This window comes from Nuphar pumila, chromosome 4 (assembly GCF_984573655.1).
Source record: "Nuphar pumila chromosome 4, dmNupPumi1.hap1.1, whole genome shotgun sequence".
Classification (NCBI taxonomy): domain Eukaryota; kingdom Viridiplantae; phylum Streptophyta; class Magnoliopsida; order Nymphaeales; family Nymphaeaceae; genus Nuphar; species Nuphar pumila.
This window is the reverse complement of record NC_143252.1, coordinates 26,401,929-26,474,017: the sequence shown is the minus strand read 5'-3', so window position 1 is coordinate 26,474,017 and position 72,089 is coordinate 26,401,929. Positions and strand designations below refer to the sequence as shown.

The 72,089-nt window shown below is 38.3% G+C and overlaps 2 protein-coding genes across 3 annotated transcripts; one reads left to right on the top strand and one right to left on the bottom strand.

The window, feature by feature from the left end:
• The first annotated feature begins 19,274 nt into the window (after positions 1 to 19,274).
• LOC149839715 (UDP-glucuronic acid decarboxylase 1-like) lies at positions 19,275 to 42,983 on the top strand. Its single transcript, XM_090002770.1, has 7 exons — positions 19,275 to 20,524; positions 32,054 to 32,198; positions 33,053 to 33,132; positions 33,814 to 33,897; positions 34,022 to 34,096; positions 42,422 to 42,514; positions 42,627 to 42,983. Exons 1-7 carry the CDS (start codon positions 19,877 to 19,879, stop codon positions 42,819 to 42,821), a joined length of 1,320 nt encoding a protein of 439 aa, XP_089858896.1. The 5' UTR covers positions 19,275 to 19,876; the 3' UTR covers positions 42,822 to 42,983.
• A 1,061-nt stretch (positions 42,984 to 44,044) lies between these two features.
• LOC149839714 (spliceosome-associated protein 130 A) lies at positions 44,045 to 55,987 on the bottom strand. Of its 2 annotated transcripts, XM_090002768.1 has the most exons (3): positions 52,861 to 55,987; positions 44,930 to 45,421; positions 44,045 to 44,640 (listed from the first exon to the last, which is right to left on the bottom strand). In XM_090002768.1, exons 1-3 carry the CDS (start codon positions 55,876 to 55,878, stop codon positions 44,503 to 44,505), a joined length of 3,648 nt encoding a protein of 1,215 aa, XP_089858894.1. In that variant the 5' UTR covers positions 55,879 to 55,987; the 3' UTR covers positions 44,045 to 44,502. The 2 variants fall into 2 exon arrangements, with proteins under 2 accessions (XP_089858894.1, XP_089858895.1); XM_090002769.1 differs by lacking the exon at positions 44,930 to 45,421.
• Between the last annotated feature and the right edge of the window lie 16,102 nt (positions 55,988 to 72,089).

Here is a 72,089-nt window from a genome sequence, read left to right as displayed (position 1 = left end):
GATAATGAAGAGTTATTAGGAATGAGAGAAGACAATGAAATGGACACTGCACCACAGGCACAACGTAGAAATGCATTATATTATATTGTTTTATATATATGTGCTTTGTAAGTGCGTAGCAGAGCAAAATGCGTTATGTTTAGTGCTAAGCATCGCATGCGGTTTAAAATGCCATGCAAAAATAAATAAGAAAAATGCAAATGCAAAAGCATGCAAATCGGATAAATACCCATGGTGAGTAAGTGATGCAAGCGCATCACAGGTTATTTACTTTCTTTGACGCAACACTTTTCTGCTCACACGCTCACTTAGTTATTGATATCTAGGACTGTTTTGCTAGAGTTTAAAGATCATGCTGAGCATGATTTGAATATATGAGAATAAAAGTGCTCTTATTTTTGTAGTTCGGATTTCATGCTAGCTATGGTAGTAGTTAGCGGGATATTGAAGTGTATTTGCTGCAGATACATGTTTGACATTATTGTGATATGAATGATTGAATGTATTGCAATATTTGACATGACTATCCATGTTTGCATGAAGTTATTTTCGATTTGATTATGCATTACATGTAAAATTGTATCATAAAAATATGCTTAAATTGAATGTATCGTGTTTGTGAATGTGATTTCATTTTTCTAAATATCTTTGTGATGTGTATACATATGATGTGATGGTGTTACATACAAAAATATTGAATTATCAATGCATGCATAATAGTTCATGAAATTGCATTTTATATTAAGCATGTTTGTGGTAAAGATGAAAAGAAAATTTACACATTAACTAAAACAAAAAAATTGCTCACCAACAATCACCAAACAAAAATTATAGCAAACCAACAAGGAGAAATAAGTTATTATATATATATACATATATATATATATCAAATCATTACATCCACCATCAATGCATGATAAATTAGATATTTTCTTCATCATAGCATTATTATGATTCTTTTTTAGCCGGTTCAGATAATATCTATAACATTATAGAATAAAATGGCTGCAAACCGTAAATGGATGTACTATAGGATAGTTGATAATGATGTGTCGCTTGAATATATGGATGGTGTTGACAGTTTTATTGGATTTGCAACGGCAAGTGTCAGTACAGTGGATCCCACCGGTCAGATCAGGTGCCCCTACACGATGTGTAAGAACAATCGATTTGCAGAACCTCATGACATTAGACATCACCTATACAGGAAGGGTTTTGTGAGTGGTTATCAGAATTGGACGCTTCATGGTGAAAACTTTTGGAATAATTTTGATGCACGGGTAGATGTGGTGTACGATAATCCATATGTGGATTTGATATTTGATATCGCAGGACCAGAACTGGGTTCTGCTATGAGTCCTAGTGATGTACGAACTGGAGTAGAGGAAGAAGCAGCAAACGTTGCAGCTAGTAGAATTTATAACTTACTTAGAGATGTTGATGAGCCACTGTGGAATGGTTGTGAGAGTCACACTATTTTGTTTGTAGTTCTTCAACTAGTGAATTTGAAGTTAGAGTATAATTTGAGTCAATCATGTTTTGACAGTCTGTACTCTATTGTGAAGAGTATATTGTCTAAAGATGAGAAATTACCACAAAATTTCTACCGTGCGAAGGTTATGGTCAATGCTCTAGGTATGGGGTATCAAAAGATAGATGCATGTCCAAATTACTGCATGTTGTATTTCAAAGATCAATAAAATAGCAGATCATGTCCATCATGTGGGCATCTTTGGTTCAAGCCAAAGACAAGAGGCAATGCTAGCACGAAGTCAAAAGAAGTGTCATATAAGTCACTCTGCTACTTCCCTCTCACCCCTAGATTGCAATGATTGTATATGTCTTTGAGGACAACTAAACACATGAGATGACATGCAAATAAAGTTCAACATGATAAAGACAAGATCATACATCCTGTTGACGCGGAAGCTTGGAAGCACTTTGATCGTATTCATCAGACCTTCGCAATGAAGGTGAGAAATGTTAGGCTTAGTTTATGTACAGATGAATTTAATCCATTTGGAGGTAGATCAATCTAATACTCGTGTCGGCCGGTATTTGTCACCCCATACAACCTTCCTCCAAGCTTGTTTATGAATTATCCAAATCTTTTATTGTCTTTATTGATCCCTGGTTCGACTTCTTCGGACCAAAATCTTGATGTATATTTAGGGTCATTGATTGATGATCTGAAAATATTGTGAGATGACGGTGTTCTCACGTACGATACTCACAAAAAATAAAACTTCAATATGAAGGTTGTTGTTCTATGGACAATGAGTGACTTCTCTGCATATGGTATGTTATCTGGTTAGAGTACACATGGGAGGTTGGCATATCCGTACTGCATGGAGGATACAAAATTTTTTAGATTAATGCATGGAAAGAAGTCGTGTTGGTTTGATTGTCACCATCGATTTCTACCCAGCGACCATTTGTTCTGAACACAAAAAAATGTGTTCTGAGCAAGCACAACTGAAATAGAAGGTCCACCTACACGGTTATCTGGTACAAAGATTTTAAGATGATTGCGATACTTTCTATATGGACTAATATATGCCCGTAGTGTGACACCCTTCCTTGGATTTAGAAATGATGACAATTGGACAAAGAAATCTATATTTTATGAACTATCATATTGGCCGACCTTATTCATATGACATAATTTGGATGTGATGCATGTGGAGAAAAATGTGTTTGATAATGTGTTCAATATGATAATGAATGTCAAAGGAAAAACAAAGGATAATTCGAAGGCCCGTATGGATTTAAAAGTAATATGTAAAAGACCAGAATTGAAACTCCAAGAGTACAATGGCAAAGTACTGAAATCGAAGGCAAGGTACGTGCTTGGACTAGATCAAGTAAAGCAGGTATGTCAGTGGTTGAAGCAGTTGAGATTTTCAGATGGATATGTCTCTAACATTGCTCGGGCTGTGAAGATAGACGAGGGACAATTATATGGGTTGAAGAGCCATGATTGTCATGTCATTATACAATAGTGGATTCTCTTAGCATTCCATAATATGTTAGACAAACCTATATGGGGGGTATTATTCGAGTTGAGTTGATTTTTTAGAACATTGTGTGTATCAGAAGTTGTAGTAACTGAGGTAAAGAATCTCGAGGATTCTATTGTCACTACTATTTATCAACTAGAGAAGATATTTCCGCGAGCATTTTTTGATGTTATGGAACATATGATCATACATTTGCCATATGAACTTAGGGTTGGTGGTCCTGTGCAATATCGGTGGATGTACCCATTTGAAAGGTATATTTTTATTTATATTTTTCTCTCTAATGCTATTAATAGTTTATTGTATTACGAGATGTATATTGTTGATAGATGTATGTTTGACCTAAAAAAAAGGGTCAGAATAAAGCAAGAGTTGAGGGTTCAATTTGTGAGGCATACACTTTAAAAGAGATTTCAAATTTCTAATCTATGTACTTTGAACCTCACATTCCAACACGTTACACGTGTCAACCTCGTAATGATGATGGAGAACAATTTACTGTGGCTGACAAACTATGGATATTTAAACCACTTGGGCATGCCTTTGACAATTGTCGGTCAGGACTCTTGGAAGATCAAGAGCAAGACGCAGTACAAATTTATATCCTTTTTAATTGCTCAACAATCGACCCCTACATCGAGTAAGTATACATAATATGTTACACTAAGTTCTCTACGTACGTACATGGTTCAGTAATATAATTATTTGTTAAGTGCAGACGATTTGATCTGGAGTTGCGAAAAGAACTTTCACATCTCACTAATTCAGAAGTACAGAAAGAACGTCAAAATAAGTTTGGGGCATAGTTCAAAGAGTTGGTAAAGATAATGGCATGCATTCTTTCTTTGTAAACAACAATATGTTAATTGGTCATGATTACAGTCATTGTTTATGCTTGTAGGTCCACCATGGTGATGTTAATGATCAAGGAATATGTGATTTACAAAATGGTTCAACCAAAGTTGTGCAATATTATAACGGATACATCGTAAATGGTTATAGATTTCATACAAAAGACTACGATGTAAATAAGTCAATGATGAATAGTGGCATGCGTGTCAAGGGTAGCAGTTATGGTGAAAATGAACTTGACTACTACAGTGTTATTGAAGAAATAATAGAGTTGACTTACTTAGGTATAAATAATACAGTAACTTTATTCAAATGTCATTAGTTTGATCTCACAGCAACAAGAGTCAACAAAGTCTTAGGCATTATGGAGGTGAATCATAAATCAAGGTTTGGAACATATGAACCATTCATATTAGCAACACAAGCTTAACAAGTTTACTATACTTCATATCCGAATAAAAGGAAGTCAGATAGAAATGAATGGTAGGCGGTTTGCAAGGTGAAGTCTAAACTATACCCCGGGTATGATCAGTTAGAGGAAGACAAGATTGCTGAAGAGGGTAATTACTATCAATTAGATGATATATATGAGTTCTCTGATGGTCACGATGTCACACATAGTCTGCATGTCACATCTCTATTGTCCGATGGCACACATATAGAAGAATGTGATCCAAATGATATATCAAGTGGATGAGCGCCCAATCAAGAAGAAGACGAAGATGACGAAGAGGAGGAGGAGGAAGAAGAAGAATATAAAAGTCAAACAAGTGATGAGAAGGCATACTCAAGCTAATGAAATACATCTTGTAATACATACCACATCACTTTCTCATATGATCTTATGTTTGTAGTTTGGAGACCATGCTAGTCATGGTTGTAGTTAGCGAGATATTTGAGTGTGTTTGTTGCAGATACATGTTTGACATTGTTGTGATATGAATGATTTGAATGTATTAACATGTTTGATGTGACTGTATGCATGCTTGCATAAAGTTATTTTTTATTTGATTATGTATCCATATTCATGGAATTGCATATCATGTTACATTCCATGCATACTTAGCATGTATATGCACAGTTCATGCATAGTTATAAAACTGATTCATGTAGGACCTTTAAATCTTTACATTTCATGCATATGATATGTCTATGATAAGATCAAGAGTTATATAACTGATCCAAATAACATTTTTATTTGTTAGAATATAGTTCGTGGAGGTCACAGTGGTCAAGGACCAAGTGAAGGTCGTAGAATATCATTAGGTAGATGTCTTTGTGTTATATTTAAATATAGAAATTCATTATGTTTTTGCTTATATGTTGATATAAAAATTATTACTTGTTAATCGTCTTTATAGGATCCCAGCTCAGTGATAGTCAGTTTCAGTCTTCGTCTTCACGTAATGCTTCGATAGGTATATCATTTAAATAATTGAATACTTGATTAGTGGAAATGTGCATTGTGTGAATTTCTAACTCATTGTTCTGTAGATGATGTTTCGCCTGCACATGACCCACCTACACCAGCTACTCATACACATCACGAGACAACGACGGATGCAGGGTCAGTCTTAGAACACATATCTGAATTTTGTTAATGTCCTTCACTTTATTGCTAGTCTATGTGTCATTCAACCATGTTACTTTGATTGCCTTAGATTAGGTGCATTGCATATAATTTATTTCATTATATTTTGTTTATCAATACTAACATTTCAGTTCTCTTGTAGGATGCTGGAGATGATCAACGTAGAGGAGTTGATGGAGGCATGGATGAAGGGACAGATCGAGACAATGAAGAGGATGATGATCTAAATCTTGGCGAGGATTAGATTCATGTGTTGAATTTGTTTCACGTACTTTTTGTTTTAAATGAAACTCTTTGTATATGTTCACTTGTAACTAATTAGAACTTGGCAATGATGATAGTGGGTTGTTAAATTTGTTTCACTTATAACTTGTGTTAAATTTGTTTCACATGCTTTGTATATGTATTTTTTATGTGTACATTATTTTTTATACACAGGTTATATAAATTATATAACAAATTTTTTTCTCGATATTTCTATTCAAACAATTTTTTTTTAAAATTTGTGACAGATATTATCCGTCGCTAATATCCGTTATGAATTTAGCGACGGAAAATTGAACCAACTAATGTTTTGCAACGGAATATAATCCGTCAAGAATCCGTCTTTAAATTGACAATGGAATTTAGCGACGGATATGTATTCATCATTAAATTTTAGCGACAGATTATCGACGAATATGTATCTGTCGCAAAACCAAATCAGTCCTTATTTAGTAACGGATTAGTGATAGATCATGACATTCGCTAATCTATCACGAATTAACAATGAAAGTAGAGACAGATCAGTTCTATTGCTAATTAGCAACCAGAAAATTGTGACGAACGCTATCCATTGCTAAGTCGTCGTCAATCCGTCGCTAAACGGATTAGCGACGGATTATCGTCGGATAACGTCTGTCACTAATCAGCGAAATTCTTGTAGTGTATCTATTACTCCAGTAATAATATAAAAAGACCATAATGCTCACCTAACTACACTTAGATCCCTTGCCAATATGCCCTTAAAGGCTTTTTAAAATACCCACAATGCCCCTATGCACCTGCCCAAGCTGGTAGCCAGCTTATGTCCATGGCCAAGGTTAGGTCAGCACTACAAGAAAATTGTTAATTAGCGACGGAAATTAGCGACAGATTTTTTCCGTCGCTCCTTAGCGACAGATTAGCTAGAGATAGAATCTGTCGCTAATTAGCGAGGAAACGACTTTTATCGCTAATCTGTCGCTACTTAGCGCCGGATTAGCGACTGCATGTTTTTGTCTCTACTTTTTATTACAAGAACACCATTTTAGCGACGGATTTAGAGAGGGAACTCTGTCGTCGCTAATCCGTCGCTAATTAGCGACGGCGTAGCGATAGAATATATTCCGTCGCTTTTTTGGTATTTTGGTTTAGCGACGGCTTAGCGACGGAATGTTTTCGTCGCTAAGCCGTCGCTAAATGTCGCGTAAATCCCTAATCCCATCCCTCTTTCTCTTTTCCCTGTTTCGCTGTATTGCTCCCTCCCGCCGCCCGTCGGCTCTCGCCACCGTCCGGCCGCCGCCGCTCCCCGTCCACCGCTCGCCAGCCGGCGCTCGCCAGCTGCCGCTCCTCGTCAACCTCCCGCCACCGTCCGGCGACGCGCAGGTAATCTTCTTCTTCTTCTTCTTCTTCTTCTTCTTCTTCTTCTTCTAAACGCAGGGGGTACGCCCCTTCCCTGCCGGAAACGCAGGGGGTTTAACCCCCTGCCGTGCTTTCTGGCAGGGGGGGTCGACCCCCTGCGTTTCCGACAGGGGGGGACGACCCCCTGCCGGAAACGCAGGGGGTCGACCCCCCCTGCCGTAAAGGCACGGCAGGGGGTTAACCCCCCATGCCGGAACTGCCTTTCCGGCAAGGGGTTTAACCCCCTTCTCTGTCGGAAAGGCAGGGGGTTTAACCCCCTGCCGTGCTTTCCGGCAGGGGGGGTCGACCCCCTGCGTTTCCGGCAGGGGGGGTCGACCCCCTGCGTTTAGCTGCCTATGTGGCTTGTCAAAAAAAAAAAGTTTTCTGTAATTCAGGCTATGCGGCCTATGTGACTTGTAAAAAAAAAAACTATAATGAAGCTATGCTGCCTATGTGACTTGTCAAAAAAATATATGCAATGAAGCTATGCTGCCTATGTGACTTGTCAAAAAAAAATCTGTAATGAAGTTATGCTGCCTAAGTGACTTGTCAAAAAAAAAAAAGTTTTCTGTTTTTGAATGCCTATGCTGCCTATATGAATCGTTTGAAAAATAAAATCTGTAGTAGGAATAACATGTTGCCGATGTGTATTGCTTTTGAAAAAAACAATCTGTTATGAGATATATTATGTTGTCTATGTGAATTGGTTTCAAAAAAATCTGTTTTTTAATGCATATGCTGCCTATGTAAATCAGTTTGAAAAAAAAAATCTTTAGTAGGAATACTATGTTGCCTATGTGTTTGTTTGAAGAAAAAAAATTTGTTATGAGATACCTACGTTGCCTATGTGATCTGTTTTGAAAAGAATTTTTGTTATGGATACCTATGCTGCCCATGTGACCTCTTTTTAAAAAAAAAAAAAGTTATTATGTGATCCCTATGTTGTCCATGTGATTAGCTTGAAAAAAAATTTGTAATATGTGTATATAAGATGTCCATATGGTTTTAAGTGTAGTTTGCATATATGTTGTCCATATGGATTTTAAGTTGAAATTTTTTTTGTAATGTATATATACAAGTTGTCCATGTTGTTCAATTTGTTAGTTTGTTAATGTCTATTGGTAGTTAGTTTTACTTCAATTTGTTTTCTTGAAATCTGGTTAGTTAGAGTATTTCAATCTATTAGTCTTTTATAATTATATTTTTCTTAGATAGATTGGTATTTAATGTTCTCACAATCAGTTAGTTAGATTAGGGCTATTTGAATTCTTTATGATAGTGGTGGTTAAACGGAGTTCACATCTTTTCTAGTAAACTAATTGATTGATTTACTATTCCTTTGCTAAGTAGTTCAGATTAGAAATTGTCTATGACTTTATGTTAGTCGACTGGTTCAACATGTTATAGCTGGTTTGTTAAATTAGCATCTTCTAGTTAGATTTGGCTTAACATATATACTATTTTTCTTTTTCTCTTCTTTCAATTAGTTAGAGTTGTTTTAATTTTTTTAGTTAGTGTTTCATCTTGTTTCATGATTAGTTAGTTTGTTACTTAATTTGTTTTGTTTTTGTGCAGATTTTTCAACGGAACCAACTCGTGCTCGGCCACCTGTGGTAAGTAAATGACAAAAACAATGCAAATTGGGTAAATACCCGTGGTGAGTAAGTGATGCAAACGTATCACATGTTATTTAATTTATTGAATGCAGCACTTTATTGTTCACACACTCACTTAGTTGTTGATATCTAGGACTGCTTTGTTGGAGTTCGGAGATCATGCTGAGCATGATTTTAATGTAGAAATATGGAAGTGTTCTTATTTTTGGAGTACGGAGTCCATGCTAAGCATGGTAGTAGTTAGTGAGATATTGAAGTGTGTTTGCTGCAGGTATATGTTTGCCATTTATTTGATATGAATGATTATGATGTATTGCAATGTTTGATGTAATTGTATCCATGCTTGCATGTAGTTACTTTCAATTTGATTTTGACTTCCATGTGAAATTTTATAATAAAAGCATGTTTCAAATGATTGTATCGTGTCATTAATAGTTTGCACATGAAAATATTAAGTTATCAATGCATGCATCAAAATTCTTGTTATTGTTTGACATAGTATATTGCATGATAAATTTGATATTTTCTTCATCGTAGCATTCTGATTGTTTTTTTCTTAATTCGTTAGGATACTATTCGTAACATCATACGACAGAATGACTGCAAACCGTGAATGGATGTACCGTAGGATAGTGGACAATGAGTTATCGCATGAATATATGGATGATGTCGATAGTTTTATTGAATTTGCAACGGCGAGTGTCAGTACGGTAGATCCCACAGGTCGGATTAGGTGTCCCTGCAAGATTTGTAAGAATAATCGATTTGTAGAACCTCATGGCGTTAGACATCACCTATACAGGAAGGGTTTTGTGAGTGATTATCAGAACTGGATGTTTCATGAAGAAGAATTTAGAAACGATTTTGATGCACGGGTGAATGTGGTGCACGATAATCCATATACGAATTTGATATTTGATGCTGCAGGAACAGAACTGGGTTCTGCTATGAGTTCTAGTGATGTAAGAACTGACGTAGATGAAGAATCACCAAACGATGCAGCTAGTAGATTTTATGATTTACTTAGAGATGTTGATGAGCCACTTTGGAACGGTTGTGAGAGTCACATTATCTTGTCTGCAGTTCTTCAACTAATGAATTTGAAGTCCGAGTATAATTTGATTCAATCATGTTTTGACCGTTTGTGCATGATTGTGAAGAGTATGTTGCCTAAAGATGAGAAATTGCCACAAAATTTCTATCGTGCGAAAGTTATGGTCAACGCTCTAGGTATGGGTTACAAAAAGATTGATGCTTGTCCAAATCACTGCATGTTCTATTTCAAGGAGCAGGAAAACGACATATCATGCCCGTCATGTGGGCATCCTCGGTTCAAGCCAAAGACAAGAGGCAATGGTAGCACGAGATCAAAGGAAGTTTCATACAAGTCGCTCTGCTACTTTCCTATCACTCCTAGATTGCAGCGATTGTATATGTCTTCAAGGACAGCTAAACACATGAGATGGCATGCAAATAAAGTTCGACACGATGAAAACAAGATCACGCATCCTATTGACGCTGAAGCTTGGAAGCACTTTGATTGTACTCATCAGAACTTCGCAATGGAAGTCGAAATGTTAGACTCGGTCTATGTACAGATGGATTTAATCCATTTGGGGGTAGATCAACTTCATACTCATGCTGGCCAGTATTTGTAACTCCATACAACCTTCCACCAAGCTTGTGTATGAAACGTCTGAATCTTTTCTTGTCTCTGTTGATCCCTGGTTCGGCCTCACCTGGCCAAAATCTTGATGTATATCTAAGGCCATTGATTGATGAATTAAAAGTACTGTGGGATGACGGTGTTACCACGTATGATGCCCACAAAAAACAAAATTTCAACATGAAGGCCGTTGTTCTATGGACAATCAGTGACTTCCCTGCATATGGTATGTTATCTGGTTGGAGCACACATGGGAGGTTGGCTTGTCCGTACTGCATGGAGGATTCCAAAGCTTTTAGATTGAGGCATGGAAGGAAGCCTTGCTGGTTTGATTGCCATCGTCGATTTCTACCCAGCGATCATCTGTTCCGACGTCAAAAGAATGCATTTACAGCAGGCACAACTGAAACGGAAGGTCCATCCTCAAGATTGTCTGGCATAGAGATTTTAAGAAGATTGCGATACTTTCCAGATGTATTAACAGATGCCCGCAGTACTACACCCTTCCGTGGATTTGGGAAGGAACACAATTGGACGAAAAAATCTATTTTTTGGGAACTACCGTATTGGCCGACCCTATTGATACGACATAATTTGGATGTGATGCATGTAGAGAAAAATGTGTTTGATAATGTGTTCAATACAGTAATGAATATTAAAGGAAAAACGAAGGATAATCCGAAGGCCCGTATGGATTTAAAATTAATATGTAAAAGACCAGAATCAAAAGACTACGGTATAAACAAATCAACGATAAATAGTGGCGTGTGTGTCAAGGGTAGCAGCTACGGTGAAAATGAACATGATTAATACGGTGTTATAGAGGAAATAATGGAGTTGACTTACTTAGGCATGAATAACAGGGTTACGGTATTCAAGTGTCATTGGTTTGATCCAACTGCAACAAGACTCGACAAAGCTTCAGGCATTATGGAGGTGAATCATAAATCCAGGTTTGGAACATATGAATCATTCATATTAGCCTCGCAAGCTCAACAAGTTTATTATACTTCATATCCGAGTATAAAAAAGTCAGATAGAAATGAATGGTGGGCAGTTTGCAAGGTGAAATCCAAACTATACCCCGAGTATGATCAGTTACAGAAAGATGAGTTAGCTGAAGACAGTGATTACTATCAATCAGATGATGTCTGTGACTTCGCTTATGGTCACGATGTTGCGCATGATATGCATGTCATATCTCCATTGGCTGATGAAACATTCATAGAGGAATGTGATCCAAATGATGTACCAAGTGGATGGGCAAACAATGAAGAAGAAGAAGAAGAAGAAGAAGAAAGTCAAACTAGTGACGAGGAAGAATTCTCAAGCTAGTGAGCAAAATCTTATACTACAAACCTCTATTTAAATGCATTGAATTACTTGATGTGAGTTGTATTGCAATACTTGGTGTGAATGATTAAAAATTTTATTTGAATGTATTGTAATACTTGATACGAATGATTCGAATGCATTGTAATACTTGATGTGAATGATTTCAATTATCTGAATGTATTATAATTTATGCAATTAACGAATGATTTGAATTAGTGCAATACTTGATGTCAATGATTTGAATTATTTGAATGCATTGCAATGCTTGATGTGAATGACTTGAATGCATTGTAATACTTGATGTGAATTATTTGAATGTATTGTATGACATATGTTATTTGTTAGAATATGGTTCGTGGAGGTTATAGTGGTCGCTCATCCAGTAGTAGTCAAGCTCAACCTTCATCTTCACGGGCTCCTGTGATAGGTATATCATATAACTAATTAGATGCTTGATTAGTTCAAATGCACATTCTGAGAATTTCTAATGTATTTTTTTACAGATGATGTTGCGTCTGTACACGACCCACCTACACCAGTTGATCGCACAAGTCAACAGCCAACACAGGAAACAGGGTCTTCTCAGGCTGGCACAAGAAGACTCATTCGAATAGTGTATATCGATAATCGACCGTAAGTATTTTGTTTTCAATTATTACATATCTTTTAAATATTTTATATTGATATTTACTGTGTAACAATTCATGTGCAGCACGAGGTTTGAGCCACAAGAAGTAGTACGGGAGATTAGGAATTCACTTCTTCAACATCTACCAGGACCAGTTGCTCAATGGAAAGAGTACCCAAAGGAGGTGTTAGACAGATTGTGGTCCTCATTTATGGTATACAGTTGTTCCTCATAGTTAATGTGTTTCATATTTAATTTATTTAAGCAATGTCTACTAACTTTCTGAAAATATTTGTAGGCTTCGAATCGCTTTGCAACTACGGTGGAAGAAAATGATGCAAGGAAGGTGTGGCAGAAGGTGGCTGCCAATCGATTTGCAGACATGCTGCACACTATGAAGACTGCAGCAAAAAAAGCATCTGGCGTAGTAGATGATCCATTACTGTGGAAGGGCCATGGTCCTATTACTATCAGGAGAGATTACTGGGATGAAATGTGCGATATGTAGGCGGGAGATGCATTTAAAAATCGCTCTGCGAAGGCTTCACAAAATCGATCGAAGATGCCCGAAGCCCATCTACACACAGGTGGATCTAAGACATTTGGGAGCCACCTAAAGAAAATGGTAACTCATCAATATATAATATTAATTTTATAAGTATTGTTGCAAACTTGTGTACTAAATCTTTTGTCATTTAACTTTGCAGGAAGCAGAAAAAGGAGACAGTGTACCATATAAGGATGTGTTTGTAGAAACACATAAACGGAAGACCACGGGAGTCTTCGTATCAGAGAAGGCGAGAACGACAACGGTATGTATTAATTCTATTAATAATCGTTGCAATATATATGCAAGTTATCATAATGTTATCATTAATTATTAATGAATACTTTAAACATTATTTTGTAGGAGGCATATGAGCAACAGATGGTAGAGCGATATGGCGAAGACGCTACTCAGCATCCATCATTTGATCCTACAGCATGGGTGACTGCAGTAGGTGAACCCAAAAAAGGTCGCGTGTTCGGGTTTGGGAGTAATATGAACACTTCACCAGTTATTGGTTCTTCCAGTTACGGCTCACCGACTTCTTGCGCCGACATAAGCTCCAAGCAGCCGACTATTCTTTCCGGTGATGATGTACGCGAGATCATTAATGAATCACTGAATAACTACTTCCAATACACCATCGCCCCCTTTCTCCGAAATGAGATCAAGGCCGTTGTTCAGGATAGGGGATCTTCGATTCCAGGTCCCTCTCAGGTATAATCACATATATAGTTTTTTTGACTGTCTTAAAGCACATCTAAGCATGGTAGAATCACATATAGAGTTTTTCTAGATGCCTTAGAACACATATGAACATGCTATAATCACATATTCAATTTTTTTACTGCCTTAGCACACATATGAGCATGATAAAATCACATATAAAGTTGCTTTGCCTGCCTTAGAGCACATATGAGCATGCTATATTCACATATTCAATTTTTTTACTGCCTTAGCACACATACGAGCATGATTGAATCACATATATAGTTTTTTGCCTGCCTTAAAGCACATCTGAGCATGGTAGAATCACATATAGAGTTTTTTTATATGCCTTAGAACACATATGAACATGCTATAATCACATATTCAATTTTTTGACTGCCTTAGCACACATATGAGCATGATAGAATCACATATATATATATATATTTAACTTTTTGTCTGTCTTAGAGCACATATGAGCATGATAGAATCACATATAAAGTTTTTTTGATTGCATTAGAACACATATGAGCATGCTATAATCACATATTCAGTTTTTTGACTGCCTAAGAACACATATGAGCATATTATAATCACATATTCTGTTTTTTGATTGCCTTAGCACACATATGAGCATGCTATAATAACATATAGAGTTTTTTAACTGCCTTAGAATACATATGAACATGTTATATATCATTTATGATAGAATCACATATAAAATTTTTGGCTTTGCCTGCCTTAGAGCACATATGAGCATGCTATATTCACATATTCAATTGTTTTACTGCCTTAGCACACATACGAGCATGATCGAATCACATATATAGTTTTTTGCCTGCCTTAAAGCACATCTGAGCATGGTAGAATCACATATAGAGTTTTTTTATATGCCTTAGAACACATATGAACATGCTATAATCACATATTCAATTTTTTGACTGCCTTAGCACACATATGAGCATGATAGAATCACATATATATATATATTTAACTTTTTGTCTGTCTTAGAGCACATATGAGCATGATAGAATCACATATAAAGTTTTTTTGATTGCATTAGAACACATATGAGCATGCTATAATCACATATTCAGTTTTTTGACTGCCTAAGAACACATATGAGCATATTATAATCACATATTCTGTTTTTTGACTGCCTTAGCACACATATGAGCATGCTATAATAACATATAGAGTTTTTTAACTGCCTTAGAACACATATGAATATGTTATATATCATTTATGATAGAATCACATATAAATTTTTTGGCTTTGCCTGCCTTAGAGCACATATGAGCATGCTATATTCACATATTCAATTTTTTTACTGCCTTAGCACACATACGAGCATGATCGAATCACATATATAGTTTTTTGCCTGCCTTAAAGCACATCTGAGCATGGTAGAATCACATATAGAGTTTTTTTATATGCCTTAGAACACATATGAACATGCTATAATCACATATTCAATTTTTTGACTGCCTTAGCACACATATGAGCATGATAGAATCACATATAGAGTTTTTTTGTTGCCTTAGATCACACATGAGCACATGATAGAATCACATATAGTGTGTAATTTATTTCATTATATTTTGTTTATCAATACTGACTGTTCTTTTCTTGTGTAGGCTGCTAGCGATAATCAGGGTAGTGGAGCTGAAGGGACAGATAAAGACAATGAACAAGAAGACGCACAAAATCTTAGCGATGATTAGAGGACTGTGTTGAAGAAGTTCTATTTTTTTTATTTTTCCTAATTGTAATTGTTGAATTGTAAATAATTAAACTTTTTAATTTTAAGGTGGAACGATTAATTATTATAGATACTTGTTATATGAATTTTTTGTGTGGTTTGTTTTTTATTTACAGGAAATATAAATTGTACAGGAAATAGAAATTGTACAGTTCTCGGTAATTAATTTTTAAATAAAATTTTTTTGATTTTTTTTTTCGTTTTTGCGACGGATTAGCGACGGATGATTCCGTCGCTATTCATATTAATCTAGCGACGGCTTAGCGACGGAACCATCCGTCGCTATTCATATTAATCTAGTGACGGCATAGCGACGGAATTAAATCCGTCGCCAAGCCGTGGTCGCCGTTTAGTACCAGCGGATTGGCGACGGAATATAGTGCTCGTTATTCCGTCGCAATTAGCGACGGACCTGGCGACAGAATTATTCTGTCGTCAGTTAGCGTCGAAATATTCGCGACGTAAGCATACTGTCGCCGCGTTGTCGCTAATCCGTCGCTAACATGGTTAGCGACGGATTAGCGACGGATTAGCGAAGGAATGTGGTCGTCGCTAATCTACTGCTTTGTTGTAGTGCAGTAACATTCTTTATCGTCAGTAAAGTTCTAAATGCCTCTTGGGACTGGGCGATTTCTCTATGATTCAATATGCCAATGATGTTTTGATTTTTGGTTTGGCCACTCACTCTCAAATCTCTAGAGCCTGGTACTGACTAAAGGCTTTTGAATATATTTCAGGGTATGACTATTAATGTAGGAAAGTGTCAATTGGTGCTTCTCAATGTGTCTCCTCATTGCATCCTTTGCCAAGATCGTGGTTGGTTGCAGAAACTCATCCCTACCATTTGATTACCTTGGCTTCAAAATATTCTTTCAAAATTTCAAGTTGGAAAACTAAATTCCTGTCCAAAGCAGTCTTTCCACATAGGGTGAGTCAGGCCGGCCAGTCAAGAAGGTAGCAAGTTACTGTCTCAGTAGGACATGTATTTCTTTTACTGTAGGTTAGGTGGGGTTACCATTATTCTTTTTGTAGTGACTAATCTTATGTGTTCTTAATAAAAGGAATTTATCTATTTTTTGAGGTATCAAAATAAAAAAGGCATGAAAATACATAAGAAGGCTTGAATGGAAATTGAAAAGAGATGCAGCTCTAGTTCCTTCAAAAAATGGTAAGATCTTTAGTGCAAAAAAAACAGGTCGATCCGTATCATAAAGAAGTTCTTGTTAAGCACGTCCTCCTTTGCTTTCCTGTGGACCAAATGAGTCTCATGTCAATGCCTGCCACGCAAAGTTGAAAAGAAATTGAACTCTCACCTCAGATCCTTTCTTTTGGGAGGAGTTAGCCTGCAGGCAAAGGCAATGGTGGCATGGGACTCAATCACACAACCAAAAGATAGAGGGGACTGGTTTTTTTTTCAAATTATCAAAAATGAATTTGAAGTTATGTAAATGGTGGTGGGGATTAGCTTCTAAAAATGCTCATTGGGTAGATTTCCTTAAGCACAAATACAACCTGACTGGCCCTCCCCATCATGGCAAAACAACTCGTGGAGAAATGTCTCTCAGGTTTGGAAACATTGGTTAAATCTTTGAACATTTTCCTGTAGTTTTTTTATCAGGATGATATCTCAAATTCCCTCAAATGGTCACTTCCTAAGGATGGTCATTTTTTGGTTTCTTCTTGCTATGTGGTTTCATTATAACCCAGGGTCCATTGGCTCCCTAGGGACGCGCTATGGTCTTGGGACCCTCCCCCGAGAGCTAACTTCTTTGCATGGGAGCTTATGGTGGCAGAGTTGGCAGACTCGGTTGAGTTTATCATTGACTCGGCTGAGTCTTAGCTACCATGTTGAAAATTAAAGGTTTTGCTAAAAAATTCAAAACATTAACTAAAAGCATTACAAGCTTTCAAGTTTCCAAAGCTAGATTTGAAAAGATTTATATTTTTCAAAGTTGCATTTGTTGTTGATACTCCGTGGATGAGAATTTATTAGCAATCAAGAGAGAGAGAGAGAGTATGAATTAAATGATAATATTTAGCATTGGAATAATGATAATAAATAGGCATTTTACCAAAATAACATTATTTTAATGCATCTAAATAACTCTCATGCAATTATCTATCTTTTTTGAAAATTTTATGTTTAAAATATAAAACATCATGATTACTATTTGATATATATTTACGTTTTAACAAGTACAGTATGATATTTTAAAATTTGCACACTAATTTTCAATTTCAAATAGTGAAAATGTGTCCCAATAGGGTTGGCATAGTGGGGGTGGGTCACAGACTACTAGATAGGCAATCAAGGTTCGATTCTCATGAGTGTTGCTCCTTGGCACAAGCCAACGCGTAGCATAGGACCAAGGACCGAGGTCCTAGCCTTGAAGTTTTAGGCCCAAGGAGGAGTTGGTGTAGTGGGAGAGGTTCGATTCTCATGGGTGTCGCCCCTTCGCACAAGCCAATCCATAGCATAGGCCCTGGGGTAGGGGTCCTAGTCTCAGAGTTTTACTCTGCCGGCATGATGACAGTAGGTATAACAGGATGAGACAGCACGACTAGGTCTTAGTGAGTGTGGTTTCTTCGGGTTATAAATTAAAAAAAAAAGAATAGTGAAAATGTTATTTTTTAATATTTTAAAATTATATTTAGTATTTTTCACTATATATATAATTTTTGAAGTTATGTTTATTACTATATATAATAAATCACACTTAATATATTATTTTTTTTATCATAAATTACATACTGATTATTTATTTTTAATAAATTAAATAAATTTTGTTGACTTGCCTGAGTTACCGAGTTGACTCAGAGTCACCGTACTGGGTCAATCCAATACCAAGTCCCGAGAATGCTAACCATGTCTGGCGGCGCATGTCAACACCCTACAAGATCATCTACAGAGAGTCGGTTGTCATCTTGCTAGTCAATGCCCCTACTATGTACAGGAAACAAACAGAATCAGCTTCTCATTTGCTTTGGCATTGTGAATTCTTTCAATCAATCTTCACTGCTATGTGGCCAGGTTTGAACTTGAATGTACACCCGGGCCTATTGTTTCAGCGTCCTCACCTCTTGTACTTGGAAATAAATTTTCTTTACTCTAAAAAAAAGGACTTCATAGCAATAAAAGATTTTCATTATTATGGCGCTTCAATTTTTGGCTTTAATGCGCCATAAAGATTTTCATTATTTAGATACTTTCCCATATATATTTTGTGTTGTTTAAAGAAAGTGAGACAAGCTTGGATTTTTTTTCTTGAAAGACATGAAATTTGGATCTCCATTATTTTGCTGTCAAATTTATTGTATTCTTTAGCCTCTCTCTCTCTCTCTCTCTCTCTCTCTCTAAAGTGCAGCCACATCATGGTAAGCAATTCTCCGAGTAAATATAAAAAAAAACTAAGCCTTATAATGAAGACCAAATTGGAGGACTGCACTCTTACTTGAGCGTCAAACCAAGGGCAGTGTCACAAATATCGCGATGTTTTCAAACATATCACAACGAGTACAAGATATATCGTCAGCCGTTTAAACTTTTCAAAAATACAGCGATATTTTGAAAACATCATTTTATAGTGGCTATATGCTGGAAAAAACTGTTTTATTTTTTTATTTTTTATACATAATTTCTTAATTTTTTTAATCTGTTCGTTTCTGCAGATGTTTTGCTGACACAACTGCAAGAAATATAAAAAGTTTAATTTCTCAGGAGAATTTTGCTGCCGTTATTTTTCGGTTTTAAACGTATATATGTATTGGCGACAGGAGAATTGAAGGATTGTTTTTTTTTTTGCATCGTTACAGAAAACCACCCAGTCACAGTGTTCACCCTCCAAATCAAGGGCGGCGCCACGGATTTGATTGTACTCGAAAACTCTCTTTTTTTCGATAGGCAAGCTGGGATTAAGCAGACCCCCACCAGTTTTATTGACAAAATGGATCTGTATACCAAAATGCCCATGAAACGCTACGGCACGCGCTTCACGCCATAATGGGAAGCTAAATCACGCACTCTTGAATCTTCAGAGACGCAAATCAACGCGTTAAGTCGCGAGATCCGTCGCATGTAGTTACGTTCTGTTCGAGATCTCTTCATTTCTTGAAGAAATCACAAACACCCACAAAATTTCTTTGCTCAAATTTGTGATTTCATCGAGTGTTCGAGTTGTTCACGATTCGAAATGGGTGGCAGGAATTCCGGAGATCTGCTGACTCTCTAGACGCATCCTGATCGCCCCCCAATCTGCTGACTCTCTAGACGCATCCTGATCGCCCCCTAACATTGCGAATCTTCTTTCTTAGGAAAAAACATTTGTAGAGCCAATTCCGCGATTTCGTTCGGAGTTTTTTCTTTCTTTCGAGAATTTCGGAGATCCAGCGGTTCCCAGGTACGCCCTTCTTCCACCATCTCGATCACTGTTTTGCTTGGCGAGACAGAAGTTGGCCACAAAATTCTGTAGTCGAATTCGTGATTCCCTCCGATTTTGAACATAACCACATCATGAAACAATTGCACAAGCAATACAGCTCGAATTATAGAAGTGAAGATGAACTACAGATGCCGACGCACGCGACGCCCTTCTCGGTTAAACCTCAGAAGCCCAGATCATGGCCCAAGTCGCTGTTCAATTACTTACTGAAAGAACAGAGGCTTCTCTTCGTTCTTGTGGGCATGTTGATCGCCTCCACATTCTTCATGCTTCAGCCGAGCCTCTCGAAACTGGGCGCCGTGGAGAACCGTCACCTGGTCTACCCGTCGGCGATTCCGAGAGTGAATCATGAAGAGATTGATGGACATGGCTATGGGAGCTATGAAGTAGTCGCTAAGAACAGGAGGGTGCCTGTTGGCCTGAAGAACCAGGCGCGGAGGATTGTGGTGACCGGCGGGGCGGGATTCGTCGGCAGCCATCTTGTGGATAGGCTGCTTGAGAGGGGTGATAATGTCATAGTTGTGGATAATTTCTTCACGGGGAGGAAGGAGAATGTGATGCATCATTTCGGTAACCCGAGGTTCGAGTTGATCCGGCACGACGTGGTCGAGCCGATTCTGTTGGAGGTGGATCAGATCTATCACCTGGCCTGTCCAGCTTCGCCTGTTCATTACAAGTATAATCCGATCAAGACTATCATATCCTTTACAGTGACTTCTGTTCTTGTTCTTTTTGTTGGCTTGATATGTTTCTCTAGAATTTTTTGGTGCTATTTTGCTCTTAGTGCTGCTATGCAAATTGCAATTTTCTTGTTTCTGCTTCCATGGAAGAAAGTGGTTGTGCATGATATGTTGCTGAAAATGAATGTGCATTATTGCTGTTTCTCATCTGAACGGATACCTGGGTATGTAGAGTTCCATCAAACAGATTGTGATGGGTGTTCCCTGTGGGGAGTAAAAGGGAGTGTGAATATAAACTCCTCCAACTGCTGACTTAGTAGCAAGATCTTATGACGAGGATGAAACTCATCTGAACGAGGACCTGGGCATGTAGAGCTTTCCATCATCAATAGATTGTGATGGGTGTTCTTATGGGGAGTGAAAGGGAGTATCGAGTATAGGCAACTCCAACTGCAGACTTAGTAGCAAGATTCTTACAACCAGGATGAAACTCCTGTTTTCAATTTCTCCTAGGTGCGCACTTTTTCAAATTCCCCCATTTACTTCTCTTGATTTTGCTTCATGTATCATCTATTTACTAGCATAGGTACCACCAAATTCCTGATAAGTGGATAAAAGGGATGTCAAAGATATGGGATGGATGGGAGGCTATGTCACATGGGTGCGGGTGCGGCACTTTCAAAAACCTTGGGTGCGGGGGTGCGGCAGGGCAAAAATATAATATAATATAAATATATATATATATATATATATATATATAATTTTGAAGTTTTAACAGTTAACATTGTCATAATGTCATTCATCATGCATGCAATATATCAACCTAAATATCAATCAAATAAGTAAAGCAGAAAAGAACTAAATTATATACCAAAAGTATATCCTACAATGTATATGACGATGAAGTAATGGATCTTAATAATTTTCTTCTTCATCATCAAATGCATCATTAGAAGGAATACTGGGCCCAGCTAAATCCATGTTTGTTATGTTGAAATCATCCTCTCCCTCGAAGTCAAACTCTTCTGGGTTTACATCCCAAAATTTGGATGTTCCTTGTTTGCGTAACAAACCCAATTTGAAAATGTTAAATACAATACAAGTATATTTAAATGAAAAACTAAGAAATAATCAAATAACTAAGAGAGCAAATTAGTACCTATATTCATCATTGGTTCGCGAAAGAAATCAAAGATTTGAATGAACATATATTAAATCCTCTGCACGCTTGCTAGTGAGTTTGTTTCTCTTCATGTTGTGGATTTGAGAATATGTGCTCCAATTTTTTTCACAACAAGATGAATTAGCAGATTGCCATAGCAATCTTAATGCAAGATGTTGGAGAAGAGGTGTTTTTGATCCAAATGTTGACCACCATGTGATAGTATCTATATTATCCTCCTCTCTCACGAATAATGTCGGTCCATATAATCTCGAAGATGAAAATTTTTCAAACTCTTGTGTGACTTGATGTAAAAGATATGTTTCTGAAAAAAGTCTTGTCATGCACATATTTCTATGTCTTGATAGCTCTAGGTCTAAATTTAGAGAGACACGATCAATACCACCTGTCCGCCTCTTATTTGCATAATATTTTGGATTAAGAGAATGTGTCATGCACTGCAAAGGAGTGTTGCTCTTATCCCATCTTCTGACTAAAATTGAATGAATATGGTTAAAAAATTCTGAATCATCCAATGCAGGAATTTTTTTTCATTCTTGAAAACTATAACTTGTATTTTTTCATTCATATTATCCCACATTTCATAAACTCTGTGAAGCATGGACTCATCCTTATCAACTTCTCTTAACATTTTCCAAATAGGTTGCGTAAATTGAAGGAAGTATACCACTTTGTCCCAAAACTCATCATCAAGAATGAATTTCTTAATTTCTTGAGTCTTAATATCATCATCAGCATGATAGATTGTCTAATTTTCATCAGTCACCATGTTAACCAAAGCATTCTTCACTCTTTTAATCATCTTCACTATCACAATGATGGACGCAAAACGCGTTTCAGCGACCAACAATTTCAGGTCAGAATGCCTATTAAAATAGCATTAACACGATGGTGGTTAACAACAAAATTCCTAATGCTTTTGACATTTCTTTCTAAATCTTCAATCCATGAACATAAAGCATATGCTTATGATTTTTCTTTTTCGTTGGGGTTGCAGATACTCTTTAGAGCCAGATTTAAGTTGTGTGCTACACAGGGAGTCCAAAACATATGAGGGTACTCACTCTCCAAACTCAACGCTGCACTTTTACAAACTGGAGCGTTGTCTGTAGTGATTTGTACCACTTTCTGATCACCCACTTCTTTTATGACTTCTATAAACAACCCTTTCAAATACTCTGCATTTTTATATTCCCCAGATGCATCAACTGCTTTCAAGAATATTGGGCCACTAAGCGAACAAGCAATGAAATTGATCAGTAGATGCCTTTGAATATTTGTCCATCTATGTCACAGGGATTCGGCTAGCAGGGTGTCGCACCCGCGTCGACGCGACTCGACGCGGGTGCGGGTGCGGTCAACCCGACCTTAGGTGCGTTAACCGCACCCAGGGTCATTTTTGTCCATTTTTTTTTGGATTTTTTTAAAAAAAAATTCTTTTGCCCTATGAAATGGGCTGCTGAATTTAAAAAAAAAAAATGGGTTGCTCAGCCCCCTGTCGACCAACTCCTCACAAAGGAGAAGAAAAGGAGGGGAGGGTTTTTCACCTCGAAAGGCCGCAGCAACGGGGCCGTCGGGGTTGCTCGCTGACGGCGACGATCATCGGGAACCACGACAACCATAGCAGAGAGGGGACAGCGACGGTGCTGTCGCCGGCAGTTGTAAACGTCAGGTGGCCGGAAGAAACGAGACCGCCGATGTAACAGGGAGAGAGGCTGAGTGGAAGGGGCGCCGACTTTCCCGGCGTCGGGGTTTTGGCGCAGCCGATCGCCAGTCAGGAGGTCGCCGCTGATGTCGCAGGTGGCCGCCGGGAGGTCTGTCGAACTCAGAGAGGGGGAGGCGAAGAGGCTCGGAGGTTGGCAACGACGAGGGACACAGGCGGCGAAGGTGGGGGATCACCGGAGCTTGGAGGCTGTCGTCGGCTTCGATCGTCAACGTCCTGCGACACAGGGGACGGAGAGGGGGGGTGCTTGCGTCGTCGGGGGGTCTGCCTGACTGAGAGAGGAGGCGAACAGGTGGGGCCGGCGGCGAGTCGCCGGTGCTCGGTGGCCACAGGGAGGAGCGAGAGAGAAGGGGCGAGGGTTTTTGCCCCTCGCCCGAGACACCTGCGTCTTTTAAAAGACGCGGGTTCTCGAGGCTTCGAGAACCCGGGTCTGGGTTAGGCTCGGGTCCGGTTCGGACCCAGGTCCGACACAGTGGACCAAACCCCCGACACGTGTTTGACACATGCAGGGCACATGTCTGACACGAGTCTGACACGTTTTTTTTTTACGGGCATTACACATGGACCTTAAGAGCTACCATACATTCATACATATACACTATACATGATATATATATATTACATTTTTGCTCCTGCCGTACCCCCGCACCCGGTTTTTTTGGAAGTGCTGAATCCCCGCACCCGCACCCATGTGGCATAGATGTTCATCCATCAAAAACAATAGAAACTCCATTTCAGAGTTACCAGTCGAGGAAGCGGGAGCGAGAAGCGATACGGGAAGCGGGAGCGGGAAGCGAGGCACTTTAAAAAATTTAGGAAGCGGGGAAGCGTGGGACCACTTAGAAGAAAATTCCGAACCGTCTCGGAAACGACCTAGGAAGCGAACCGGAAGCGACCTAGGAAGCAAACCGGAAGCGAGGGGAAGCGAAAAAAAATGAAAAAAATGAGGAAGCGAGGGGGAAGCGAGGGGGAAGCGTGGGGGAAGCGTGGGGGAAACGTGGGGGAAACGTGGGGGAAGCGCGCTTCCCATTTATGGGAAGCGCGTTTTCCATAAAAGGGGGACGCGCTTCCCATAAAAGGGAAGCGCGCTTCCCAAAAAAGGGGGACGCTTCCCCTCACGCTTCGGAAGCGCGACGTTTCGCGCTTCCCCTTTTGCCTAGGCGCTTCCGGTAACTCTGCTCTATTTTGCTCTCATGAATATTTTTTAATCTCCAGCAACTTCTCCACATTTGCCCTCTCTTTTGCAAGAAGTGTGGTTCGTATTTTTTCTGAGCTTGGAGGCACATAGCCACTCAAATTACAATTTGCCAAAGATGTTACTAAATCCTTCCAATAAGGATTTCTAGCCGCATTAAATGGAAATGAACTAGAATAAAAATACCTCCTTACTTTTTTATTCATATCCTCCCTTCCATATGTATTGAATCTTGCTTGTATCGTTCCTCTACCTCCTATATTGACTTTTTTTTCAGCATCTTCTTGGTGGCTTCCAAATGGCTCACTAATTGCACAAGAATCACTCATTATCTTTCTCTTCTCATATTCTTCTTGTATTTTCTTGTATTGTTTTCGCATTGCCTCATCAACTTTTTTGCATCCTGAAATGCCATGTCCTGATATCTTCAACAAATGAGTCTTCACTCTTATGTAAGACCCAATAAAATCTCTTTCAGAGAGCTTGCATCGAAATCTCTTGTTTCCACCACATCCTTCTCCAGTTTTTGCAAGCTTATCCACATGTACCCATAGTGGCCCTATATCATCACTCCCACTACAACTATCAACAAAACTATCAGCAGAACTCACATATGGGGATGAAGATGATGCAAGTCCTTTCCCTTTATCCGTCATTTTTTTCCTAAAAACACAAAAAAAATTATATTAAAATCAATTATGCAGACAATCAAGATTTATAATATCGAGTCCAATGATGAATTGTGGAGCCTGATTAAGAGTTTTTGCCCTTACTGGGGGGTTCGGAGGCTCCCCCCCCCCCCAAGCGCGGGTCCCGCTGCGCGTTCAGCGAGCGGGGGTCCAGGGGGGCCGCCCCTGGCGGGGGGTCGTAGGGGAGCAATGCCCCCTGGAAGAATTTTTTTCTTGAGAGGGGCTCGGCCCCTCCCCTGAAATCAGAGGGAGCAGGGTGGGGGCCTCGACCCCTCTCCTGCCGAAAATAGGGAGGGGCTCGGCCCCTCCCCTGAAATTAGAGGGAGCAAGGTGGGGGGCTTGGCCCCTCCCCTGCCGAAAATAGGGAGGGGCTCGGCCCCTCCTCTGAAATGAGGAGCAGAGTGGGGGGCTCGACCCCTCCACTACCGAAAACAGGGAGGGGCTCGGCCCCTCCCCTGAAATCAGAGGGAGCAGGGAGGGGGCAAGCGAGAGAGAGCGAGAGGGTACCTGTGACGAGGGAGAGGAGGTGGTGGCATCGGGCTCCCCTGCAAGACGTCGGGAGGAGAGGAGGCAAGCGAGAGAGGGAGTTGCGCGGGAGAGGAGAGGAGAGGAGAGGAGAGGATTAGGGCAAAAAAAATTTGCCCTAATCCTCTTTCGTAGCCTCTTTTAATCGGGCAACTGAAAAAAAATACGTTAAAAAATTGGATGAAAACGACCCTGGGTGCGTTGACCGCACCCAGGGTCGTGTTGACCGCACCGGGTGCCGCACCCGCACGTTCACCTGCGTCGCGTCGCATCGACGCGGGTGTGGCACCTGCTTTGCCGAGTCCCTGTGACTTAGATGGGAGGGGAAAGACTGATGTCAGGGAATACTGAGAGGGCAAAATAAATGGTGACTTCCTGGGCACTGTCTCTGAAGCGTTGACTGCACCTGACCCCAGCGATGTTGGACAAGAACGTGTTGGAGAGCGCGTATGTAGTGTACCTCCTATGGGCTAAAAAAAGTGCATATATTGTGCAGTTGGATGCCATTATTATTCCTCATTAACCTGGTGGTCTTTGTGGAGGATTGCCATCTTGTTTGTGTTAAATTATATACCTAATCATTCAATGTAATATATATATTTTATATATATAAAGTAATACATATACATATATTAATATATATGTATATGTATCTACTTATTATATATATAAAATATATATTTCTATTTTGTTTAGCCGTAGGGGTAGATTAGTCTTTTCCTCCATTTTACGCACATTCAATTTATGAATGTGATTGTAATTTATTTTCGTTTTCTTTTTTCTTTTATTTTTTATTTTCTTTTATGTAAAGTACCAAAAGGTACCTTGGGGGGCCCACTAACATAGACGTTGGGCCCTCTCCAACAGTCACATTTGTGACCGTTGGAGGGGCTCCAACGTCTATGAGTGGAGCCCCTCCAAGGCCCCTCTTGTGTTGTTATAAATAGGGGTTTCACCCCTTTGTATTTCTCATGGCTTTGAGTCAAAGCCCAAGTTCTCAATAAATCGATTCCATTGTTTTTATGCCTTTGTGCATTTGTGAGTTATTTGTGGGTTGTGTTTTTTGTGCACAAGTGTTCTAAAGTGTTCTTATTGTGCTTTCGTGGTGGGTTTAATATCAAGAATATTAAGGTCTTGATATTAGTATCTTATTGGAGATACTTTCACATGGTATCAGAGCCTCGTTGGAAGAAAGAGGATCGTGCATCTCGTCTCTTGTGAAGCACCTCGAAAAACGTGCCCTCAAGCTAGTGAAGTTTTTGAGTGAAGCATTTACTTCGGGCAATATTTTAGAAGCAACTTTTGTCAAGAAAAGGTTGAAAATCCGTTAAGGTACGTATTATTTTTCATCTTCTCTTCTCTCTAATGGGTGAAAAAGACTCCCATTTCTCCCTTGGGTTTAAACTTAGTGGTTCGAACTACCATGTTTGGGCCGGCAATATGGAAGCCCATATCAAAGGGAAAGGCCTTTGGGGTTACGTTCAAGGCTCCATATCGGAACTCGAACCCAAGCTTTCTATTATAGAGAAAGGGAAAATTAAGATTCTTGAAGGAGAAGATAGACAAAAGGCCTTAGAAGAATATTCCAAAAGACATGATGAGTGGGAAATGAAGAACTTCAAAATATTGTCTTGGATTTTTTTGTCCGTAGAAACCAAGATCAATGCCAACATCATTAAGTTTAAAAGGGCCTCCGAAGCTTGGTTGTACCTTGAAAAAATGTATACTTCAAGGGACTTGTCTCACAAATACTATCTCCAAAAGAAAGCCTTGACTCTTCAACAAAATGATTTATCTATTCGGGAATATTTTGCCGAATTGTCATCTATTTGGGACGAGCTTGCCATGCTCGAACCAAAATGGAGCGGAGAAGCTATTGAATTAAGGCACAAACAACTAGAGGAAGATCGATTTTTCAACTTCCTAAATGGTCTTAGACCCGAATTTGAGCAAATTCGGTCCTCTCTTCTATCGGCTTTCACATCCCCATCTATTGAAGATGTCATCACCAAGCTAAGTGGTGAGGAAACACGTATGGGGATTAGTAAAAATAACCCAAGCATCCTTGCTACACCTTCTCAAAGTGACTATGAAGTGGTTAATGCCGTGTCAAGACCCAGAAATAATTTGAAGACCTATAAACCACCCCATTTCAAAAATCAAGGGCAAAATGATCGATATGGCAAGAGAGATTATAGCAAATTAACTTGCCATTTTTGTAAAGAACCGGGACATATCAAACCCAATTGTCCCAAATGGAAGAAATTTCTTGCCGCGGCTTTAGCATCCCAATCGGAGGAACGGCCTTCAACTTCAAATGAACCTCTTTCGCTTCATCAAATTATGGATGCTCTTCAACCTCTTCTCAAAGGAGGCATTTCTGGAGCCGCTATGTCATCCTCTTCCTCTCTTGGTAAGACATCTTGGTTACTTGATTCCGGTGCTTCGTTTCATATGACTCCAAGCCATTGTTTTCTTTCTGATTATTCTAAAAATTGCCTTCCATCTTTTGTCTCAACGGCGGATGGAACCCCTCTTGAAATTAAAGGAATGGGCAATTTTGAAAAACAAGACTTCTTTATCCCAAACATTCGTCTTATACCAAAACTAAACTTAAATTTACTTTCCGTTTCTCAACTCTCGGACTGTGGTTGCGATATAAAATTCTCTTCTAATAAATGTTGGATACAGGATCGCCAGTCCGGGAAATTGATTGGGGAAGGCTCTAGGAGAGGAGACCTCTACTATGTTGATTTTCTTAAAATGCCCAAGAATCAATTTTGTAATGTTGCTCAAAACAAAGATATTCATGTATGGCATAAGAGATTGGGTCATCCCAACATTGTTAAAATCTCTTATTTGCCTTTTATTAAGCATCTTTGTAATGAAAATTTTGTTTTTAATGAATGTATTCTTGGAAAAATGAGAAGTCTTCCTTTTCCTCAAAGATCCATGTTTACAACAAAACCTTTTGAAATTGTTCACTCCGATGTATGGGGTTCGGCTCCGGTGATATCCAAGGGAGGTTTCTCTTAATATGTTATCTTTGTGGACGATTTCACTAGGTTTAGTTGGATATATTTTCTTAAACATAAACATGAAGTTTTTTCAACATTTAAAACATTTCATATGATGGTTTTAAATCAATTCAATGGAAATTTAAAAAATTTTAGAACCGATTCGGGTGGTGAATACCTTTCCAATGAATTCAAAAACTATCTTGAAAACTATGGAATTCTCCATCAAAAGTCTTGTCCCAAAACCCCCCAACAAAATGGGTTGGCTGAACGAAAACATAGGCATATTATTGAAACCACACGAACTTTGCTCATTTCCCAAAATATTCCAAAAAAACTTTGGGCGGAGGCCGCTCTTACTTCTGTCTATCTCATAAATAGACTTCCATCTAAAAACTTGAACAAGATTTCCCCATTTGAAAAATTATATGAAAAAGAACCTGATTATAGCAGGTTAAGGGTTTTTGGATGTAAATGTTTTGTCTTTACTGATAAAAATGACAAACTCTCTCCTAAGGCCATTCCTTGTGCCTTTCTTGGTTATTCTGAAACTCATAAAGGTTTTCGCTGTTATGATGTTAAGAGTGATAAACTATATGTTTCCAGAAATGTAAGCTTCTTTCGAAAAACTTGAAACCAATGACGAGAATATTGACTGTTCTTTTCTGTTTGATTTATTAACTGAAGATGATGATACTAGTGATGATGAAACTAATCAAAATGATGAAACTCATTCTGATCAACACATCAATGAAGAACCACATAGAGATCCTATAACTTACTCTCATAGAGATAGGAGTACTTTTAGAAGTGCCCTCGAAAGATATGATAGTGAGTCTATCCCTCCAAGTGAAGGAAATCTTCGTAGGACCGAAAGATCAAGAAGACCTCCTTCTAGGTTCATCTCATATGAGTCTTTTTCACCAAAATATAGAGTCTGTCTAAGCGCCATTCACTCATACATAGAACCTAGGGATTTCGAGGAAGCACGAAAATGCCCGGAATGGATAGTTGCTATGAATAATGAACTTGAAGCCCTAAAAAGAGCAAAGACCTGGGAGTTTCAAGACCTTCCTAAAGACAAGAAAGCAATAGGGTGTAGATGGGTATTTAAAGTCAAAACTAAGAGTGATGGGTCTCTTGAGAGATATAAGGCCCGCTTAGTTGCAAAAGGATATGGTCAAAAATATGGGATTGATTATGAGGAGACTTTTGCCCCCGTTGCTCGAATGGTCACCGTCCGATGTCTTATAACTGTTGCTTCAATCAATAAATGGAACATCTATCAGATGGATGTTAAGAATGCGTTTTTAAACGGAGATTTAAACGAAGAAGTATATATGGATGTTCCTCCTGGAATGGAATATCCTAAAGGAAAAGTGCTTCGTCTTCGGAAAGCACTTTATGGTTTAAAACAAGCTCCCAAGGCTTTGTATGATAGGTTTAACTCCATAATGTTAGAAAATGATTTCTCATCCTGCTTTACTAATACTGCTTTGTTTGTTAGAAAATCTAATGCAGGGATTGTCATTCTACTACTTTATGTGGATGACATGCTTATAACTAGGAGCGACTCTAAAGGGATTAAAAGCATAAAATCCATTTTAAAGGATAAGTTTGAAATGTCTGACTTAGGCTTCTTAACTTATTTTTTGGGTATTGAGGTAGGTTACTCTCATAGAGGATATTTTCTATCTCAAACTAAGCTTGCATCTGAGATTATTGACAGGTCAGGTATTACAGATGATAAAGTTTGTGAAACTCCTGCTATAGTAGGAGCTAAAATAAAGATTGATGATGGTGTTCCCCTCTCCGATCCTACTCCCTACAGGCAACTAGTAGGATCGTTGATGTACCTAAGCATCACCAGACCAGATATCTCACATGCGGTGCATACGGCAAGTCAAATTCAGCATGCACCAACTTCTGTTCACATGGGTACTATCTTACGTGTCGTAAGATATCTAAAGCACACTATTAATAAGGGAGTTTTTTTGTCTTCTTCTTCTGAGTTAAGATTAATTGCTTATACTGACTCTGATTGGGGAGGTGACCCAAATAACCGTCACTCCACCACTGGTTTTTGTGTATTCTTAGGTGACTCATTAATCTCATGGAGATGTAAGAAGCAGCAAAAGGTGTCTCTATCATCAACTGAAGCAGAATATCGTGCCATGGCAACTACTACCATGGAAATTGTTTGGATTCATCAGTTGTTGGAAGACATGGGGATCACTATTGAAGGGCCTACTAAGCTTTGTTGTGACAACAAAAGTGCGATTTATATTGCTAAGAATCACACTTTTCATGAGCGGACCAAACACATAGAGATGGATTGTCACTACGTTCGGGAGGCGTACCTCAAAGGAATCATTGACCTTCCATATGTCACGTCCGAATATCAATTAGCGGACTTTTTCACTAAAGCCTTGTGTGCTCCGCGTTTCAACTTTCTTCTTAGCAAACTCTCGGTCATCCTGCCCTAGGTTTGAGGGGGGGTGTTAAATTATATACCTAATCATTCAATGTAATATATATATTTTATATATATAAAGTAATACATATACATATATTAATATATATGTATATGTATTTACTTATTATATATATAAAATATATATTTCTGTTTTGTTTAGCCGTAGGGGTAGATTAGTCTTTTCCTCCATTTTACGCACATTCAATTTATGAATGTGATTGTAATTTATTTTCGTTTTCTTTTTTCTTTTATTTTTTATTTTCTTTTATGTAATGTACCAAAAGGTACCTTGGGAGGCCCACTAACATAGACGTTGGGCCCTCTCCAACGGTCACATTTGTGACCGTTGGAGGGGCTCCAATGTCTATGAGTGGAGCCCCTCCAAGGCCCCTCTTGTGTTGTTATAAATAAGGGTTTCACCCCTTTGTATTTCTCATGGCTTTGAGTCAAAGCCCAAGTTCTCAATAAATCGATTCCATTGTTTTTATGCCTTTGTGCATTTGTGAGTTATTTGTGGGTTGTGCTTTTTGTGCACAAGTGTTCTAAAGTGTTCTTATTGTGCTTTCGTGGTGGGTTTAATATCAAGAATATTAAGGTCTTGATATTAGTATCTTATTGGAGATACTTTCACAGTTTGTTCATGCTAAAGCTATGTTGATTGGGATTCCTGAAATGTATGAGGTATTGAAAATTTGAAATACTCAGCATCAGATGAATGGTCTGGGTGATGGCTATATGTGTCCCTAACAATGATTACAAGACAAATGTGATGGGGACTCTGAACATGTTGGGTCTGGCAAAGAGAATTGGAGCGCGGTTTCTTTTGACAAGTACTAGCGAGGTTTATGGTGACCCACTTGAGCACCCTCAGAAGGAATCATATTGGGGTAACGTCAACCCTATAGGTGAGTGATCTTCTAATCTGCACTTTCTTTCCATAGATAAGGCTAGACAAGCAACATTTAATGATATCCTTGTTCATATTAGTCTTATCTGAAGGGGGAACAACTTATACCCGCCCTTTGCATAGTGCTCATGTGGTTTTCTTTCTCTAGTTTTTCTTTCTTTAAGACTGCTCTTTATTTGTTAATTAATTTTTTTTATACATGTCATTATCCTCTCTCTCTCTTCCAATTATGTTTTATATGCTTTCAGTGTACTTTTACCGTAGTCGTGAATATCAGTCATGATTTTATCAGAAAGGGATTTTCTCGAGAGGATCTAAAACAAATTCATTTTCTTTGAAATACGTGTTTTTAATAAAGAAATAAACATTGAAAGTGAAGACTGAAGCATGATATTTTTAGAATTTGTATTTAAGCAATTCTTTAAACACAGTGAAACATCACAACATTTGGTGATTATGATTTGTACCGTGCTCACAATATCTATGTCAGGATGATCTTTGTAATTCAATTACTAGGAAAATGTAAGAACAATTAAATTTTTGTATGTTTCCATGTTCGGAAAATCTCAGCAAATTCCAAAATACTGAAGGCTATAATTTGAAAAAGAAATGAACGCAAGTTGAATTTAAGAGAATGAATAATTTCTGCTAGAACAACGTTTGTTATAATTTGCAATAGATTCACGTAGGAAATTATTTCAGTTTCTCATATTGAATTGAGCTGTATTAAAGTTTTTCAAAATATTGATAAACAAAGTGAGAAATTTTAATTTCTTGTCCACATTGAGGACTAGATTCTGCATCAATAACATTGAGTTTATTATTGAAACTTGAAGGCTTGTGCCTGTTCAGGTGTAAGAAGCTGTTATGATGAAGGAAAAAGGACAGCTGAGACTTTGGCAATGGATTACCATCGAGGTGCAAATGTTGAGGTAACAGATCTTTGTAGACATTTTCAGTACCTGGTCTCCAACTTGTATAATCAACACAATCAATCTATCTCTTTTTTATACGATATTACTACATTCAACAATATTTTGCTCCTATGTGGATAACTAGAATGCATTAGAGGAAACATTTTAGCTGATGTGTGGTTCTTGAGACATGTACTGCTCTATGCTACTCATGACATGCACATGGTGTCATTTGTGCAATTTATCATATTGTGTTAGGGTGAAATGGTTATACCAGTAAGAATTTTCTTTTCCCGGCCTAAGTATTCCTTACAAAGATCCCCCACAAATTGGACAATGATGGATTCCTTACAAAGATCACCCACAAATTGGACAACGATGGAACTACAATTGTTATGGAGGTGCACCAATTTCAATTATTAATGTATTGACATGAATATCTCATGATTTTTCACGTATTTCTTCACTTTGCTTCTGTCTTTTTGTTTACTGTTTTTCATTGGCTCAATAAATAATTTGATAAGCCAATGATTTTTTCCATGTTTAGATTAACAATGAAACTACAAAAATAATGATAAATATCTAAGGAGAAATAGAATGGTAGAAACCTTGTAGTTGGTTCAGAAACAAAATCTAACACTCACGTTTTCCTAATTAAGTACTTCCTAATCAAAGATTCAAAGGTTGTTCCATGTTCAGGTACGCATAGCTCGAATTTTCAACACATATGGACCACGGATGTGTATAGATGATGGACGGGTCGTCAGCAATTTCGTTGCTCAGGTTGGTTTCTTGGATAATTGCCAATAATTTAATTTGTAGCTTCCATCATGGATCCCTGGGGGATTACGAATTTCATGTTTTGGTAGTTTTATGGTTAAGCAGCAATTTTGTTTTGTTTTTGTAGGCCCTCCGTGGAGAGCCTTTGACTGTGTATGGTGATGGCAAACAGACCAGAAGCTTTCAGTATGTGTCTGATCTGGTATTCTCCTTATAATTGCCTTCTCATTAGATTTATTGACTGCTCTTTCTGCATGTTTTAGAATTAATGGAGTCTGAAGTCCTGTTGTTTTCATGCATTTATTTGGCTACTTCTTGACATTGTTTACCTGTCTATTCTGTTCAACCTCAGGTATCCATTGTATGCAACACACTAACAATACATATTAGATTTTTCAGAATAGTGGTTGTCTATTCTTCACCATAGATTGCATTTTATTTTTCTATGTCAATCTGCCGAGTTCATTTTTAAGAAAGCATAGGCTTACTACAAGCTTGAAAGAAAAAGAAAATATGAAGTTAAATGTTGTGTTTGTATACGTACCCGTGGTCAGAGGAAAGATGCCTTAACATATTCATCTACTGTATAGTAACAATGAAGAAACTCCTAAACCCCCCACCCCCTTCCTTTCCCACGAAACCAGACATTAATGTATAACATAACTGGTTGTGAATGAACTCTCTTGATTAGATATGAGATGTTGATGCTGAACCTGTGTTTTATATATTGACTTAGCATGAGTTGTCATGGTCTTGGTTTTTTATGATTGTTAGACATCTTTCTTTAGAGTATTGAAGCTCTCTTCTAGCTCAGTTAAATGACAACAAATTCAACATGTTCAAGCTTGGTACAATAATCTCTGTCAAGCTGAAGAAATCAGCATGGCTGGTTTTATATGATTGTTAGACATCTTTCTTGTAAATCATTGAAGCTCTCTTCTAGCTCAATCAAATGACAACAAATTCAACATGTTCATGCTTGGTACAACAGTCTCTCTCAAGCTTATGCAATCGGCATGGCTGGTTGGAACTGTGCTAAAATCTGTTGAACTAGCATCTGGTGGTGAAATTTTGAATTAAATATGGCAAATCTGTTCAGTTGGTTAAGAAATTATAAAGGCCCTAAAGCAAAGGCTGTGAAAGGGTAGATGACTTCTTAGGAAGTGTGTGAATTAGGTTGATCTACTCAATGCCTAGCCCCACTTGCATATATTCAAGGACAGCCAATTCAGGATACTAATATCTCTAAAAAAGCACATTGCTGCTGTTATACCTCCAAAATCTCTTATTGTCACAAGAATTCTAGTCCCTTCATATTCCAAGCAGCAAACAATATCATTAGATCCTTGAGAATTACCTGGGAATCTGTTCACTGTCTAACCACTGGGAAATTATAGCTCTTTCATTCCTTTGCCAATCAATTTTATATATTTTCCTATAAGAATTCCAAATAATTATTTTGATGGATTGTGCATTCAGCTTGGTGTCTTCATCCATGACCTTATTGCTACACGTCCACAGCTTCTAGAAGACTAAGTGAAACATGAGATCTCAACACTTTCTGGTCCAATTAAAATGGTGTTGCTTCTCTAACCACCACTTAAGCTTATGAATGATGGACTGCCAAGGAGATCTCTTAACCAAAAATATAAAGTAATATGCTTCCAAACATTAGCTACCATAGAGCATGTGATGAACGATGATTATTTTCTTCTTCTTTCATACAAAGAGGACAACTAGGATGTTGGAAGCCAAGACTGCAAAGGTGATCCTATGTAAGATGCTTAATCTCAACAGCAACATAGAGGAACCAAGTTGCCCTAGGGATGTGGTTTTATGCCAGATGTTCAACCTCCATCTTTGTGCTGGATGCTTATATGGAATAGCATCCCATAGTTCCCTCCGACTCACTATGGTAGTGTCTCCACCCTTCCACTGAAGTATATCCTCAGAATTAGACAATCTGAAGTTGCTAACTTCATTCCACATATGTAAACAAGAATGTGGGCTCTCTTACTGCACATAGATGACCATAGTTTTTTTATTAGAAGTAAATTTTAGTATATTCACCTTTACTAAGGTACTTGGTCATTGCCATTCATGCTGCACCCACCAAGACACATGCTCCTTGACAAAAGCATCCTATGTTCGGAAATGGATGATAAAATCATGGAACTCAGGCCGCCAAAAGACTGACTCTACTCATATCAGGCCGGAGCAAAAATCTCTGCCTGATACTTATCGATAGGCCTGGGTCAGGTTGGCTCAGAGAGAGAGAGTTCCTGTGTCTCCTCTTTTTATCCAACTTGAAAACATGGTTTGGCCAAACCCCATTTGTCACACAGAGAGAGAAAGGAGGGGTTCCGGCGACCCCTTTTCTTGACTTGAAAATACAGGGTCGAAGACTCCTTTAGAGAGAGAGAGAGAGAGAGAGAGAGAAAGAGATGTAATGAAGTGCCGGATGAAGTCTCCAAGAGCAAAACAAGAGAGCACGCATATACACAAATAGCCACTAATGGGCAAAAGAACAACACAACCACTTAAAGTGGTAAGGCACCCAAAAGAAGAGGAAAAATATATATTCCACTCAAAAGGCTTCAAAGAAGCATGCTTTACAATGGGGAGAAACCCCTTTATTTATAGACAAAAGAGGAGGCCTTGGAAGGGCTCCTAGAGGGACGTTGGAGCCCTTCCAACGTCCCCCTAGGTGGGGCCCATTCCAAGGTGGAAAAGGAAAAGAATAAAGAAAATAAAAAAGAAAGAAAAAAAAGGAAATAAAAGAAAAGGAGAAAAAATACAATATGTGATAAGAAGTAAAAAGACTGTTTTACCCCTATATGGGTCTATTTACAAAAGATATAAATATATATATATATATATATATATATATATATATATATATATATATATATATATATTTATATATGTAGATAGACACATAGACATATATATAATTAATATATATATGTGTATGTGTCGTAATATATATATATAAATATATATATGTACAACATATTTTAACACCCCCCCTCAAACACACGGTGAGATCACCGAGAGTTTGCTAAGGAGAAAGAAGAAACGAGGCGATGGCAAAGCTTTGGTGAAGAAGTCCGCCAACTGGTACTCGGTTGGAACATAAGGCAATTGAATGGTGCCTCGTAGGAACTCATCACGAACATAATGGCAATCCATCTCAATGTGCTTTGTTCTTTCATGAAAGGTGTGATTGCTAGCAATGTAGATAGAGCTCTTGTTGTCGCAGCACAGCTTTGAGAGAGTTGAGAATGAGACTCCCATATCTTTAAGCAAACTTCTTAACCATACGATCTCCGTGGTGGTAGTGGCCATCGCACGATACTCTGCTTCAGTAGAAGAGAGTGAAACTTTCTGTTGCTTCTTACACCTTCAAGAGATAAGTGACTCTCCAAGAAACACACAATACCCTGTGGTAGAAATACGATCATCGGGGTTACCACCCCAATCAGAGTCAGTATAAGCAAGTAAAGTAAGAGGTGAAGAAGAGGGTAAGAATAATCCTTTTGTTATGGTGCCTTTCAAATATCTGATAATTCTCATGACAGCAGCCATGTGAATGGTGGAGGGAGCAGTCTGAAATTGGCTTGCACTATGAACTGCATGAGAAATATCGGGCCTAGTGATGGATAAGTATGTGAGCGACCCAATCAATTGACGATAAGGTGTGGGATCAGCTAAAGGAGTGTCATCACTAGCTCTCATCTTGGCATTGATTATTTCTGGCGTCTCCACCTTCTTGTCATCAGTCAGTCCAGATCTGTCAATAATGTCGGAGGCAAGCTTCATCTGAGAGAGGACATACCCTTTGGGAGAGTATGCAACTTCAATACCTAAAAAATATCTTAGATAACCAAGATCAGACATATCAAAATTTTCTTTGAGAATATTCTTAATAAGGTTAATACCTCTCTTATCATTACCTGTGATAATCATGTCATCAACATATAATAACAGAATTGTAATGTGATCATTAGAATTTTTAACAAACAAAGCAGTATCAGTATAACATGAGGAGAAACCATTATCAAGAACTACTTTGCTAAAAAGGTCATACCAAGCTTTAGGTGCTTGTTTAAGACCATAGAGAGCTTTATTTAACTTTAGAATATTTCCTTTACCAATTTCAAGACCTGGCGGAGGATCCATAAGCACTTCTTCATATAAATTTCCATTTAAGAAAGCGTTTTTAACGTCAAGTTGATATATAGGCCATTGTTTAATGGAGGCTAAGGCAATTAAAGTTCTCACACTAGTCATCCTAGCTACGGGAGCAAAGGTTTCCTCATAATCAATTCCATATTCTTGGGCATAGCCTTTTGCAACCAAACGAGCTTTGTATCTCTCAAGAGATCCATCACACTTGGTTTTAACTTTATATACCCATCTACACCCAATTGCCTTTTTTCCTAATGGTTGGGGAATAATACTCCAAGTTTGAGCTTTATTAAGAGCCTCTAATTCAACTTTCATTGCTTCAATCCAATGTGGATGATCTTTAGCTTCTTTAAAGGAAGTAGGCTCATGATATGAATGAATTAACATGAGACAAGCCCTATAATTAGGTGAGAAAGATTCATAAGATACAAATTTTTGTGGAGGTCTACTATTACGAGAAGATCTCCTAGGTGCATTAATAGGTTCTTCTAATGAGAGATCTTGAGAATATCTTTCAAGAGCAGGTTGATGTTCAATTCCTGACCGCCGGGTATATACATTCATTTCATTAAGATTCTCAACTTGAGAATCATTACCATGCTGAAGTATATCATTATGATGGGAGATGCCATCACAAGTATTATCACAAGTACTTGCATCTGGTGTTTCAATTCTAGGAGCAAGATCAAATAGGAAGGAATAGTCAAGGTTTTCTCTAGATGTGTGATCATCAAATCCATTTTGTTCTTCAAGAAAATTTACATTTCTTGATATATAGAGTTTATTATTTCGAGTGTCATAGCATCTATAACCTTTTTTATTTTCACCATATCCAATGAATGCACATTCAATAGCTTTAGGTGATAGTTTATCTTGTCCTTAAACAAGCACAAAACATTTACATCCAAATATCCTTAATCTATTAAAATCTGGAGTAATTTTGAATAATTTTTCAAAAGGTGATACATTTTTTAAAGAAGCAGAGGGCATACGATTGATTAAATATGTTGCGGTAAGAAGAGCTTCGGCCCAAAAGTTTTTAGGAACATTTTTAGAAACAAGAAGTGTTCTTGTAGTTTCAATTAAATGTCTATGTTTTTTTTCCGCAAGACCATTTTGTTGTGGGGTTTTAGGACAAGATCGTTGATGTAAAATTCCATTTGTTTTGAAATAATTTTGAAAATCTTTAGACATGTATTCTCCTCCAGAGTCGGATCTAAATATAGCTATATTGTTTTGAAATTGGTTTTGAATAAGAATATGAAATTCTTTAAAATTATTAAAGACATCGGATTTATTTTTAATAATGTATACCCATGTATATCTAGTAAAGTCATCAACAAAACTAACATAGTAAGAGTAGCCTCCCTTGGACAGAACGGGTGCCGGTCCCCATACATCGGAATGCACAAGTTCAAAAGGTCTTTTTGACACAAAATTACTATGAGAATACGGAAGCGAATGAATTTTTCCAAGGATACAATCATTGCATGTGAATGTATTTGTATTACAAAATTTTTCCAAAAAAGGAAAGAGATACAATTTAGAAACACTAGGATGTCCAAGTCTTTTATGCCAAGTCTCAATATCTTTGGATTGAACATGATTACAAAATGATTTGGTTGGCAATGACAAAAAATCCATATAATAAAGATCTCCTCTTCTATGGCCTTGCCCAATCCGCTTCCCGGACCGGAGATCCTGCACATAGCAATGGGTAGGAGAAAAAGTGACATTACATTCAAAATCGGTAATTTGGGAAACGGAAAATAGATTTAAATTAAGTTTTGGAATAATTCGAATTTTGGGAACATAAAATTCTTTGTTTTCATTATAAGTTTTCTCAAGATTCCCAATGCCTTCAACATCCAAGGATGTTCCATCGGCAGTGGAGACAAAAGATTTAAATTTGTTGAGACTTGTTTTTGATAAGAGTGATGCATTCGGAGTCATATGAAAGGAGGCACCCGAATCAAGAATCCAAGAGGTCATACCTGGGAAGGAGGAGATAGCGGCGCCGGAAGTGGATGGTGTAGAAGAAAACTGAGAGGAGCTCATCTTCATGAATTGTTGAAGAGTTTCGGTAAGATGAGCAAGAGACTCTTTTATGTCACCATCTTTCTTTGAGTCTTCACTTGAAGGAGCTTCACCAACGGAGGCCACCTTCTTTTTAAATCTTGGGCAATCCGGACGAATATGGCCCGGTTCATTACAATTATGGCAAATGATTTTCCTTCCTCCACCACCATTATTTTTGAAGAAATGAGGTGGTTTGTATGGCCTTACATTGTTGCCGGGTCTAGATACGGCATGAACTTCATCAACATCTCGTTTTAATGCCAAACGAGTCTCTTCTTGACATAAGTCGGCCAAAATATCACTTAGAGGAGTAGAGGCCCTATGGAGAAGGGATCCTCTAAGTTGCTCAAATTCGGGGCGAAGCCCATGAATAAATTGGAAAAATCTTTCTTTTTCCATTTGCTCTTGCCTCATAGCAATAGCACTACCTTCCCATTGGGGTTCGAGAAGGACAAGTTCATCCCATAAAGAAGATAGGGCACTATAGTAGTCCCTAATACTCATATCACCTTGTTTAGTAGCTCTGATACCATGTAATGAAGTGCCGGATGAAGTCTCCAAGAGCAAAACAAGAGAGCACGCATATACACAAATAGCCACTAATGGGCAAAAGAACAACACAACCACTTAAAGTGGTAAGGCACCCAAAAGAAGAGGAAAAATATATATTCCACTCAAAAGGCTTCAAAGAAGCATGTTTTACAATGGGGAGAAACCCCTTTATTTATAGACAAAAGAGGAGGCCTTGGAAGGGCTCCTAGAGGGATGTTGGAGCCCTTCCAACGGTCATAAATATGACCGTTGGATGCTCCAACGTCCCCCTAGGTGGGGCCCATTCCAAGGTGGAAAAGGAAAAGAATAAAGAAAGAAAAAAAAGGAAATAAAAGAAAAGGAGAAAAAATACAATATGCGATAAGAAGTAAAAAGACTGTTTTACCCCTATATGGGTCTATTTACAAAAGATATAAATATATATATATTTATATATGTAGATAGACACATAGACATATATATAATTAATATATATATGTGTATGTGTCGTAATCTATATATATATAAATATATATATGTACATATTTTAACAAGAGAGAGAGAGAGACCACATACTGCAACAAGAAAATAGTGGGTCTGATTCTCTTTTTCTACACTATTTGCTGGACAGGAATAGGGTTCACTAAGTGAATTCCCCGAGATGTGTAGTAGCTCACATGCTCTTCTTGAAATGGCACCTCCAATGGGATCTACTTGGCAACAAGGAACTCCTCATCAAAGGGAAACATCATTACCATGGCTCTGTTCGGAAATTGGCTGTTGGAGGCAGATAGGGATACAATGCAAATACTGAATTTCCATATTTCATGATTTTGGCAAATCCATATCGTTGTCTGGGAGCAGTTATAGAGCTAAATTGGGGATTATAACTAGGAAGGATCCTGGGAAGGTCACCAGAGCAGCTGTAAATTCCATCATTGTGGTAGCTGGCATGGACATTTCTAAATACCCCCTCATTCAGGTGATAGCTGAAATGAGGAACTGGAGTCAACAAATGCCACTTCAATTCCCTCACGTCTTATAACTACCTCCATCCTAAACAGTTTTGACACTGAGTATTCCCCAGATCCACTCCAGCTGCCCCCAATGGGCAGTTTCCAAACAGATGCTACAAGACATTCAGTGACTTTCCGTCAAGATTTGGTCTTTGATTAAATGACTGCTAATTCCTGGTTATGTTATACTATGACCTATGATCCCCCCAGAAACTCGCTTCTGTAGTTCAATGTTTTTGTCATTCAAGAACCTGCAAGATGCTTACTGTTGTACGCGATGCTGAAATCATAGATGCAGTTGTCAAACATACAAGGAAACTTGCTTCTTCCAAAGCATAACCCATGACTTGAATGGCCAAATAGATGTGTAGAAACATGGATGAAAGTGAAACAAATAAAGAATCGAAACTAATGTGGAAAATACAAGTCCAAGGACTTGTTTGTCTACGTGGAACCTCATGGCTAATGGGCCAGTGATTGTAATAAAGCGGCTATTTGAATTGGTCAGGCATCCTGGTCACCAGAAATCTAAAACAAACATTATTTAAATTATACAAGTTTTAAATAGATGTCAACTGCATGGTGACTGGTCTTTTATGGCATTTTTGGATTCAGTGGATAGAAGATTCATGATAAGGTTATAATTAATATATACTAAACCACCCCTCTCCCCTTGCTTACCCCTACAATTTTATTTTATCATTGACCAGGTTGATGGATTAATTCGGCTAATGGAAAGTGAGCATGTTGGGCCTTTCAATCTGGGTAACCCAGGGGAGTTCACCATGTTAGAACTTGCTGAGGTTTGTCGTTAGATTATTTCTTTCTTGTTCTTTTTTATGGCTCCTAGTGCAAGCATTTTTTCTATTATTTTCGTTTCACCTGATGCGTTGTCAACTTCTCTGCTTGTTGCAGGTTGTGAAAGAGGTAATAGATCCTAGTTCCACAATTGCATTTAAACTAAACACTGCAGATGATCCTCACAAAAGGAAACCAGATATCTCTAAAGCAAAGGAACTGCTGAACTGGGAGCCAAAGATCTCGCTAAGGGAAGGACTGCCAATGATGGTGACTGATTTCCGGAAGCGTGTTCTCAGTGATGATAAGTGAGAATTGTGTAAAGAAATATAAGAATTGCTTCTGTTCGTCTAGTACAATATTGAGAAATTTTACCCAATTTGGATTTGAGATTCATAGAATACATTTATAGGAAACTACTACATATTTAGTGTGCGTTCTTAAATCTCTGTTAATTGCAAATGTGATTGTTTCATGCCCTGATTTTGCTTCCTTCTGTAACTCTTTTGCATCACTTTGAGACGTGAGTGTTTTTTTCTGTTAGCACTTTCATGCAGCATTTCCCTGTGCGACAGTTTTGGCAATGTGTTCCCGTGATGGATGGTTCAATTGTTCAATAAGCAGGCAGGCCCTGCCAGGAGGAAAACCAGTGCAACAATCTCTATATATCTTCACTAGGGATGTCAGTGCTTACAGGTTCATATTGGATAGTTCCACCAGATGGAAGCTGTTGCATCCGATCAAATAAATATTCAAACTTGGCATTGATTATCCCATAAGAAATGCAGAAGCATGTGAATGTACTGTGGATTTCCAACTCTACGTCATTTTACATTCAAAGTTAGATCCGAAATGTCTCATACACAAGTCCCAGGGTTGCATTATAGTGGATCTGATTAGATTGAATTTGGCTATAGACCATCTTCAACATCCTAAATATTATATTTTGGACATATTTGGTACAATTGTTTGTGCAATCTAGTTGGAATCTGATTATGCAAGTTATTTTGACTCAATTTGATGTTATAGATGCAATCAGCATGCACAATTTAATGGAAATCAACCCTCGAGTCATGTTTTTTTTTCGATAGGCAAGCTGGGGTTAGGCAGACCCCCCCCCCCCCCCCTACCAGTTCATTAATCAAAAAAAGCACATACTCCAGTGCGGAAACCCAATGATCCAAATACTGATCATTGATTTTTCAATAGCTGAAAACACATACTCCGGTGTCAAAACCCAATGATCCAAACACTGATTCCTATTAAACAGGGTATGTAGATCACATCCATGGGGTCACATTACTAGAAAACAAAAAATTTAAAAGAAAAAGAGTTTGCTATGTAGTTTGCATAGAATTGATCATAGCAAACATACACACTTATATTTCAAACTTGAAGATAATCGTCAAAAGTCATCAAATATCAACATTCACATGGTTGACGAGGCTCTGCATCATGAATCATTGCAGTCGTGCACGTGCAGATGCACAAGCGCATAACCCCACCCACCAGCTACTATCAGTAATTCTGATCTCTTTGCATAAAATTTTTGAATTAAGAACTAGTTCACTGAAACAGAACCAAAATGATGCTGCAACAAATAACATAGCAAAACATATCCTGGTCATAACTATTTCAAGGCCACATCATAAAAATACTAATAGACCTCTCAGGTGATTAGTGATAAGATGATACATAACAGATGATATCAAAAGCAGTTTCTAAACACCAACTCTGGTTGAAAAAACCCAAGGATCTTGCAAACAAGCCAGCGAACAACGAAGATCCCACCAGCAGCCATCTGTGCTACAGCTCGAATGGCAGGCCTTCTAACCACCAGAAACTGTTGATGGTGGTTATACAAAGCTTTCTGTTGTTTCCCAAGATGCGTGGAGATTTCTTTTGATAGTTATACAAAGAGCAATGCCCATCGGATCCATGCACTAAAGGATCCATTAGATGCAAACAGACAACGAGCGATCCGGATCATCCTTCAGATAATTTTGTTCCTAATATCTTCCAATTTTTTCAAAATCTCTCCTGGAGTTCTATCCAATTCGTCTGCTATCTTCCTCTGCAAATCAGGAGCTAATGTTGGATATTGTTCACATAAATCTCCATCAATCACATCCTGCAAAAACAATCACAAATACAAGTCGGTCATGCAGCGCACACAATGTATCACACAAATCAACTATGTTTACATGAAGGGATGATACAAGAAATCTAAATGAGCATGATTCCTATATATACCACCATTTTACTGATAAATGAACATAGTAACTTGGTCAATCTAAAGTTGTTTCCAATCTAACCAATACTTGGTTTGGTTCCAGGATTTTTTTATGGTAGGAACTAAAATAATGGGATTGAACTAAAACAGTATGCTAAGATATGCAATTCCAATGTTCACAAAATACCTTGACAGGGAAATAAGCAGATCTGTAGGCCAAGTGATCTCGGCCACAAAGTGGTGGATGTTCCTGCCTCATGTGCATCTCCAAGTGAGAGAAGAAATCCACATCCTCCCTAGATGTGAATGCAAGCAATGACCCTAGGCTACCCATCACTGTCCCATATATGATGCATTCACCACCACCAGGTATGAGAGATGCCTTCTGCACGCATGTAACAACATCACCAACATGGAACTGAACAATTTCCTCGACCTTGTTGGGGGCACCATTCAGCTTGCCTTGTTCCCACTTAATCTTACCCCCAGTGGGATCTTCTTCAATCTCATCAGACACATCTTGGGACAATCGTACAAAATATACATTCCCAAATTTGTCAGCACCAGCCATAGTGTCAAAATCTACATGGTGGGATGCAGTCAGCCACCGCGGAACTGAGTCATCCGCAAATACATACAGCTGATTCTCATCCCTTCTGTACTTTACATAATGAAATGACTACAAAAGAAAGAAAATATCCTGAGTTGCCCACAAGGGAAAATAAAACAGCAGCTATTCAATCAATAAGGGGTTTGATCAATAATACTAAACTTGCCTGCTTCCATCGAACCAGTAATTCAGGTTCAAATCACATTTGTGAAACAGGACAGCAAATAAAAAACTGGTGGTCCACGTTAATACACCAACGACAAACACACTGCTACAAAAGCTCTGAACATCATTATGCCTATTTATAACCAACGGCAAAAACTAGGGAAAACCTATCAAAATCGTATGCATCAACACAACATAATGTTGTAACATATGAAAGGACAAGACTTAAAAATGCTCTCTCAGAAACAAGACACCAGAATACAGTAATTTTTTGAGGAAAAGAATACAGTACAGAACCATGGTAGCATCTGGATATGCTTGTATTCTGCTAATTTGAAGCACCACCTGCCCATGCAACCAGGATAAATATACTATCAATACTGAGGAACCAAGCTATCCATCACACGGGTGATATTGTTCCTCTCATGCCTGTGTGGGTGACATGTGACACAATACACAGTCGAAGCTTTCATATGCATAATGTATGTGCATATAAGGCTTCATTAACATCAAAACCTATTATTTTTTTTCCTTGAGCCATAAATGGAAGGGAAATTAAGAACTGAACAAGTTCAGATCTTTTTTTTTTGAAGGATAAATTCCATTGCTTCAGCAGTATAAATCACAGAGAACGTATAAATGGGTGTGATGAGATATCAGGACCCCTTTAAACAGAAAATAGCAAATACAAAATTAAAAACAGTGAAACTGGCAGCCATGTAGGGTCGTGATTTGTGAGGTCAGATCTGCCTAGTCAATCCACACAAAAATGGCCCTGTTACCTCCAATCCATTCAGTCGAGCATCGAGGCCATTTTGTTTGAACTCTGTTTGTAACTTCCCACCTTAATAGATCCTGTAATGCAGCAGGGTGTGTGTATATTCCTCTAAAAATCCGCTGGTTGCGCTCAGTCCAGATTGCCTTCCAAGCAGATAATGCCCCACACTCGCCAGATAAATTTCCATCTCTTACTTTTCCAGTTCATGTGTGCTGCAACCAATACAACCCTTGGGAAGTTGATGTTACCCCAGTTGATTTGAAAGTTCCCCCAAACCTCATTGAGCAGATTTCTTATAAAATCACATTCCCAAAATAGGTGGGAGAGTGATTCCTCTTCACGCAAACATAAAATACATCTACTTGCAAGGGAGAACCCTCGCTTTTTAAGTCTGATTTCCGTATTGAGATTCCCCTGCAAAACTTGACATCCCATGAGCAATCCTCTAAGAGGTAGACCTCCGCCCCACAGCGCCTTTTTTGGGAGCCATGGTACCGAAGGTGAACCCAAAGCCTTGTAGGGGGAAGATGTAGTGAATTCTCCATCACTAGTCAATGTCCACCATGGTTCATCCTTCCACTGAACAAGTGATAGGGTTGATAGTTGGTCCACTCCATAATATCCGACCACTGTTAGAAATCCAACTCCGATGGGTTTCTCCTCAAAAGTAAGTCTCAGTTGCTTTTGTTATTGTGACCAAACCTTCTTGATGCATGAGAACTTCCTTCTTGACACATCATATAGGTTAGGGGATGTTTCACGAAGACTTTCATTCCCCAACCACCAATCTTTCCATAACAAGGTGGTGTTGCCATCACCTACAATTGCTCAAATATTTTTGCATAAATCTTCTAGAACCGTGACTCATCCCTTCCAAATCCCTGAGCATTTCTTCCATTTATGATTTTCAGACCAATTTGAAGGTCATCCAATGAGATCATATTTTACAATAAAAATGGCCGCAGTTCTGTTCTTCCATCTGCAAATTATCCACAACCATTTTGCGAGAAGCGCTTTATTGAATCTATGAAGGTTGTGGATTCCCAAGCCCCCTTGGTTAAGGGGTTAGAACATGGTGGACCAACTCACCAAAGGGGAGGGGGGGGGAGGGATACACCTTCTGAATTGCCCGACCAAATAAACTTTTGAAAAATACCAGTAAGGTGTTTTTCTACTTTCTTTGGCAACTTTAGAATTTGTAACAAAATGAAGCATACTCACAAAATTTTCATATATTTGCTCGTGTGCGAGTATGCATATAAGGATTCATGAACATCAAAACCTATGTCACATGGATACGGCTGTGGATACGGGGATACGGCCATTTTTATAAAATTTCCAATATGCCTTGTATATAAAGGAATACAGAACGGCAGTCAAAATGGAGTAACTGTGTGACATAGAACAAATCCTATTAATTTTTTTCCTTGAACTATGCATGGAAGGAATTAAGGACTGCACAAGTTCAGGAAATCAATTAACAAAATCAAGCATACTCATAAAATTTCCATATATTTGCTCGTGTGTTTTGCTAATCTGCCCAGCCTTTTGTAGATGTTAACAAGCTCACCACGTTTTTCACCCATAACCAATTTAGAAATAACATGGTGGCTTTATACCAGCTCTGTCACATAGACACGCCATATTGGCAGCCATACCCGTGTCGACACGGGTGCTGTACCGGATGCAGCACGGTTACGTGCTGGTCTGGGTCAGGTTTTGTCCAACCCTGACCCAACCCAACTTTTTCTTTTTCTGTTTTTTGTTTCTCAAGCAAAAGACATGGAGGAAGAAGAAGAAAAAGGAGGAAGAAGAAAAACAAGAAAAGGAATAGGAGGAGGAAGAAGAAGAAAAAGGAGGAAGAAGAAGAAAAAGGAGGAAGAAATAGAGAGAGGGAGACTTGAAACCCTCTCCTTCCCACCCTCAGCATAGAGAGACTGAGAGGGGGAAAGTGTGAGAAACCCTGAGAGAGAGAGAGAAAGAGCAAAAATGAGAGAGGGAGAGAGTGTGAGAAACCCTGAGAGAGAGAGGGAGCAAAAATGAGAGAGAGAGAGAGCCTACCTCCGCTCCTTTTTTTTCTTCTTCTCGTTGCATCGAAAGGGCAAGAGAGCGAGATAGTGAGAGAGAAATAGAAAAGGGCGAAGGGCTACGCCCTTCCCCTTTTATAAGGTAGGTTTGGATATGGATCCATATCCAGACTCTCTCTTTCTTTATATATATATATATATATATATATAGCAGTGTTCCTGTACCCTCATTTTTTGAAATTGTCATGTCGTACCCGTACCCGTGTGACATAGGTCACCAACAAGTGCATTTTAGCTAATTTGTGAGCAGAGCACATAAAAATATGTACATTCTAAAAAGAAATATAGAAAATTACTTCACAATATACATAAATACCCTTTGCGGAGACAAGAAGTCATATATGGAACCACCATGGTATTTCAAAATTGTTAGGGATGCAAAGTTCTTGTTAACATCCACAAAAGGTCACAAAGCATGCATGATAAATACAAAGATCAGTTCCAACACGCACACCAACAAATCAGTGCAAATGGATACATTTATGAAAGATCCAAGGACATGTAATAGCATTATGACCTACAATACATTAGGTCTACCATGGCAGATCAGTATAGAAAAACTTGAACCTGAGACCATAGGTGAAAAGGTGATTGCTCTACCACCTCTCTTTTTTGTATCACCTCTCTTTTTGGATTTGAAAACAGGCTTAGGAAGATTAATCAAGATATAGAAAAAAGAACCAGAAGCAGTGTGTTGAGCACATAGTTTCCGCTAGGGATGTCAATGGATCGGATGTAACCCGATATCCGACCCGAATCTGATTAGTCGGATTCAGAATTAATTATACATTAGAATCCGAATCCGATTAAGCGTAAATATCGGGTTTTAGACTAGTCAGATCCGGAATCAGTTTTATCTTATTCCATCCAACTCCAAATCCGATTAAGTTGGATTCGGTAATGCCTAGATCCGACCTGAATATGACATGTTGACATCCCTAGTTTCCGCCATACAAATGGAGTTACAATAAGCCTTAAACACTTCCCTTTCAAGTAAAGATTAAAAGAAAAGGAACCAGAGTAGTTTTCCCAGCAGCAAGGGTTCCTATAACCAACCTGATCAAGTGGCATTCAATCAAAGAAGCCTGTGACACATGCATGAATTACTGACAGCATATCTCTAATTTTGTTCTCCTAGATGAAGCAGTAGGTAGGATCCATAAAAAAAAGATGTGATCTTGTGCAGTCACATAACCTAGCTTGTGACCTATCACATAAGTGGAACTGAATCCAGATGTATGTGAATGTTACAATTCATTTATGAACTGCTAGAATCATGGTGGATGTGTGGCATGATTTTTTTTTCTATTTTTTTGTACAAGGCAATAAAAAAGCTACAGCTAGTGTGGAGGGAAATGGTCCAATGTGGAAAGGTGGTTTATTTACTCCATTCAGGTGTTCGTGAATTATGCAGGAGATGTAAGTGAACAATGAGGTGAACACATGACCTAGTCCCTATGTTTTTAATAGGGTTCTTTTTGGAGGACGTTGTTTCATAGTTCATAGATGCCTTAGTGCCTTTATAAGAAAGAGTATTAATGGTAATCAATCCATAAATAGAATCTTTACATTTACCATTCAACCCATGGATTAAAAGTGAACCACTGGGTATCCCATATCAAAGAATGGAGTTAGGTGGAAAGCACTCCATGTGCTATAAAGGGATCATGAAGTTTCCACCTCATACCTTGAGAACACTCAGGGGCTTCAGATCTAATGTGGTAAGACCCCTCAGCTATCCGTTAAGAAAATATGACTTAAAAACTTTTTTTCTAATTCATATATGGATTTGGGTACAAGGCCTCAAGTCAGGCTCACCCTTTATTTATCGGGTTGGGCTTGGCCTGACTTTATTCAGGTTGGGCTATTAAAAGGCGGCCCGAGCCAACTTGGATCAGGCTGAGTACCCGAAAACCCATAGGTACCCAGCCCGTTGTCCACACCTAGTCCAGTAGTCCTAGTAGTATCCCATTGTTGCCCACCATTTACAGGAAATGCCAAAAAACTGAGATAAGCTCTATTTAGAAACACAGTTGCAGGAACAGGCATGTTGAATGGTTGATGATTTAATTAAGTTAACTCTTAACTCAGTTTACTCGGTCCAGCTTGAGTAGCAACCTAGTGTGCATATTGGGACCCTCCCCTCACCACTTCCAAGGGGAATGGTCTACAGGTTCATAACTACTACTACTACAGGATGCACACCTAGCCAATATTTAGATCTGGCTGTACGTAAACTCTTATTGTTTACCCCAACATTACCCACTATGAGTAAATGCCATTTTTCGCTAAATTTGCTTGCAACTCAGACTACCTCCTCAACTCAGAGTCAATTTCTGGCATTCTTGACCTGAATCAAAAGCTGAGACAAGAAATGTATATTCATTACTCAAGTAAGTTATTTCAAGTCTATTGAGAAAATCAACAACTTAGAGGTTCAATTGGTTCACCTGATTCATGCCTATGTGATTTTCAACTTGAAGGTAACGAGTGTTTTTTCCACTTTTTTATTTTTTATTTTTTGGCCTTTTGGCATCTAAGGACAGAGGTTTAGGGACCACTATGTCACATGGGTGTGGGTGCGGGGGTGCGGCACTTTCAAAAAACTTGGGTGCGGGGGTGCGGAAAAATATAAAAAATTATATATATATATATATATATATATATATATATATATTGGACATAAATGACCCTGGGTGCTCTGACTGCACCCAGGGTAAGGTTGACCGCATCGGGTGCGGGTGCAGGTGCGACACGGGTGTGGCACCTAGTTGGAGAGTCCCTGTGACATAGAGGGACTGTGGGAGTAAAATAGCAATGGAGAAAATTATCAAAAAATTGTCACTAGCTGATGGAGCAAATCAAGATTGTACTGCAAACAAGCTTACAAGGTTATGTATAAGTAAACCAAAAACCAATCCCCCATCAGCTCAATAAGAATGGCTAATTATCGAGTTATGAGTCACAGTTCAGCAGAGATTATCTAAGTTACTAGATAGTCTAGATTTGTCAAACTTGGTCTGATGACTTCACAAGATTCTAGAAGGGAAGTTAGTCAATCCAACCAGGCCATCAGCCCTAACATAATATGTCACAAGAATCCTCCAATCAACTGTCTGGTCTCCACTTATGTAGTACTCTTAATGGAAAACTGCACAAAAATAGTGAAGCCATGTCTTTTTAGCTGTGTCCTAGTGACATTGGACTTAGTTGACAAACATGCTTACTAAAGCATGCAAGAAAAAATGAAAATTTCATGAACTCAACCAAGAGTACAATTAGATGGCAGGGAGGAACAGTCTTGTGGAAAATTTATGAACTCTTTGGAGCATGGAGCACCTTAATGTGTCAAGAACCTCAACATTAGAAATCCATGTCACTGTCCTGCTGCATAACTTTACATGTGTTGGTAACCAGAGAGGAAGAATGGCAATGAAGTGACTATAATAGTAGGCTTCAAATATGTGGCTTAGAGACACACTGCCACTTAGAAGCAGTCCATGTAGATAGCAAACATAGACACTTGTGATCCCTTCCAGTAGTCAAATTATTATTTTTTTCTTTCCTTTTTCCTCTTGGAGGTTCTAAAGCACTTAAGATGGAATGAGGTCATCCAATGAGGGGAAACAATAGCACTCCCAACAACAAGTTGAAGCTTTCCAATTGCAAAGCTTCATGAACAATATCACGATGATACAAGCCACCACATCTATTGGTCAAGCATCAGCCTTGACACCTCAGGACAAGTGAAAAGAGCAGGTAGGCCATACATAAAGTTAACCAAAAGATAGTAGACTGACAAGGCCTCACCATCCAACAATTGGCAAGATTTTTGAAAGTCTGAGCAATTCTTTGTGTAAAAAAATTTAGGAAAAGGAGAATAACTTTTCCAAGATCAATATGAGTGATGGGTGAAGGAAGGAGAAGTCAGCAAACTAATAAGTGAAAAGAAAGAAGGGGCCTATCTTAACTATGATACTATACTTCAAGTGTTGTAATTTTGTTGGACGGATACTATCCAAATACACCTAGATCTTCCTAGTGCTTTGTGTAGCTATGGCTTCTGAAGGAAGTATTAATTTTGCCCATTAAATCTCAGTAAGACTCCCCTTACATCTAAGCCCTCAATCATACCCCGAGCAGGAAGAGAAAAAATTTCTTGATGATGATGTTGTCTTTAAAGCTGTATAAAACAGTGGAGATTTCCCATCATTGATTATGTTACATCAAACTAGTCTCTACAAAGTCGGATGTTAGATAAGTAACTTCCTTGTATGATGATAACCAAGTACAAGTAACTAAAAGCTATAATCAGCAGTAAGGCTAAAGTTAACCCCATCAAATTTCCAAGGTAACACAGTTATAGCACATTGCATACAGAAAACAATTTACAGATGAAATCAACCAATATTCATCATAAAAAGAATATCCTCTAATAAAAATATCAACTAGAGCATGTTAGTAGAATAGTAGCATACCTCTTGGATGTCACCCACATAAATACGATCCCGGTATGTGTGAATTGAGACAATGGTATTAGGGAATAGCTTATTCTCACACTTCCTTAACAATTTCTTCTTCCCTAGGTCATAGATTCTGAGCACAGGACCAATGCCAGCTAGTAGACGGCCTTGAAACTGGCACAGGGCGAGGGGGACTCCTCCTTCCACAGGCGTCTTATGTAACAGTTCAAGTGATTTTCCATCCTCCAAAAACCTATAAACATGAATGAACCCTACTTTGAAATTCCTTTTGGGCCAAAACTCCAACCCTTGGGCCGTGCCAACAGCCAAGAGAGTTCCATACTCCTTGTCATGAAAATTCACAGTACAAACACTAAATGCAGCTTCGTTTTCCTGCAGCTCCAACAGACAAGTTGTGTTCCCGCTCTTTGGCTCAAGAACTCTGATACAAGATGCCCACTTGCCCGACTCTGCCTTCGGATAACCATACTGTTCATCAGGAAGAGGATCCTCCTTCTCCTCATCCTCCCCATTCTCCATTTGCTCGGTGTTAGCATTCCCATTCCCCTCTCCAAATCCAGCAGCCTCTAAGCATTCCTTCCGAGCAGCTTCCCGCTCCTCAGCAGTAAAAGCTCCCTGGTCACTCTCTATCATAACCAAGAGCTTCTTCTTCGGATGGAGAACAAACTTCCTTGGTGTATACCTCAAAGGAATCGCCGTCTCATTGAATGTCTCCCCTAATCTCTCGATAGTGAATACTCTCAATGCATCTCCCGCCACAGCAACCACTCCCTCAGCACACTGATCTGATGAGAATGAAGCTGCATATTCAAGAGTCTCGTAGGAAAGAGGAGTCAATAAGAAATGCCCCTGGTGAATGTATCCCAGCCATGGCCTACTCGAGAGGCAGAGCATTGCCCTCCTACCCCTTATCATCGCTGAGAAGAGCTTTGGTGCTCGCAACCCCAAGAACCGAGACCTCGTATCAGATAATTGCCCGGTCACCATATCCACCACTGTCCTGAACAGGACACCATTCTGCAACCCTGCATTCAGAAACACGCTCGCCGGATGATCCGCACCATCTTCCCCACCAACAGAGGCCTGAACCTCAAGCAACAGCAGCGACTCCGGTGCAGATGAAACACTCTGCACACTCAGAACCTGCATACAGTCATCAGGGTCCAATGAAAGAATCCGAATTGTGTTGTCGTAGGATCCAACCGCAAGGAATCTCGACCTCTGTCTCCCTTCCGGCACTGGGGCAATGTCCAAGCAAGCAACATCACCCGACATTTCGTGCTTCTCCACCTCCATCAGCTGACCGGTGAGGTCCATCTCGAAGTATATGAGCTCCCCGCCACTCAGTGCGATCACCACCTGCAACCGGTTGGATCCAACCTTCACAATCGTCTTCTTCCCTGGGGTCTTCCACTCGTTGATCCTCCCATCCTCCCTGATATGCCTGATCCCATTGGGATGAACCTGCATCAGAGAATCATCCCCCAACAACGAGACAGCCAAAGAAGGCGTCGTATCCAGAAACCCACTGTCGCTAACTTCCTCCACAGTCTCTCCAATCGAAAGAACCAGAGTGGCATTTGCAAAGGAGACGACAATGTAGGCATCGAACTCATCGTTCACGTTCTTCTTCACCGTCCAGACTGCACTAGGGACACCGGGCAATTGCGACACGGCCATCTCGCTAATGGCGAGCCCGGGGCGAAGGATGCGCAGCGAGGAGCGTGGCCCCCGGCCACAGAGGACAAAGATCTGTGGCGTCTCCTCCTCGAAGAGGTTGATGACCTTCATGTCCATGATGGGCATCAAGCTCTCCACCTGGTCGATCTGCCCCAGGTTCTTGAGCCCCCTCGGCTGGAAGTACACGGGCTGGAACCCTTCGTCCGTCTCCATAAGAGTCGCAGACGACGACTCCACATCCGGGTCCTCCCCGATCGCCTTGAACTGATATAGGGCATGGTTGCCAAACTCAGAGGCGGCGAAGAGGAAGCCCGAACGCAGCAGGCACATCGCCGTCATCACCGGGATCGTGTCGAAGTACTTGATCTTGAGCTCGCTCACCTGGTCGTTCTGGTGCACCAGGGTGACCTTGAATATGTCGCCGTACTCGGTCTGCAGGAGGAAGAAGAAGATAGACTTCTGCCTGTGGGTGGCGACGGAGACGACGAGGACACCACGCTCGGCGGGGAGGTCACCACGGCGGGGGATGAGGGCGCGGACGTCTGGGTGGCCCTGGTTCTTGTAGATAACGAAGTTCTCGGCGCAGACTAGGACGCCGCTGGGGCCGTCGCCGCCGCCGGGGACGGTGACGAGCAGGTTGGCGCCGTTGTCGATGGGCTCTGACCACTTGCGGGAGACGTGGTTGAGGCCGAGGTCGAGCTCGTAGAAGGTGAGGTGCTTCTGGGCGTCGATGGCGGCCTGGCCGGAGGGGTCCTGGTCGGCCTCGGAGTAGTCGAGCTCGATGGCGGCGAAGACGGGGTTGTCGAAGCCGCAGTCGACGGCGGCGATGGAGTAGACGAGGGTGTGGGTCTTGTGGGCCTCGAGAGGGGAGGAGATGGTGAGGCGGGCGGCGGTGTCGCGGTTGAGGACGTAGACGAGCTTCTGCTTCTCGCAGGCGCCGATCATGACGGCGCGGCCCTTGGGGTCAACAGCGAGGAACTGGCCGGGGACGATGCGGCGGCAGCCGGACTTGCCGAAGGTCTCCTGATGGACCTTGTCGAAGGCGTTGCGCTCCTTGTTGTACTCGAGGATGACGATGCGACCGGAGTCGGAGCCTACCACAACGTAGTCCTTCTGGGAGCCGGTGAGGCGGAACTGCGCGAGGGAGCGGACGGCGCCGAAGACCTCGACGGAGAGAAGGGTCTGGAGCTTGCCGGTGTCGTCGGGGCGGAGGAGGTCCAGCACCTTCCCCCTCGCCACCACTATCTCCTGCGTCTTCCCACCCACGAAGCTGCCATGCGTCGCGCACACCACCCCAGTCGCCTGCTGCAGCGTCAGGCTGTACAGATACATCCTTCCTTGAGCCCCTCTACCCTCCCAAAAGCCTAACCTTCACTTTACTTCCTCCTCCTCTTCTTCTTCTTCCTCGTTCTCTGTTTCTTTCCTTTTCTTTTCTTTAGGAACAGGAAATGGTGGAAGATTTTGCCGTTGCTTGATAGGGTTTAGGGTTTGAGAAGAGGAGTGAAATTCGGGGTTCAGAGTTTCAGAGAGAGAGACAGACAGAGGAGGATGCAGTAGGGGTCGGGGACTCGGGGGTGAAAATGGATCGGGTTCGATTGGACCCCCCGATCTAAACCGACATTATATATTTTTCAGGAATAGGTTCTTAAAAGAAGATCCTAGTAGCTGGAGCGGTTGTCACACGAACAGTCAGGGTTCGATTCCTACAGACGCGCTACCCCTTGGATAATAACCCAGTGCCCAGCTTAGGCCATCGGAGTGAGCGTCCTAACCTCAGAGCCAGAGGTTTACGCCATCGGGATGGTGACTATGTCCCCTCGCCTAGGTGCAGTTTCTTAGGTTTTATATATATATATATATATATATATGTAAAAAAATTATAATATAAATATTATATTAATATCAATATAAAAAACAGGATATTTCTAACATAATTGATATTTTGAAAAATGTCAGATTTTTTTAATTATATCTGTTTTTAACATTGTTTTTTTCATGTCGGCTTGAATCGCCCATTTAATGGATGACACTCCTGATGCGGACGCTCCTCCGGGCCTCCACTTGGGAAAAGGATGCCTGCGCATTAAGGAATGGCGAATCAGGGAGGAGCAAAAGTGGTCTCATGTCCTTTGGCTAAAAGATGGGGATGTCAACACACCCGTTTCTTTCATCGATATGCTTCGGATAGAAAGTCGACATGACTTCATTCGGATCAGGGTGAAGTGGTCGTAGACTGACTGACGCTTACTTGTGCTGTCGTCTCCTCTTACTTCAGCTGCCTCTTAGCCAAACCTGCCGCTCAGCGAGGGTTCTGTCTCAGAATCTTATATATTCGCAGGCTCAATCAAACGCAGGCATCATTGTTGGACACCCCTTTCCAGTTAGCAAGCAGAAATACACGAGGCAGTTGGACGACTCTCTTGCCTCAAGTCGCCAGACATTAACGGGTTCCTTGTAGATTTCTTCTTGTGGTTATGGGGATCCTTTCTACGAACTCAGCATCCTTCTTCAACTTCGGTTTTTCTCTGTTGCAGTTTGCCGATGACTTCATCTTATTCGGCAAAAGCCTCCATTGAACAAATGACAATGAATCTTTGCATCCTCAAGGCGTTGGGTATATATGATCTTTGGTCTACTACAAGTCAACAAACTCAAAAGAGAGGTTTTTGTCTTCAACGTCGATCCAGCCATCACCCCGCTAATGCCTAACACTTATTTGGATGCCGAGTGGGTAAGCTCCCTACCTCCTACCTTTAGCTACCCCTTGACAAACGGTTGATTCAAGCTTCCCATTGATCACCAGTTCTAGACAAAATTGAGTCTTGGTTGCAATCATGGCGAGATAAGTATCTTTCACCAGCAGGTATAGGCCAAATCTAATCAAATTGGTGCTTTCAGTTATATTCCCTCTCACTTTACAAGATGCCGAAAAAATTCGAAAAGCATATTCATTCTTTTCTATAAATCTGTTACAATGACCACTCAAAAATCGCTTTGGTAGCTTGGTCTCTGATAGCTCAAGGCGAACTAGGTATCCCACCCCTTTCACTGAAAAATGGGCCATTGTTGTCAAAATGGTAGTGGTCTATTTGTCGCAATGAAAGTGACCTGGATTAAAGTACGCTTTGCAAGGTCTTCTTTCAGACTGGTCGCCTAGCAAGGGATGAGGTAACCAGATAATTTTGAGGGAGAGAAATGCTAGAACGTTCGAGGGTCGAAGTACGCCTGCTTCTTCACTGCTCATTCACGTCCTATCTGATGTATTTCATATAGGTCGTTCTTAGGTAGCCAAAGACGGATCCAAAGCGGGTCCGGACCCCTTTTTTGTCAGTCGGCCCCTGTAAAGCTGGGGTCGATTCCTGATCGTCCTGTTATTATTATTATTATATTAATAAAATTTGAGTTTACTTTCCACTAAAAATACAAATGGCCAATCTTTGTGACTGTGATTAGGTTGCATTAGTCTTCTTTTTTTTTTGATGAATTTGGATTTGAAATAGTTTTTCGTACGATCTGTTTTTGTATCCATCATAAACATCAACGTGATCAAGCAGCCTTCTTACAATTACATGGGAGTCCTGTTTATTTATTTTTTTCAATTTCTTCCTATCACCCTTCATCACTGCCTTCCCCAAAGTTTTCAATGACTTTGTTGTTTCATTAATTTTTTTTTTCGCTTGTATCTATCAACTTTCTTTTGTCTCAAACCAGCCCAAATAACAATCAATCAGGTTCAGCAGTTCAGGTACCCCCACCTGGATTATATCGGGTCTCAAAAACCAATCCTAAACCCAACTTATATAATTTGAAGGGTGCTTAAAAAGTATATTTACACTAAAACATACCTATAAAATATTCAGGTCGGGCCGGATATCTAGGCAAATTTGTGCACCAAATACAACCTGCATGTTGCTCGGGTCAAGTACGGGTTAATATTCAGGTGGGATATCCAGGCAATTTTGCATTCAAAACCCAATCTGCATGTTGCTCGGGTCAGGTACGGGTTAATATTCAGGTGGGATATCCAGGCAAATTTGCATTCAAAACCCAATCTGCATGTTGTTGGGGATGGGTTTGTGTCCAACAAATAATACTTGGGGTGAGAAGCTTCCACGTTCATACCTGCAGGGCTGCGAAACAAGCTAAGCCGCTCATGGCCCGGTTCATGTTTGCCTCATAATATATATATATATATATATATATATATATATATATATATATATATAGTGGTAGCTGAGCAACCCTTAGGTGCACAGCCACAATGGAACGAAGCTGACCATCCATCATGCAAATTTATGTGGTTTTTTCCTTTAGTGGTGATTGAAACCGTCACTATAAGCCCATTTAAGGATGCACATATCATTACTAAAATTGTATTTAGTGGCGGTTTGGACTACCGCAAGGTCCCATCGGAACTGGGCCTTTAGAGGTGATTGGAAACTGCGCCAAAGGGTCACATTTTTGCCCTTTTTTTGCATTTTTTTGACTGTCATCGTCATGCATGCATCTCGTCAGTGCACAGCTACCACTCACTCTTTTTTGTAATCATATTTATTCAAGCTCTAAAACAATGAAAAACCCTCCCAAATCTCTCAAATGAACATTTTATTAGGTTTTTTGTTTTTTTTTTCAAAATTTTGACCATACAAATGTGATCTATATGTTTGTTTTTATAGGAGTCAGTTCTTGGAGCATTTGATTCTGATGCATGAATATGTTTTTATAAGTTTTAAAATCAAAGGCGTACAATTTTCATAAATTTTTAAGCTCCAAATACCATTTTTCTATACAAAATTCATGATAAGTGTCAATTTATAGTAAATCAATCATGTTGAACATATCTTAATGGTCAGAATTTTGAAAAAAATCGTTAGGGAGGTTTGGAAGGGATTCCTTTGGAAAGGTTTTCATTCCCCTCTCTCTCTCTCTCTCTCTCTCTCTCTCTCTCTCTATATATATATATATATATATATATATATATATATATATATAAGAAACTGTCCAACCAAAGGAAGATACAAACCGTTGACTCCACTTTTTCAAAACATATTTAAAGGCATTTTTAGCAAATCTGACCAGACCACATGGATGTGATATTCATGATTAAAAACCTAAGAATTAACTCTTATTATAAACTTTTTTGAAGTATAAATTGGATTTTTATGATCTAGAAAACTTCAAAAATTTTAAAACTCCTAATTTTTAGAACATTATAAAATCCTATGTACAAAAGAATTGCTAAAAGAGCTGGTTCTTATGTTATTGACTATGGAGAACACATATATATGATTATGTTTGCCAAAAAATACTTTCAAAATGGATTTTTTAAAGCGGTTTGGAAGGTATATATATATATATATATATATATATATATATATATATATATAGAGAGAGAGAGAGAGAGAGAGAGAGTGGGGATTGTGCAGTTCTTTTTCTCATTAGGTCACCTTAGGACTCTCTAAAAATTATAGTTTTAGGTGTTTTATGCTAGATATGAACCATTATGTGTTTATCATTGCTTGTTTATTAAAAAGCAAGATTTATTTTAAATTGATATGATGTAAAAATGTCAATATTTTATCCTCAAATTTAAGCACAATATCAACTATTGATTTATTTACCTCTTTAAAATACACGTGAGCATAAAGATGTTTAATCAAAAATATTTTTTTATTGAATAAACAATAATAAACACATCTAATGGTTTCGATCTAGCATAAAACACGTAAAACTATGATTTTTGAAGGTTCTTAACGTGATCTAACAAAAAAAAAGGCAGCACAATTGTAACATCTGGGAATCTTCAAGGATTTTTCTACTGATTTAATATGAATTTTTAGTTGATTGCCCTATTGGATCATTACTTTTGAGTGTTTAAACTGGCTCTCTATCCAAGATCCAAATTAGACTGGATTTTAATTCATAATCCAAAACCCTAGCCGAAAACCAAAGTGATTCAATTCATATTAAAAGTAAGCATTCAGTATGAATTTAACTTGAATTTTAGAATTTGTAATTCAATTAATTTAAGGTTTAAATTGAAATTAGTTAGACTTAAATTAAAGAAGAATTGGAAGTTAAAGTGAATTTGAATTTTCAATTAAAGTTGGTTTAGAAGTGTCCTTTCAGTAAACTAAATTAATTTGGTTATAGTCCTGGTTGTTTTAAGGGCTAATGGAAAATTTGCTTTAGAGATTTTTTTTACTTTTGGATTATGTTCAACTATATTGGATTCAATCCAATTAAATTAGACCCAATCCAATTATTTGGATATGGAGTTTGGGTACTGGATTTGGGTAAAATCCAAAGTCTATTTTTAGAATTGGATTTGGATCTTTAGTTGATCCAAAATTGAATGGAATCCAAATTTGGATCCAGAATCAAATGGAAAACAAGATTAGAATTGTTTTTGAACAATTTTTTTTATATATACAAGGGGATTATGTGGCATGCCCCTAGTGGAACCCAGTTACCTAAGAGGGGAGGGTTGACCCCTTCTCTCCCTCTACAACATGTGTTTGAAAAATAAAATAAGAAGGTTAGAGAATAAAGAAAGTTTGAAATATATATATATATATATATATATATATATATATATATATATATATATATAAAATATATAGAGAGAGAGAGAAATAATAAAAACCAGAAGTAGTTAGGAGAAAAAAATTGGGAAGAAGAAATACGTGGTGGTATAGCCCCACACGTATTATATTTTTTAAATGATTCTACTTTACATTTAGACAATATAGAATTGCTCTCAATACCCACACATCTTATATTTTATAGGTCACTATACTTTTTATTTTTGGGCAATATTGAATTGCTTTCATACCCACATGTTTTATGTATTTAGATGATTCTACTTTACATTTAGACAATATTGGTTACTCTCAAGACTTACACGTTTTCTCTAGTCAATTTTAAGTCAAAGAAAAGAACTAATGAAAGGAATCAAGGAGAGAAAGCGGGAATAAAGATCTCATTAAGGTAAGCATTGACTCACCTTATGAGATTCACATTTTTTTCAAGTTAGCTACCATGTAAGCATGGCTGAAAAAAAAATTGTAATATGGAAATGTTGAAAAGCTAAGCATTTGAAAAGGCAATAAAGTGTAATAAAAAAACAAAAAATAGGAGAAAGTCCTACCTCAATCATATTTTTATCATTTTGAAGGGATAAAATTATGTAATAACAAGAAATATGCATTCGGGTGAGTAGAAATGGGCCACCCAAATTGATTTTTTCATAAATTTTCAATAATAGCGCATTATACACTTTTAAAAATCTCAAATTATGACAATACATATTTTTCTAGAGACAAATCTCATTTTTACAGCCATTAAACTGAAAAATTGATCCATCTTCCCAAAAACTATTTTCTCAAAAAAGTTTTCAATCCCATTTCCACAGCCATTAAACTGGGAAATCGATTCATCTTCCCGAAACTATTTTCTCAAAAATGTTTTCGGTATTTTTCCTAATTTTATGCATATATCTACATTTTTTTTACAACACCATGGCATATTTTTAAATTTTCTATATTAACAACATATAACATAGATGAGAGAATTAAATCAGGCATACTAACTAATTTTACATAAAAAATTGATTACATATCAACCTATAACATTCGTAAACCAAATTTGTTTCTAAAAAATATATCATACACAATTGGCATAAAATCTTAGGCATCTCTATAATTTTTTTTCTAGGGCTGAACTGACCCCCACTGAGGAACTTGATTAGTCCCTACTTTGTTCACATATTTTTGGATCAACAAAGGGTTTTCATTCCCTTCGTGCATCTAATCTGGGTTAATCGGCTATGCCCGATTTTGTTTGTATTCGGCTACAATGCATTGACATGTTCATATTTTATTTATTTATTTATTTTTATTAAGACTCTAGACATGAGTCTTTTCTCACACATATATGTATATGTACACATCTGATTCACTATGTATACATGCATATGTGTACCAAGCTCATATTTATTTTAAACTCCCTAAAACTGATTTAGTAGAAATCGATTTTTGAAAGGGTTTTCGATCCAGAAATTGTCTCTCTTCTAAATATGATAAATCCAACAATGAATCCTCACATGAGAGGTTTGGTATCGGGTATAACTATTTAGAATTGGAATAAACTCATGCATATGAATTCCAATCTATGGGTAAAGAATAGAACCCCCTACCTTCTTTGAGAAAAATGACTCCGTTCATCGAAAAAACTAGTTCCTCTACTCGAATCACCTTCTTCTCTTTGTGTGGTGGCTGCAGACCGATGATCAGCCCCTTCCAACATGTGGTACAATCCGCTTTGTGGTGTGAAAGCGGAAAATCCAAGAAAAGAGGAAGAAGAAAGAAGAAGAAGAGGGAGATAGAGAGAAAAAAGAGGAAAAGGTTAAAAAATGGCCAAATAAGGGGGGCGTGAGCCCCTCCTTTTCTTTTATAGGTCCTAACCTACTTCAAAGTACTGAGATTTAATCTCAGCCATTGAATAATGTTTTTTCCATTTCTTTTTTTCCCTTTTCATAATTTTCTTAAGCAATATATTGTATGTTTTTTTCTTACCTAGTTAACATAGGTTTAGGTACCCATATGATGTACATAATTGTACATCATATGGTTTAATGTCATAAAGGGGATCCACAAGGTTGGACGTCTGCCCCTTGTGTGGCTTTCTTTCCAAAATTCAAAATAGTCAAACTTGCTTGCTTGGCAAGCAAGTTGACTTGATCCTTTCTTCTTCTTTTTTCATTTTTCCATTCTTTTCATCTCTTTTTTCTTCTTTACTACCCAGCCCATCTTAGAACCATCTAGGATGGGACGCCCCACCTATTGAGAGGGTTTCCTTGTGATTTGGTAACTTTTGACTTAACTTTAAATTTTGATTTTTGAACATTTTTAAGAAGCCTTGAAATTTAAAATTTAAAATTATTTTTTCTCAATTTAAGCATGAGGTGCCACATAGGATGGGCCCCATAAGGGATGCCCCACCTATGGAGCTCTACTTTTTTATAGAATTTGGTTAAATCCAATTTTCCATTCTATGATTTTTTTATTTTATTTGGTATTTTGGATTTTAAAATTTCCAAAAGTATATTTAAATTTTAAATCGAATGACTCTACATGTACACCAAATTATTTCAAATTCACATTAAATTCTTTCAAATGCTAATTTATCATAATTATCTAAATTTCCTTCTCAAAAATGCCATTTTTACTAAAATTAATTTCGAGTGTGATTTTCACTAGGGTCGGAAGGACACTTGGTCATTAATTATTTTTTAAAATCTACTCTATTTATTTCATCCCTCTTATTATCATTATCCATTTATTATTTATGAGCATATTCACAAAAAAAATTATGGGTATTACAGTTTGAATCTGGTTATGGATCCAAATCCATCCCAGGTTGTCACCCAAACTCACTTGTCATCCATACATTGTCATCTAAACACACTTGTCATCCTTACTATTTGGGTCTAGACCCTACTTGTCATTCCAAGTTTGAATCTAGACCCTACTTTTCAGGTGAACTATTTTAGATTTGGATTAGGGATCTGGATCAGATCCAAGTTCACTTGTCACCTAAGATAAGTTATTGATCCTATTGTTTGGATCTAGGTTAGATCCAGTCTAAGTTTTCACCTGTAAAAGGTGAGTTGTCATCCCAGAGAATGAATCTAGACTATATTCGAACCCGTTTTGTTTAGACGATAACTTAGGTTGTCACCTCTACTTAGACCACAACCTAGGTTGTCACCTCCACTCAGAAAATAACCTAGGTTGTCGCTTAAGCTCTCAGGGTGGTGCCCAATCCAAAACTTCTTATTTTGGGCTTGGTTCACACTTGGAAGGTGTTTTGAAACTTGGAACATGCCAAAAGCTTTCCCCCCAGCCTTCCAAAAATGCTAGTTTAGCACCCTTAGCCTGCCAAATCTATAAAATTTATCCCCTAAGCTAAAACTCTATTCAATCATATTATGCCACCTCATATCTTTGGTCAATCAGATTACACCTCATGTATGACACCTCAATCTGGCTTCTTTAGTCCATAATCCACTAGGTCTAGGTCCAGGATCTGTCCCACACCTATAAATAAGGATCTTGTCCCCCAATTTTAGGTTAAATAGTATGTGATCTATGTTCTATGTCTCCTTATGTAGCCCTTTGCCCTTTTAAGTTCTAAATGCCCTATACCTAGACTCTATCTGATTCACCATAGCTTAGTGCATTCATAAATATACCCTATTGGAGCTTAAACTCAAACCCTAGATCTAGATCCTTGTTTCACTCATCTCGGAGCCTCTGCCTAGCTGAAGCTCTGCCCTTTATCATTGTCGTCGTAGAAAGAGCTACCTAAGCCTAACATGAGACTCAATTAAGTGTGGATTTGTCTAACAGTTTGTATATTTTCGCATTTGGATATTTTATTGTGCCTTGGTGGTGTTCTTATACCATCAATCTCTTGTGTGTTTGTGCTAGATTTTTTAGACTCATCAGGCTGACCTGGTCAGGATCACTAGGTGCCTCACGATGCTCTCAATAAGCCTATGACACCATGCATGCTAATCATATCTATGTGGTAAGATTGACTAGATAAAGCTTGAACTTATGATTTTCAGCACAATATAAGTGTACCAAATATTACACACATATATATGATTAATATAACTGGTTAGTATGTAGGTTTCAGACCACTTATGTCTCAAACCATCCCAAACCCTTTAAAAACCCCAATTGCATTAGTTTTTTGCTAAATGAACCTATATATGTGCTTATACTTATTTGCAAAGAACTATGTTTTAGATCAAATCAATTTAACAAGATTTTTGGATTATTAGTTGATCAAGTTTTTGGTGTAATATGAACGGTTGATCTTTTTGTTGAGCCAAAAGACATATAAACATGAAAAATGCTTAAACTAATACATGTTTTCTACTGCATAAAGCATAGAGATCAAATCTACAGGTTTAGATCGAGTTAAAAATACATAAAAATATATTTTTTAATGGAGTATGGTATGGTACGAAAGATAAATGATCTGAAACTTATATATATATATATATATATATATATAGGTACAAGTTGTAACTTGATTAGACTCTGCAAATGTGTTCAGTATAGACAATTTGTTAGAGATTAACCCTTAAATTGTGTTTTTTTGGGTAAAAAAATACTTTTTTTGGCAAAAAAATACTTTTTTTCTAGTCAAGAAAGTTTAGTAAATTTCTGGCTATTGATTTTTGAATTACCAAAACAAACTGCACATGCGCTAGATTCTGGTGATTTAAAAGTCGACCCCAACCACACAGCATAGTGACAAATGTTTTTATTAGCAATTTTTTGTTTTTCAAAAACTCGTGAGAAATAAAAAAATTTCATAAATCTCGCATTTTTTTTGGCAAAATCTTAGCAATAAAAAAATTAATTAAAAAATATATAAAATATTTTTATAAGAAAATATTAATAAAAATTATTTAAAAATAAAAATACATGTTTTTTTCATGAAAAATAGCCATTTAAAACATAAATATTGCATTTAAATCACAATATTTATGTTTTTTTCATAAATCTCGCGATATTTTGAAAGTCTCGCAAGAAATTGTCGTTTTAAACATTCAAGCAATTTCTCGCGATATTATTGCGAGATTTTCATAAATCTCGTGATATTTGTAACTATGCCACACAGACCATGTAGGTCATATTAGTAAGATAAGATTCACTTAAAAAACAAAAGCAATAAAATATTTCTCATTTAAACTCATTGATACAATATTTATATCCACATCAAAGACTTATTCTCTCTCTCTCTATATATATTTATATGGGGTTAATATTTGGTGCTATTGAAGGCACTTAAGTATATTCTTTTCATATTTTTTCAGGCAATAGTTTCGATTTAGATTGTGACGTTTAAGCTATTTTTTTAAGGGCTTCAAAAATCAATGGTCTACAACAACAACAACGCCTTCATCCCAAAACAATTGGGGTCGGCGATATGAACCAAAAAAGAAAATCATTCTGGGCCTTCCACATGAATCCTTCTCCTCCAATCATTTCTATCCAATGCCATGTCCTCGGTGAGGTTCAAAGCATTCATATCCTTTCCTATCATCTTCATCCATGTCTTCCTAGGCCTACCCCGACCTCTTTTAACTAATATATTTTCTCATTTCTCCATCCTTCTAACTGGAGCATCATTAGGCCTTCGCTGAATATGTCCAAACCACCGTAAACGATTCTCTCTCATCTTATTTTCAATGGGTGCAATGCCTACCTTCTTACGTATCTCCTCGTTCTGAATCTTATCTTTTATTGTATTTCCACACATCCATCTATGCATACACATCTTAGCTACACTCATTTTTTAATATGATGTCTCTTGGCAGCCCAACATTTCGTACCATATAGTAAAGAGGGCCTAATAGTTGTCCTATAAAACTTTTCCTTCAACCGCAATGGCAGTCTACGATTGCACAACACTCCAATTGCACTTTTCAATTTCATCCACCCAACCTTTATCCTATGATTTACAACTCCATCAATTTCTCCATACTTTTGAATAATAGATCCCAAATATTTGAAACAATCATCCACCGGTATTTCTTGCTCACGAAGCTTCACTACACTCCCATCACTACTTCGTTGCTTACTAAACCAACATTCCATATATTTTGTCTTACTCTTACTCAACTTAAAACCTCTTGCTTTCAATGTCTGTCTCCATAATTCTAACTTAGCATTAACCTCAGCTCTAGACTCATCAATCAAAACAATATCATCAGCCAACAACATACACCACAACACATTTTCTTGAATTGATCTCGTAAGCTCATCCATCACTATAGCAAATAGGAAAGGGCTTAAAGAAGATCCTTGATGTAACCCAACCATTATAGGAAAATTGGTTGTCACCCCTCTACAAGTGCGGACATTGGTTATTACTCCTTCGTACATATCTTTAATTATACTAATGTACTTGAGAGAAAAACCTTTCATCATCATTGTCCATCAGAGAACGTCCCTAGGTACTCTATTGTATGCCTTCTCCAAACCAATAAAAACCATATGTAAATCTTTGTTTCTCTCTCTATTTCTCTCAATAAGTTGTCTAATAAGATGTATAGCTTCCATAGTTGATCTTTCAGGCATAAAACCAAATTGATTCTCCGATATCATGACAACCTTCCTCAACCTAGACTCAATCACCTTCTCCCAAAGTTTCATAGTATGACTCATGATTTTTATACTACGATAGTTTGTGCAATCTTGTATATCACCCTTATTCTTATATAGAGGCACCAAAGTACTCTTCCTCCACTCATTAGGCATCTTATTTGTCCGCCAAAGTTTGTTAAAAGATTTGTCAACCATTCTAAACCTTTCTCTCCCAAGCATTTCCAAGTTTCGATAGGTATACCATCTGGGCCAACTGCCCTGCTTGATTTCATTTTCTTCAAAGCCTCTGCAATTTCTTTCTTTTGAATCTTGTGCACGAAGTCACGATTTATCTCATGAAAAAGAATGCAGAAGTCTCCAAGATCCTGAGCATGACTTTCATTAAATAGCTTGTCAAAATAATCTTTCCATCTCTCCTTAATCTCCTCATCTTTGACTAAAACCCTTTGCATTTCATCTTTGATACATCTAACCATACCCAGATCCCTCGATTTTCTATCTCTCATCTTTGCAAGCCTATAAATATCCTTCTCGCCCTCTTTGATATCCAACTTGTCATAAACCTTTTTATATATCTTATCCCTCGCGTTTCGAACTACTTTTTTAGCTTTCTTCTTTGCTATCATATACTTCTCCAAATTCTTATTATCACGACTCTTAAATTTTAATAACACTCTCTTTTAACCTTAATAGCTAATTTAACATCCTCGTTCCACCATGATATACCCTTACCTAGCGGTACACCGCCTTTAGACTCACCCAATACCTCTTTAGCCACCTTTCTCATGCCACCCACTATCTTATTCCACATTGATTTTGAATCCTCCTCGAGACACCAATCATCTTCCTTAACTACCTGCTCTACAAACATTCTTTGTTTAGCTCCTTTCAGTGCCCACCACTTAATTCTAGGATCTATCTTATGTCTATCCCTTTTGCGACATTGTCTAATTCTAAGATTTAAAATTAAGACTCTATGTTGTGTAGATACACTTTCTTCCGGTATAACCTTACAATTGATGCAACAACCCTTATCTCTCTTTCTAAGTAAGAAAAAATCTATCTGACTCGTATTAACCCCAGTTTTAAATGTTACTAGGTGAGACTCCCTCTTTCTAAACCAAGTGTTTGCTAAGATCATATCATAGGACAAACCAAAATCTAAAATCCTTTCTCCACTTTCGTTTCTTTCTCCTATACCATAGCCTTCATGGATACTCTCAAATCCATCCCTACTAATGCTTACATGTTCATTAAGGTCACCGCCGATGAAAAGCTTTTCTCCATAAGATATCCCTTGTACTACTCCATCTATATCAATGGTCTACAATGCACTAAAATTTAATGAGTTCAGAAATATTATTTTTATATCAAAATAACACAATCCAAGGTGTGATCCTTAGCAAACAAAGCATGTCACATCCACTTGGTCAGATTGAGTTGATAAAGCTTGAACATATGATTTCCAGCTCCATAGTTTTGTGCCTTCAATAGCACCAAATATTAATCCTATATATATGGGTAAATATTGACTAGTAATGAAGGTAATAAACTAATGCATATAAATCACTTTTTCTTCAAAAATTTCTAATTTCTTGTAGATCAAATGTTACAGATGTAATCTACATGATTTGTTTAGTAGGAAACTTATTTTGAATAATGTGATTATGACATGTAATTAGGTTTTTAAAAGAGACAAAAAATCAACGGCTTGGTCCTTAAGAATCAAACCATGCTAAACACATCTATGCGGTTAGATTGAGTTTATACAACTTGCACCTATGATTTGTAGTTCATTAGTTTGGTACCTTCATTAGTGAAAAATATTTACCCATATATATATATATATATATATAGAGAGAGAGAGAGAGAGAGAGAAAATTTTGTAAGGTCGAACACCCCAGGGTGTGGCCTTCCGCCACACATCTTTTTTTCTTCTGATTTTTAGACCCTTTAGTGGCAGTTTTGAACCGCCCCTAAAGACCTGGTTTCCACCCAGGTCTTTAGCATCAAACCCACTGTTAAAAGTCATGTTTTGCACAATTTTTTTTGCGCCGCTGATGATACGGGTTACTCTCTCTCTCTCTCTCTCTCTCTCTCTCTCTCTCTCTCTCTCTCTCTCTATATATATATATATAACCTGATTTTTTTTAACATAAACATATGATGAAGTTAACCTATATCAAACATATTCTCGTGAGGGGAGTTTAATTACTGAACTTTTGAGAACTCATAATTGAGTTATTCATTGATTCATTTATTTGTTCTACCAAAGAAAAAGAAAAGGAAGAGAACTTTTCTACGAAGATATATAAAAAAGTGAGTTTGGACCGGACTATGTTATTTATTTTTTACTTTAAATCTACTAATCAGAGAAAAGTTGATTTTATTTTTACCAGCTGTTTCCTTGTGGCCATGCTATTATTCCAGTATGTAATAAACAAAACATGAAAGATTGCAAGCTTGGGGACAAACCCTGTCACATTCGAACCCGAGAACCCTTGGTTATGATAGTGCAGCCTAACCATTCAGCTATCTCAACCCTAGGTGTGTAGTATGGCTGTTGTGGGCTTTTCTGTAAACATAACTTGTAAATCATTTTCTCACTCAGTTTCCTTTTGGGCCTTCCCTTGACCAAGGAATAATGCAACGATCCACTGTTGGCCCAACAAGGGGTCTGGGCCAAGCCCATACATACCATTATAGGCTCAAGAGGGCTGGCAGAACCTCTCTATTGGGACAATAAGGTCAGTAAGTTCTTGGACGCTGTTGATGGTGGGAAAGAATGGTGTATATAGGGTACCTGCTTGGACATAGTATGGTCCTTCGTGGTCTGCATCTTCTTGAAAGTCTTACCTTATAACAAGCTCCCTATAACAAGGGCTACTAGCACAAAAAAGAAGATAAAGAACAGTTTACTTAAGAAAGCACATTTTCTAAAAGACTAAAATTGAAAAACATGACTTCTATAAAACAACCATTTTCCTTTTCAAAAAATACTTAAAAGTGTCATTTTTGCGGATTGCTATCTAAATTGCTTCCTTTATGCCAATGGCTTGCATCAGAATAAAACAAGATTCCCTAAATGCTTCAGAGCACCACCAACTTTAGAATCCCAAGTGAAAAATGCTGTTGGAGACGTCCCATATATATATATATATATATATATATATATATATATATATATATATATATATATATATAGAGAGAGAGAGAGAGAGAGAGAGAGAGAGAGAGAGTAAAGGGTAGGTGTGAAATGATAGGTGCTAAATAAGTTTTTTAGGGTTTTTTCATTTTTTAAAATTCTGACAGTACAGATGTGATCTATGTATTTGATTTTATAGGGATCAGCTCTTGAAGTGTTCGATTCCCACACATGGGTGAGTTTTTATAAGGTTCAAAAAATCAACGGTCCACAATTTTTGTAAATTTCTGAGGCTCCAAATATCAATTTTTTTTGGTCAAAATACATGATTCAGGTGTGGATTCCTTGTAAATCGATCATGCGCAATACGTACTGAAAGTGCAGAAAAACCCATTTAGCACGTATCAATTTTACACCTACCCATTTCTATATATATATATCATTGTTTAATTGCAAAGTTACCTTATGTGAAGAACAAAAAGAATTGGGATATCATTGTTTATTGGTAAAAGATAGATTATGAGAACATAAAGAGTTGGTCAACACTAAAGAATCAGAGCTCCACATGATGGAAATGTGATTGGCATTGCTAGTGGTACTGTCAAACCGTATAAAGCCACGCATCAGATTCAAAGTTTTAGTGAACCAAACCTGTCACGGCTTAAGAAAAATAAAAGGTGCATGGTGTCTCCTTTGTGGAGCATTTGTTCCTTGAGGGTATGTTTGATGGCTTGTCCAGGGTTGGACGAAATGAACAAAAAGAACGGAATTCGTTCTGTAAGGACTGTTCCAAATCCAATGTTTGTTTAGACCATACTCAAATGCTATGTTCCAAATGTTCATTGTTTGATGACGATGTGTGGACAACTTGGACAATCTTGGATAATGAGTCAAATTACATCGTTTTGGATCATATGACTCAAATCCATCCACTATTTTACATGTTTTAACAAGTTTATTATGGTTTTTTGCCCGAATATGAATCCAATTACGAAATTATATCTAAAATCATGATTTTTTGCCCAGAACATGGATTTGAAATCAGATTTTTGCCCCAAATATGGAGCTCGAATGGGATTTTTGCCCCGAATATGAAGTTTTTTCCCGAATATAGATTTCGAATTGAAATTTTGCCCCGAATATAGATTTCGAATTGAATTTTTGCCCCAAATATGGATTTTTGCCTCGAATATGAATCTTGAATTAAC

Coding starts and splice junctions, on each gene's coding strand:
- LOC149839715 (XM_090002770.1), top strand. CDS start 19,877: ATGAAACAATTGCACAAGCAATACAGCTCGAATTATAGAAGTGAAGAT. Junction 33,133..33,813: donor ATCGAGGTGCAAATGTTGAG/GTAACAGATCTT, acceptor TTCCATGTTCAG/GTACGCATAGCTCGAATTTT. Junction 42,515..42,626: donor CCATGTTAGAACTTGCTGAG/GTTTGTCGTTAG, acceptor TGCTTGTTGCAG/GTTGTGAAAGAGGTAATAGA.
- LOC149839714 (XM_090002768.1), bottom strand. CDS start 55,878: ATGTATCTGTACAGCCTGACGCTGCAGCAGGCGACTGGGGTGGTGTGC. Junction 45,422..52,860: donor ATGTGGGTGACATCCAAGAG/GTATGCTACTAT, acceptor TTTCTTTTGTAG/TCATTTCATTATGTAAAGTA. Junction 44,641..44,929: donor CTGCTTATTTCCCTGTCAAG/GTATTTTGTGAA, acceptor TTGTTTTTGCAG/GATGTGATTGATGGAGATTT.